This window comes from Erpetoichthys calabaricus, chromosome 3 (assembly GCF_900747795.2).
Source record: "Erpetoichthys calabaricus chromosome 3, fErpCal1.3, whole genome shotgun sequence".
In the NCBI taxonomy this organism is placed as follows: Eukaryota; Metazoa; Chordata; class Cladistia; order Polypteriformes; family Polypteridae; genus Erpetoichthys; species Erpetoichthys calabaricus.
The window spans coordinates 274,848,033-274,920,121 of NC_041396.2; the positions used below are offsets into that span (position 1 = coordinate 274,848,033).

Here is a 72,089-nt window from a genome sequence, read left to right on the forward strand (position 1 = left end):
CATCTACTGACTTCATAGGAAAAGTCACCAGAGACATGATTGTCATTGCCTAGGTAAGTAAACCCCTCAACAAGGTCGACACTCTCTCCGCAGACAGCCACACTGCTGATGGCTGTGCCCAAGAGGTCACTAAAGGCCTGAATTTTGTTTTTTATCCAGGATACACACAAGCCCAGACACACCGACTCCTCGCTCAGTCTCTCGAGCGCCACAATCAGAGCCTCCATTGACTCCGCGAAGATCACAGCATCGTCAGCAAAGTCAAGATCTGTGAATCTTTCATCACCAACAGATGCCCCACAGCCACAGCACCCCACGAAAGGAGAAAGGAGGACGTATATAAATTATGATATCCTTTTTCTTCTCCTTTCTGACCCGAGAGAGTCTACAAAAGTAGTAACTAATACCTGGAGAGTTCCTAAATTTGGACATAGCACTCACTATCTGTGTTTCCATACTCCCACCAGGGCATCTTATAGACAGACTCCTGTCCTGCATTACCCCATTAGTTCATCAGTTGTGGTTTCTGCCAGTCCCTCCTTTACAACAGATAATAATACTAATAATAAATGTGATCAAACAAAAAGAAATGGGAGCACAGGGCACAGTGTATAAGTGGGTACAAAACTGACAAAGAGTTTCAGTGCATGGAAGATTTTATTACAAATTTTGTGCTTTTACAGGTGATGTCCATCAGGGATCAATGGTGGGACTGTTGCCTTTTTCACAATAAAGTACTCAAATGATCTTGATAAGAATATAAGTAATAATCGGGTTAATTTTGCAGATGATGCTTAACTAGTGTAGAAAAGGCACTATATAGGCGCCTGACCCGGCACAGAAGGACACAGAGGCACGTATAAAACAAGGACTTTATATTTTTCTTCTTCACCCGTGGGTGCACGTCTTCCCTGTGACCCACAGGCAATACACAGTCCCAAAAGCACTCTTTTCCACACAACAATCTTTACTCCTCTCCCACCACTCCTCCGCAAGCGTAGTCCTCCTCCTCCCGACCCTGGCTCTCTGAGTGGTGGTGGCTGGCCCTTTTTATAACCCACCCGGAAGCATTCCAGGTGCTTGACCACCTGGTTCTAATTGCACTTCCGGGTGGGGCTGAAGAATCGACCAGCCGGGCTGCAGACTCCATGCAGCTCCCCCTAGTGGCTATCCGAGCCCCCAACCAGGCTGTGGAGGACTCCATCTCCCCTGGAGCCATGCGCTAGGCTGGGGGATCACCATCCGCCAGGGAGGCTGCCACCAAGCGTCCCGGGGGAGGCATTGAGCTGCCCATGGTGGCTCCCTGGAACACTTGCAGCAGGGGCGTCCCTGCCGGGCATGGGACCCGGCTGTCCTTCACACTAGGTAGAATGGCAAATTTAGAATCAGCTGAATTATTACAGATGGACCTTGATAGAACTTAGATTTGGGCATATTTGTGGCAGATGAAATCTAATGTGAGTAAGTCTAAGGTACCACAAGTAGAAATTAAAATGTTAGATCTAAATACACAATGGGGGTCTAACACATGAAAGAACCCCTTATGAGAAGGACCTAGGAGTATTAGTCATTTCCATTTTCATACTAGAGGTGTATGAGTTATCCTGAAAGGTTTGAGACAAAATTCTTCAGCCTTTGCCAAATTATTCTGAAAGGAAATATGAGTCTGCAGTACTGTACCTTAGTCTGAAAGATGACTGCATCAGTTTGCACACTCTTTGGCAACAAGGCCCGGAAATCGTGGTTCACCAAAAAGTGGTAAACAAGACAGATAGTGTTATTGATGTCTATGAAAATGGAAATGTGGAAACCAGGCTGGATTGCAAACAAGACCAAATGCAGCAGACATCCTTCACCAACCATTTTCTTTAGCAATGTCTGATTCTCCAACAATATTTATGACAAACAGTGCTGAAAAAGAGCTCTGAGCATCATCAACGCACAATCCTCTACCAGTTGGACACTTGGAGAGAGTTGTAACTTCTGAAACTATCCAATTGTTCAATTTCAAGCCCCTTTCACCTCAATTCTGAACCCTTAAGGTGCCCTGTCTCTACAAAAAGTGTTCACCCCTTGGAGGTTTTCACGTTATTGTTATACAAAATTGAATCACAGTGGATTTAATTTGGCTTTCTTGACATTGATAAGGAGAAAAATACTCTTAATGTAAAAGTGAAAAGAGATCTCTGCAAAGTGAACTAAATTAATTACAAATATTAAACACATAATAACTGATTTCGTAAGTATTCACCCCCTTGAAGTCAATAGATGCACCTTTGGCAGCCATGAAAGCCTAAAGTCTGTGTGCACTGGTCTCTATCAGCTTTACATATGTGGACACATTTTTCTCCATTCATTCTCCATTCTTTTCCATTTTCTTCATTCTTCTGTACCAAACTGCTCAAGCTCGGATAGGCTGTATAGAAATCATTAAGTGAACAGCCTTTGTCAAGTCCAGTTACAAATTCTCAGGTGGACTAAGATCTGGACTCTGACTCAGCCACTTGTTTTAAGCCATTCCGGTGTAGCTTTGGCTTAATGCTTGGGCTTATTGTCTTCATGAAAAAGAAATCTCCTAAGGCACAAGTTTCTTGCTGACTGCATCAGATTTTCCCCTCACAAGCTTTCAAGGGCCTGCTGCTGAGAAGCACCCCCACAACATGATGCTGCCACTGCCATATTTCACAGTGTGGTAGGTGTGATTTTGATCATGAGTAGTGTTATTATGATTATGCCAAATATGGTGTTTACTCTGATGGCCAAATAAGTTCATTTTGGTCTCAGCAGACCACAGAACCTTCTCCCAACTGACTTTAGAGTATCAAATGTAACTTCCAACAAACTCTAGCTGAAGTATCATGTGCATTTTTTTAAATAATGTTGTGACTGGTGAAACATCTGGGCAACAGTTGTTGTCTGTAAAGCCTCTCCAAGGTTAACCACTGTAGCTTGTAACTCTTTCAGAGTTCTCATAGGTCTCCTGGACCTCCCACAGTAAACTTCTTCTTGCCTGATCACTCAATTTATGATGGCCTACTCTAAGCAGATTTACAGCTGTGCCACACTCTTCCTGATTTTTAAGGTTTGATTTAATTGAACTCCATGGATATTCAGTGACATGGATGTTTTCATGTCCCCATTCCCTGACTTGTGATTTTCAATCGTCTTTTCACAGAGCTGCATTGACTGTGCTTTTGTCATCATTATGTACATTAGCCCACCTTACTGACTCGTCACAAATTGGACCTTCAAGAAAAGATGCATTTATATTACAATCAATTGAAACCCTAGAGAAAAGATCTCAATTGAGTGAATTCTGTGACTTCTAAAACTAATTGTCTACACTAGTGATAATTTAAGTGTGTCATATTAATGGGGATGAATACTTTTTCAGTTATTTTGTACTTTATAATTTAAACTACTTTACAGATGTGTTTTCACTAAAGAATCTTTTACACTTATCAGTGTAAAAAAAAAAATAATAATAATAAATCTATTGTAATGCAATGATGTATAATAATAAAATGTGAAAACCTCCAAAGGGTTGAATTCTTTTTATAGGCACTGTATATCAAATTATAACACTGTATAACACACATTGAAATGTGCCTTATGTCAAGAAATTTGCTTTCCTTTATTTTGTACTTTCTGCTTAATTCTGTTAATATATGTTTTGCACATCACCTGTTGTCTCTGTCTTTCTTTCTTTGTACAGTTGTATCACTTGCACTACTATCCATTTAAGAGCTATAGCTGTCAATTTATTATTTATTATACTACATATCTGACACTAAACATGACCTTGAACTTCAGAGAAGCATTTAACATTTTAGAAGGAATAAGCTGAAACATTTGTACACCTTACTGTTTTGTAGTCTGATGCCGGAGCCTAAAACTGGATTAAATGTATCCCAACAACAGCTGGATAAATGGAAAGATTTGTTCAAACAAAAAATACTTACATCATGCCACAAGACATAATTGAAGACCTCAAGACAAAATTGCAACACACAGCTTTGAATAATTGATTTGCATTCTTCTAAAAAATAATTTTATTATATACAAATAAGCAATAATCAACCAGTATTTCAGTTTCAGATGTTGATTAAGCTATTAAAGGAAGTGCAATACACAGCGTTCCAAATTATTATGTAAATTGTATTTAAGTGTCATAAAGATTAAATATTTTGTTTTCAATTAAACTGATGGATGGTATTGTGTCTCAGGGCTCTTTTGATCACTGAAATCAATCTCGGACACCTGTGATAATTAGTTTGCCAGGTGAGCCCAATTAAAGGAAAAACTACTAAAGAAGGATGTTCCACATTATTAAGCAGACCACCATTTTCAAGCAATATGGGAAAGAAAAAGGATCTCTCTGCTGCCAAAAAGCGTGAAATAGTTGAATGCCTTGGACAAGGTATGAAAACCTTAGATATTTCACGAAAACTTAAGAGTGATCATCGTACTGTTAAAAGATTTGTGGCTGACTCCGAGCACACACGGGTTCGTGCAGATAAAGGCAAAATGAGGAAGGTTTCTGCCAGACAAATATATTGGATTAAGAGAGCAGCTGCTAAAATGCCATTACAAAGCAGCAAGCAGGTATTTGAAGCTGCTGGTGCCTCTGGAGACCCACGAACATCAAGGAGCAGGATCCTCCAGAGGATTGCAGTTATGCATAAACCTTCTATTTGGCCACCCCTAACCAATGCTCACAAGCAGAAACGGCTGCAGTGGGCCCAGAACTACATGAAGACTAATTTTCAAACAGTCTTGTTTACAGATGAGTGCCATGCAACCCTGGATGGTCCAGACGGATGGAGTGATGGATGGTTGGTGGACGGCCACCATGTCCCAACAAGGCTGCGACGTCAGCAAGGAGGTGGCGGAGTCATGTTTTGGGCCGGAATCATGGGGAGAGAGCTGGTTGGCCCCTTTAGGGTCCCTGAAGGTGTGAAAATGACCTCTGAAAAGTATGTGGAGTTTCTGACTGACCACTTTCTTCCATGGTACAAAAAGAAGAACCGTGCTTTCCGTAACAAAATCATCTTCATGCATGACAATGTACCATCTCATGCTGTAAGGAATACCTCTGCATCATTGGCTGCTATCGGCATTAAAGAAGAGAAACTCATGGTGTGGCCCCCATCCTCCCCTGACCTCAGTCCTATTGAGAACCTTTGGAGCATCCTCAAGCAAAAGATCTATGAGGTTGGGAGGCAGTTTACATCCAAACAGCAGCTCTGGGAGGCTATTCTGACATCCTGCAAAGAAATTCAAGCAGAAACTCTCCAGAAACTCACAGGTTCAATGGATGCAAGAATTGTGAAGCTGCTATCAAATAAGGGGTCCTATGTTAATATGTAACTTGACCTGTTAAGATGTTTTTGATTGAAATAGCTTTTGATTTCAGTAAGTATGACCTCCTAATGCTGCAAATTCAACAAATGACCATTTTCATTTCTTTACAACCTATAAAATGTTTTGAAACACTATTGTGCATAATAATTTGGAATTGTGCATTTTAAGTTTTTTATTTTTGAAAAACATACCGTTATCATTAGGAGGTTTGTTCAGTAAAATTCAAATTATACTCTAATGGCTGATGACTCAAAAATTATGCTGCCTGCCACTTGCATCCACTATTTAGGAAAATCAGAGAAAAATATCATTTGCATAATAATTTGGAACGCGGTGTAGTGAAGAAGGGGTATCCTTCAATATGGAGAATATAAAAGTGTATTTGCCTTTACAGTCAAAAAACAAATCCTGACCTGCTCAACCAGATGGATTTTGGGCAGATATCCCAATCCTTTAGATGACTTTCCTGCTTTGTGTTGTTTTTCATTGTGTTCCCAAACCACACAATGAGAATTCTCAGGGTACACAATAAAAGTTGAACAGCCTCCTCTTATTCATCCAAGATGTCTTTTGATGTCCTAGAACTTGAAGGCCATTTACGCCTTTTCACTTGGGTTTTAACAGGTCCAACAGTGGCCATCCGGCCCCTCTAACATGCATGATGTGATTTTACTTGTCTGTGAAATTTTTTAAGTGAGTGCTCAATCTTTTCCTTAATTATTCCTTCCATTAATTTACATGATGAACACCAGATGAAAGCTATACAGCCAAAATAGTCAGTCAGTCATTATCCAACCCGCTATATCCTAACACAAGGTCACAGGGGTCTGCTGGAGCCAATCCCAGCCAACTCAGGGCAGGAACAAATCCTGGGCAGGGCACACACACATCCACAAACCAAGCACACACTAGGGACAATTTAGGATCGCCAATGCACCTAACTTGCGTGTCTTTGGGCGGAAACAGGAGCACCCGGAGGAAACCCACACAGACACGTGGAGAACATGCAAACTCCATGCAGGGAGGACCCAGGAAGCGAACCCAGGTCTCCTAACTGCAAGGCAGCAGCACTACCACTGCGCCACTGTGCAGCCCGCAGCCAAAATATTGTGTCTTTAACTTTCTTTTTCAGAGTGGAAATAACCTTTAACCCTTTTTTAGAATACATAGAATATGGAATATGTTGCCTTAGAAAGGTAAATAGTATTCTTCTTGAGGTCAGCCATTGTGCACAGTTACTTTTTTAATCTTCTCCACTTTGGCAAAAAGTACCTCATCATTAGAACCTGCCACACTCAACTCAGGGCAGATTTTATCCGCAGGCTGTATGGTTGCTCAACAGTCAGTCATACTGACAGCTGCAGAAGTGGTTTTTACTTAAACATTGTAACAAGGCGCTATATAAGTGCCTGACCTGACACAGATTGGACACGGGAGACATGTATAAAAATAAATAAACTGTTTATTTTCTTCATTTGGAGGGCATATCTTCCCCGTGTCCCCCCAGCCACAACACAGTCCCAAGCACAAACTTAAAATACACAAGGTATAGCACATTCCTCTCTTCTACCACCACTCCTCCACAAGCTTTGTCCTCCTCCTGACTCTGGCCGTTGAGTGGTGGTTGCTGGCTCCTTTTATGGCCCACCCTTAAGTGCTCCAGGTCCTTGATCACCTGTTTCCGGTTGCACTCCCAGGTGGGGCTGAAGATTCATCCACCTGGTCTCAGGAGCCCATGCAGCGCCCCCTGGCGGCCACCCCAGATCCCAACAGGGCTGTGGAGAACTCCATCTCCCATGGAGCCCTGCGGGAAGCTGAGGCAACATCGTCAGCCAGGGAGGCTGCCACCAAGCATCCCGAGGAAAGTACTGAGCAGCCCATGGTTGCTCCCCCGGAACATACATCGAAGGGGCGTCTGCTACAACATGTAATATCTGATGTTGTGTTATTACATGGTGCTGCATTGAACTACTTTTAGTGGTCTGTGGGAGACGTGCAAATATGAATTTCATTGTATTTTGTACAAAACACCTTAAACTGACATGATTTTATTCAGTGTTGGTTAGCTAGACCTTGAAGCATGAGGTAAAAGTTAGGAGTTTGTTCTGGTCATACACAATCACACTTACACAAGTCACTATACTAAACAGCATGTCTTTAGATGAGAGAAAGACAGGAGCATTCAGAGAGAGCACATTTTTAATTTCAGACCTCTGAAATTGTGGTGCAATAGCGTTAACAACTGTGTCATAGTGCAGCTTTTAACAGGCAACAATAAATAAAAAACAAACACAAAGTGGAATATATAGACACACCCTTCTTATTATGGCACTATAAAAAGTGTGTGTCTACATTTGTTAATGAACTATATATTTTCTTTTCATTGTTCACAAACTGCCCTTGCATTAGAGAAAGACTACACCTTATTGCTGAGGGTAACATTTTGGTGCCTCCAATAATCTTGCATTCTTCCAGATTCTGAATATTTGGATTGTTAGACCAAATTGTCCAGTTATAAACCTTTTTGCCATTTCAGGGTGGAGCTGTTTATCTGGAGTAAAGGCAATGGACTTCATGAATGTCACACACACAGCTACAGGATAATCCTTGTGATTCACAATGAGTATTCATCAGCAGATCCGCTGCTCATATTTTTGTGCCAGCTTCTCCATAGCATTGTCATTAATTTGCATTTGGTGCCGGCCTTCTCCTTTCATCACGTCCTGGGCATCATGACGCTTGTAAAAATCTATGGAGGCTTGGTCCACAACAACCGTCAGGAGCCGAATGTAATTGTTCTCCCTGCCTATGTACAGCACAGAAAGAAGGAAACAGAGATGGAATGATGGGGAAATTTTTTGTCATGCTGCTATCTATCTTACTAAACCACAGTTAATTTATGCATGGCGGACGCACCGAGGTGCATGCATACTGCCACCGAGGCGCATGCGTACTGCGCCGTGGCGCCCGCCCCAGAGTCAAACGCACCGGCTTCCCAAAACGCGGCGGCTTCCCAGAGTCAGTAAATGGCACCCAAACGACACAACCTGTAGGGTCAAACGCAGCGGATTCCCAAAACGCAGCGGATTCCCACAGTCAGTGGGTGGTGCCCAAACAACACCACCTGTAAACTAGACTTAATGAATGAAGGTGCCCACACAAAGAAACCGCTTTAGTTCAAATAGGGTTATTCAATTAAATGGAAACTTTACCATGCCTACGACCTGTGAACTAAACCTGAGGTGAAGCGTGCACGCCAGGTTGTACAGCCGCCCGGACGCGACCGCACACACCACCGCATATACCCTCCATGATATGTCATCACGCAGCGGCTTCCCACCGAGGTGCATATTGCGCCGTGGCGCACACACCAGAGTCAAACGCAGCGGCTTCCCAGAGTCAGTAGGTGGCGCCCAAACAACACAACCTGTTCACTACACTTGCTCTAATCCACTATGCCAGTAATATAGATCACATAACGGTCACAGACTCAAACCCAGCGGCTTCCCCGACTCAGTGGCTGGCACACGAACACCACAACCTGTAAACTAAACTTGCTGTGCTCCACTCTGCCAGCAGTCGGTGTCAGCAAAGGCAACAGAATCACGTCTCCACAAAACGAAACCGCTTTACTACAGATATGCTTATGTAATTAAATGACATTTCCCCAGACGCACCCACCCTCCATGATATGTCATCCATCCAAATATCGGACGAAAGAGAAACTGATTGCCATTCTTGGATTTCCGATTCGCTAGCGAATCGCGGGCTTACTTGTAATGCAGAAATGACACACCTGCTGTTATGGTGAAATTGGGTGTTACTTGGACTAAACAAGGAGTCTTAAAACCTTTCTTTAGAGAGCTGCAGATTCTACAGGTTTTTGCTTGAACCAGTTTTTAATTACTATAGAAGCTATTCTCTGCTGTTAGATGAACTTTTGTTTTAATTAAATAGTGTATTACATCATACATTTTGCATAATCTGTTGCATGTGATACTACAGGAACTGAGGTTGACATACCTGAAGTAATACCCATATGAGAGGAGAGATGTTTGTTTCGCTATTATTCACCTTAAGATAAGCTCAATCATTAATATGGAGAGGGTGTCCTTGGGTTGTCTCTCAGAACTCAGTAATAAAACCAACAGGTCAAAAATATAAAAGTAATGCACTAATTATATCAAGGTCAGTGAGATAATGCAGTGAAAATAAACCTTTTATCAGTCTCCTTTTATTTCAGAGTTTGAATCCAAAAAACCAACATGGGGACCTCTTGTTGGCTGCTTGTAATGACAATTCTGCTTTTTCAGTCAGGACTTTACAGCAGGTGAGAAGGAGGATTAAGATGTGAATTTACTGGTAAACTGAAAGTTTTGTCTGAAAGTTTATCTCTTGCTTTGCCACCATTATCCACTATAACATGTGCTATTTGCTGCTGCTTCTACAACATCTATTGCTCAAATCCACAAACACCCTAAACTTGTGAACCCAACTCAGAGATACTTAAATATCTTCATCTGGAGCAACTTTCCTTATTAACCTATAGAGAACATGCCAATATTTTCCAGGAGTAGAAGAACACCTCAGATTTGGAGGTGCTTATTCTTATCATGATTGGGTCACACTTGGTCATAAGCTGATCCTGTTCAAGGAGGGAATCAACCACAAATGACAGAAATGCATAAATGGAACAGTTTGAGAAGATCATCAAAACAATTCTAAACAGTTCAGGAGACAAGATATAGCCTATATAAGCCCATTGTATTTGCCATGTATGGAAACACAGCTGTTTCTCAAATTCATAGAGTAAATGGCATGCTGCTGCATATCCGGAACCCCATAATCTTTTTGCACTTTACATATCATAGTTACCGGCAGTATCATGTGCAAGGCAAGAACTAACCTTGGAGTGGTCACTACACACACTAACTATGGGCCATTTTGGCATAACACATGAAGTTAACATGCATGTCTTTGAGCTGCAGACAGAAAACCAGAATATGTAAAGAAAAGCCCATACAGAAATAGGGAGAATGAGCAAATTCTATACAGAAAGTGACTGGACAATGGATTAAAATCCAGAACACTGAGTCTGTACAACCACAACACCATGATCATAAATAATGAGATAAATATCTAAATGAAAACCATTACAAAAGCAATAGGGCACAAGCACAATGAAATTCACGGCTCCATACTATACAACAACAACAGCATTAATTTATATAGCACATTTTCATACAAAAAAGTAGCTCAAAGTGCTTTACATAATGAAGAAAAGAAAAATAAAAGACAAAGTAAGAAATTAAAATAAGACAACATTAGTTAACGTAGAATAAGAGTAAGGTCCAATGGCCAGGGAGGAAAGAAAAAACAAAAAAAAACTCCAGACAGCCTGAGAAAAAAATAAAATCTGCAGGGGTTCCAGGCCACGAGACTGCCCAGTCCCCTCTGGGCATTCTACCTAACATAAAAGAAGTAGTCCTCTTTGTATTTAAGGTTCACACGGAAGGACTTGATGATGATGGTTATGCAGACTTCTGGCTTTTAATCCATCAATGTTGGAACATCACGGTGCTTTGAGTAGATGGTGGTGGCGAAAGCCGCCACCACAAAGAAACCAGAAAAATAAGCAGAAGAGAGAGTAGGGGTTAGTATGGATTTTAGGGCCACCATGAATAGTTATTATAATGAATTGGAGTATCAGGATTAAATTAAAGTGAAGTTATGAGAAAGCCATGTTAAAATAATGTGTTTTTAGCAGTTTTTTAAAATGCTCCACTGTATTAGCTTGGCAAATTCCTATTGACTGGCTATTCCAGATTTTAGGTGCATAACAACAGAAGGCCACATCACCACTTCTTTTAAGTTTTGCTCTTGGAATGCTAAGGAGACACTCATTTGAAGATCTAAGGTTACGATTTGGAATATAAGATGTCAGGCATTCCGATATATGAGATGGAGGGAGATTATTTAAGGCTTTATAAACCATAAGCAGAATTTTAAAGTCAGTCCTAAACGACACAGGTAACCAGTGTAGTGACATCAAAACTGGAGAAATGTGCTCAGATTTTCTTTTCCTAGTTAGGATTCTAGCAGCTGCATTCTGCACTAGTTGCAAATGATTTATGTCTATTTTGGGTAGTCCTGAGAGGAGTGCGTTACAGTAATCTAGTCGACTGAAAACAAAGGCGTGAACTAATTTCTCAGCATCTTTCAATGATATAAGAGGTCTAACTTTTGCTATGTTTCTTAAGTGAAAAAATGCTGTCCTAGTGGTCTGATGAATATGCGATTTAAAATTCAGATTACAGTCAACAGTTACCCCTAAGCTTTTACCTCCGTCTTGACTTTTAAACTAAAATCAAAAAAGCTCAGGTCCAGACGGAATTAGTAGCCATCTGCTTCATTATTGTGCAGAGGAGCCCTCTTCAATATTCCACTTCATATTTGAAATGTTTTTGGATTTGCAGCAAGTGCCCAGCCTATGGAAACAGGCAACTGTTATTCCATTGGCAAAAACTGCACACCAAAAAGCATTAAGAGACTTCAGACCAGTGGCATTAACAACTACTTAGCAAAATCAAGGCTCTTCAGGACCCTCACCCAATCTGCATACAGAGCAAAGATGGGTATGGAGGACACCTCAACAACACTTTTGAATTTATTGCATGAGCACTTGGATCATGCAAGACTGCTGTTGATATAGACTTCTCATCAGCTTTTACCACAATCCAGCCCCGAATTTTAGTTGAGAAATTTACTGACCAATTCTGTTTGGACCCTAACTTGGTGGGGTGGATATTGGACTTTTTAACAAACTAAACACAAGGTAGTGTCAATAGCTGTTTCTCCGACAGCCTAAGTATATCTGTGGGCACTCCACAAGTTTGATGTTTATCTCCTCTTTTGTTTATCCTGTATACAAGTGGCTACAGGAGCTTACACAAGGATAGACATATACTGAAATTTGCAGATGTGACTGTCCATTGTTGTCTTTTACAAGATACGGAAGACAGCCATGGACCCATTGTTAATGAGTTTGTACAATGGTGCGATCACTTTAATTTACGACTTATTACTAAAACAAAAAGATATGGTTTTAGAATTCAGGTGTTCTCCACCATCTACTGTCTCAACTTTAATTAAAGGGGAAAACAGTGGAGATGGTAGAGTAATACCATATTTATTTTTTATATAATATAATAATATAATATAATATAAAGTCCTTTAGTGAAACAATTGTTACATTTGATTTTATCTGTTGGTTTGGCAACCTCAGCAACAAGAATATAAACCACCTTAACAACATTATAAAAAACTGCAGTAAAATTATTGGTTCACAGCAGATGTCTATCACTGAAATGGCTTTTCTTTCTATTCTGTTTGCAATACAACTCAGTTCTGTCAGACAGTAGCCATCCTCTTTGCCCTAAATTTCAGCTGTTGCCATCAGGCTTAGGTTTCCAAAGGTAAAGAGCAACAGATTTAAGAACTCCTTTATAAGCATTTTAAATTCTGTTACATGTAGGGATGTTGCTAAATGTTAAATTCTGCATTATTATTATTTTGTATACGGTTGAAAAGTAATTACTCTTCTTTGTATTGATCTTGAGTGTGTATTTATGCAGTAAAACTGGTTGTAAAATTTTGTGTCTTTGTTTATCTATTGGATCTCTGTAACAATATCTTCTGTTTTTGTACTTTCCTGTTGCAAACAAATTTCCTTCTGGGATAACAAAATCTACCTAAACCTAAAAATATTAATGGTCTAAATTACTATTTCCAACTTACTTATTAACCCCAAAAAATGTAAACTATTACTGCAGAATGCATTTATAGTTAGTTTTGTCCAATGGGAAGAATATGAACCTTTCCTACAGCTGGCATAGTTCAGTAGATTATGTAATTAAACATTAAAGATTAGTGAAAAACTTAAGTACTAGCGTTGCCCCACTTACACAAATTTTTCTTTTATTAGACAAGTCTAACATCCAAGGTTAGCACTCACCTTTCTTCAGCGATGTATTGCTCTGCTGATTCCAACTGTTTAGACAGTTTCTTCACTTGTTTGTAGTGAGAAAAGCATTCTTTATCATCCTGATCTAGTTTTAGACACTCTCGTACCTGGCTAAAAGCAATAGGTACAGTACATAAGGATTTTGTACTTTATAATTAATATAAAAAAGATACAGAGGCAATTTCACAACAAAGCATAGTAATCTTTTATAACTGTCCTTGAAATGTTTAATATTTACAGTACTTAAGTACTTAAGGCAGTGTGGCACAGTGGTTAAGGCTATGAACTTCAAACCATGAGGTTGTGGGATCAAATCCCACCACTGACACTGTGCGAATGAGCAAGTCACTTCACCCGCCTGTGCTCCAATTGGAAAAACCAAAAGAAATATAACCAATTGCATCTCAATGTTGTCAGTTGCTTTGGTTAAAAAGCATCGGCCAAATAAACGTAAATTATTTCTCCTCATGCCAAACAAGTCCAAAGAAATATTTGAATAAGAAAACAGCACTGCAACTTGTGAAAACATATGGTTTTTAAGTCATGAAGACTTAAACCCAGATTTATAATCAGAAATTGAAGTACATACCAAGAGGCAACCTATAATGTAGTTAAGGAGTGCGAATACCATACACCTTCAGTTGTGGCCTAATAGAGAGGCAACTTAGTAAATCAACAAGTAGCTCTAAGGTTTAGCTATTGTGGCTTGCTGGATGACACTACAGTGTATTAAGAATGTATATTTAGGTGAAATGCAAGATGAATGCACAATGGAACTATTTGGCTTTATAGCAAATACAAGACTGAACAGCCCTCTTAGCACACATCCGAGATGGGCAAGCATTTTTCTATGGGGGAGAAGGGGGGATATCCGTCCACTTTTAAACATTCTTTTCCAGTAAACAGTGATGGGCAGCAAGAAACTGATCTTCGTAGCAACAAATGGAATGATGATTAAAAAGCAAGTCTACCTAAACATAAAGAATGCAACATCAAATATTTCACCCAAATGTTTACTCTGCTGTCACCAGTCCAGATCAGAATGGGTGGCCACTGCAAAACACAAATTCTGTTTGGCTCCAGTACAGCACAAGGGAGGTGTTGATTTCAAATAAACAAAAACTACAACTAGCCAAGTTTTCCACTAACACTGAAGAAAACAGACAAAGCTACATCTTATATAAACAAATAAGATTGCAATATTTATCTTACTTGTAAAGCCAAAAGGCAATTACCCAATTGATTCATGTCTAAACAACTGATCAAAACAATAACTAATTTACCCTGAAAGGATGCAAAAATATAGATTTACCTTAAGGAATCTTCATGTTCTCCTAGAATATAGTAGAGTCTGCTGAGCTGAAGAAAAGCAGCACGATTGTCATTGCGTAATTTTGTAGTGGGCAGGAGGTCTTGGATAGCTTTCCGTAGCTCACCAATTGAAATGTAGCACTCAGCCCGGAGTTCTCTGGCTTCAGGGTCCCAGGGAGAAACCTGGGATGATCAACACAAGACAAGGAGTAGGTTATATACTCACATGTACTACAACTTTTTTTAAAGATGCAATCTCAACTGAAACAACAAACTCTCTGGTGCTGGTTATTTAAAATACATCATATCTGTTAACAGTATGTCCAAATAACATTTCCTAAACATAAAAAGTTTGTCATTTCACAATTACCAATGTTTCTAAACTAGAAAATTAAAAGCAGCATTAAAGTGAACTATCAAGTTGCAAACAATCCGAATCGGGGGGGGGGAGGAGGTCAAGCAGCTTACATGCCAACTATTTACTACAAACCCCATATAGCTCACAAGGTGGAGAACATAAAATATATAACAACTGCATGTACAGTTTGGTATTAAAAATGCTTTGTAACAGAAAGATGTAATGATAATGGAAGTGTGGTACATACAAAGTTTCTTTATTATTTTTTTGAAAATACAATTGCAGAAAGCAATTTAAGGTGGTTTAAATGCTATAGACACTGAGTGAATCATTTAACCAGGCAGTGCTGCAATTGTAGAAAACCGCTTAAAAGCTGCAAGAAACTGATTAAAGATTAACAAGTTAGAGAAAAATCTTGTTATCCAAGAATATAAAAAGGCGACTTGTAAAATGACATGCATCAAAAATATTACAGAAATGTTATTGATTTTTATTGATTTTATTGAAATCACACAACATTCCATACAAATACATCAATTTTACAAGAATAGGATTGAAAACAAATCAACCCCCACCCCTGAGAAAGAGCATGGCCAGCAGAATAAAATTTAAACCTAGTAAAAATAAGCAAATAGAGTAATAAATGAATATAGATAAATGGAGAAGACAAAAAGGAAAAAAGGGAGAGAATCTGCTTCCTCAGTGCTTTAAAAGCTTATTCTAAAATGTTATTGGATTAGATCCTGCCGGGTTTGGAAAAATTTCTGCACAGATCTTCTAAGTGAGAATTTTATTTTTTCCCCAATTTCAAATGATATATAACATCAGTTACCCATTGACTTAAAGGGGGAGAGTTAAGATTCTTCCAGTTGAGCAAGATAAGTCTACGTGCCAATAGTGTAGTAAAGGCAATTACAGTTTGTTTGTCCTCCTCCACTTTAAGCCCCTCTGGAAGGACACCAAACACAGCTGTTAGTGGATTATGAGGGATTGTGACACCAAGGCTGTCTGAAAGGCATTTAAAAATTTTGGTCCAAAATGATGTTAGTTTGGTGCAGGCCCAGAACATGTGACCCAGTGAGGCTGGAACTTGATTGCAGTGTTCGCAGGTTGGATCTTGCCCTGGAAACATTTTGGATAATTTTAAGCGAGACAGATGTGCTCAATATATAATTTTTAGTTGAATGTATGCTTTGCACATATGGAGCTCGAGTGAATTCTCTGCATTGCTACCTTGTACTCCTTTTTTGATATGTTGAGGGGGAGATCTTTTTCCCATTGTCCTCTTGGATCTTTGAAAGGGAGGGACTGTAAAATGGTTTTATATATTGCACAGATTCTGTCTAAGTCCTTGAAACTGATGAGTATTGTTTCCAGCATAGAGGGAGGTGGGAGATGAGGGAAATTGGGCAGGTTCTGTTTAACAAAGTTTCTAATTTGAAGATAGTGAAAGAAATGTGTTGCTGGAAAGTTAAATTTAGAATAATTGTTCATAGGATGCAAAGATGTTGTCTATGTACAGATCTCTAAGTGATTTAATCCCAAATGTTTTCCAGACATTAAAAACTGCATATGTTTGCGATGGTTGAAAAAGGTGGTTCTCGTGCAGTGGTGCCACCGATGAAAGATTCTCTATCTTAAATTGTTTCTTACATTGGTTCCATATTCTGAGTGAGTGAAGCACTATTGGGTTATCAGTATATTGGCGATAATTTGCATTTATTAGGGCGCAAAGCAAGGAATATAAAGATGAAATGCTGTATTATATTTGTATTGCAGACCAAGCCTGCATATGTTCATCTATTTGTGTCAATGTCCAGGTTTTTATATGTTGTATGTTTGCTGCCCAGTAGTAAACTTGAAGTTAGGCAGAGCCATGCCACCTTCTGCCTTAGGCCTTTGTAGGGTCGCTCTTTGGATAATTGGATGTTTTGAATTCCAAATAAATGTGGTTATGGTTGAATCTAATTTCTTAAAAAATGATTTATTGATGTATATTGGAATATTTTGAAATAAAAAGAGAAGCTTAGGGAGGATATTCATCTTAACAATGTTAATTCTTCCAGCTAAAGTGAGATGAAGGGTTGACCATCTATGTAAGTCTTGCGTGATTTATTCCATACAGACAGCAAAATTTTGTTGATAAAGAGCTTTATGTTTACTTGTGATGTTTACCCCTAGATATTTTAAGTGATCTGCGATGATAAAAGGGAAGGTGTCCAATCTAATATTGTGTGCTTGAGAATTCACTGGAAAGAGCACACTTTTAGTATAATTAATTCTGAGACCAGAAATCTTTTGGAATTCTGTTAGTGCTGTTAGGACTGTAGGCACAGTATTTTTGTGGGTCTGATATACTGTATACAGTACCATATCATCTGCATATAAATACATTTTCTGTTCAAGTCCTTCTCTGATAATCCCCTTTATCTCATAAGCATTTCGAAAGTGAACTGCCAGTGGCTCAAAGGCGATTGCAAAAAGTAGTGGTGACAAGGGGCAGCCTTGTCTGGTACCACGTTCTAGTTTAAAATAGTCTGAATTAATGTTATTAATACAAACTGAAGCTTCTCCAATGTAGTGAGAAGGTAGTTCCATTCAATCATATCAAATGCTTTTTCTGCATCAAAGGAGAATAAAATCTCTGGGATATTTGACTTTGAGGGTGAGTATATTACATTAAACAGGCGTCCAAGATTGGACGCTAAATGTCGGCCTTTAATAAATCCAGTTTGATCTTGTGATGTTACTGAAGGCAGCACTTTCTCCATCCTTCTAGCTAAGACTTGAGAGTATCATTATTCAGAAGTGAAATTGGTCTGTATAATGCCTATTGTAATACATCCTTATTTTTGTTTAGGAAAGACGGTGATTGATGCTTGACAAAAAGTTTGAGGTAGAATTTTATTGTCTCTAGCTTCTGTTAATGTTGCTAATAGAAGGAAAAAAAAGTCTAGAAAAGAAATAGTAAGAAAGAGGTGAAGACTAAAAGAACTAGCCAAATATGTCAATTATTTCACAACAAGGTAACACCCAAGATGCAAGTCTCCTCATCTTTATCAAAAATAGGAAGGCTTAAGAAAGCAAACTAAGAAGTAGAATGTCCAGAACAAAGTGTAAAGTATAAATGAAACAAAGAACCTCTATCAAAATAATGGAAAGGTGCCACTGGCTCTTCACTACCTATATCCAGAAAGTGTACAGAAGAGATCAAGAAGATTAATAGGATATTAAGTTACATAACATGATGTGTATTATAAAATATCAGGGGTAGAAATTGCCTAGGACCCTGCATGTGACATTATCGTGATACTTTGAGATTTTAGTTTTTTCAGGTATATCAAGTATTTTTGTTCTCTTATTTGGATTAAATTTAAAACTGAAATAATACCCCTAAAGGTGAAAGTGTGTTAATCTGTTTCACCCAAATCAGAAAAATCCTTAACCTAACCTACCCAATTAATCATTAAATTACTGAAATGGATTACAAATCTCTCAGTAGTTTATATTGGTAGACTGGGAAAAGTCCACTTTGGTAGATAACATACCTGTGAACATTTAAGCACAGTGCTTGTAAGATAACCCTACTAAAAATGTAACGGTTCATCTATCAATAATCAAAATAAAAAATTCTAGATTTAAAATAGATTAAAATAAATGAATAAAAGTTTACAATTCTAATGGTTAATTAAATGTGTGTTAATAGTAACATTTTTTTCATAACTTAAATTTTCAAACTTAATTAGAATTAAAGTGTTCAACACAAAAAAAGGGGACATAATGTATCTGAAACTGGAGGATTTTAGCCAAAATACCTTGCAGCAACCTTCAAGCAACTCCTAGTTGGGAAAAACAGTCCTAATTTAGAGTATGTTGTAGTATTTGATTTTCATTTAACTGTGGTTATGAATTGTGTTTATTATTTCAAGCAATTTCTTCCCAACATTTTCAAAAGCAAAAATGAGCTCAAATTCTAAAGTTTCACTCTGCAGCAGCACAAATATTTGTAGTTTGCCACATTTTGGAAAACAGAAGAAATGCATAGATATGTGTCATCTAAAAGGAATTCAGAAACAGTAATTTTAGACAGTGATGGACAATATATGGAAAAGCAGAACATTTTGTTAGGCAAAACAAATCACGTTTTGCTATGAAAATACCAATTAAATGCATTTCTTCTAAAATTTCCCACTGAAGATACAAAAATAAAAAAAATAAATAAAATAAAATTTGCAATGGTACATTATATTCTGAACCAGCTTGCAAGGACTATGCATATTTAGTGCGTATATGTTTATATTCTCTTTAGGTCAAATGTCAAAGACTGAAAAGGTTAGGTTGATTGTTAACCTGAATTTTCTATTTTTTATTTCCTTTTATCACGGCTAGCCTAAGGTAATTTTAATAAAAATGTAATTTGTCATATATGTTATTACAGTAGTGTTTTAAATTATTTATAATTTACATATTTAGAATGAAACATCCTTAATTTGAATATTTTATGGCTAGCCTACATGACAGTTTAATGACCTTTTAATTTGTATATTAACTTATTTTGTATTCAATCATACTATATTATTTTTTAAAAACCCCTTGTCATACAGTACAGTAGACGCCCAAAATTAAGAAAATGTTCACTAAAGTCGCTTCTGGGGCCCTGAAGCTTATGCCTCATTAGTTTCCTAGTAGATCGCCTGCGAATGTCAGTTATATAGTCTGTACAAAAAAAAAGTTTAGTTGAAATCTTATACATAAACTTGATGTTATGTTATTATACCCTGCACTGTATTGTTGCTATATTTCTACAACAGGTAAAATAACGCTCACCTCAATTACTCTCTCCATGATGGTGATAGCTGCAGTGCAGTCCTTCCGATTATACGCATTTCTTGCCTCTAGGATTAACTGATCTAGCTCTTGAATATGCTGCAGCTGTAGCCAAGCCTCTTCATGGTGTGGGTTACCACGCAGCTGTGGACAAGAGATCAGATGCAAAGTTAGCAAAGCTTTAAACAACTTTCTTTTATGATAACCTGCAAAGAGATTGAATATTCAAAGTGAAAATAATATTTGATTATACTGTATATATAACTTAGGTTAACAATTATGGACGTCACATTTATGCGCTTTTACACTTTACTAACTGTACCCCGTGGCTTCACCCACATAGTAATGAAACAGGACAAATTTTAAAAATCAATAGACGTTGGGACTAGATCTGATCGTGTTGAGCTCTGATGGCAAAGCGTTCCCCACGTGGGGCGAAAAGAACATGGCCTTGATATCTCTGGCAATCAGCAGCTACCCTCTAAAACAAATGGAGCTCTGATCTTTATTTCTCAAAAATGAGAAACGTTACTCCTTAACAATCTCAAGATGATAATGTCTTTTGAGCAAGCAGGTATCGCTAGCTAGGCAAAGGCAAGGTGTACTCCAACATGTGGCGGGACATAGACTAACTTGAACAGAGGCTGGAGAGTGAATGAGGAAGGCCCCTCCCCCCTACTGTCAGCCCAAAGCCACTCTCTTGGATTTGCATAAATACAAATCGGTACCACAAGCAAACTATGGTACTTGGCACGATAAGAAGTTGCAAAATCAACTGGAAAGTTCAAGCAAATTATAGAAAACAACCAGATCTACATCAGTTATGTAATTTCTTTTGTGAAAAGCAGACAGACATACAGAACAGGCTTGGTACACGAAATTTTTAAAACCCGTTTCTTAGCGAAGACCTATGGGCCAAGGGTAACCTACATTCCAAATTTCAAGTCCTCATGGCTCAGGAGATTTTCTGATGAGTGAGTCAGTGGTATTTGAAGATTATATATAAAAAATCAGTTGCGAGAAGCAGATCATGGAATGTTGAATAGTTTATTGTCAAATAATGCAAAGAGCACGCGACACGTGTTTCACCCTTATTTTGGCTCATCAGGCGCACACACTCTACTGCTCCCCTTGCGAGGATCTAACCTCAGACGTCAGCGTCAGAGACAAAGTCCCTTTACGCTGCGCCACGGCGTGTAGTTCGTTTATTTGACAGCCTGTAGATCGGAGTAATTACATTCATTACATGACACACCAACCACATGCGTTACCTAGTAGGTAACGACCCATACAATCAGGTCGGGACTCAGACTACGAATCCAATTAATGTAATTACTCTTGTTTTTAGCCTAGTGCGGATGATTAGGTGACAAAGTCTTAAACTGCTCAGGCTGTTGAGTAACAGGGGTGAGGGGATAGTGTTCTTGTGCTCAACTGTCCTGCACCCTCACAAAAAGTGATTTTTCCTTGGCTCACTCCCATCCTTGCTTCTCATTGCTCACAGCTGTCCTGGCAGCAGCAAAACACATCACAATAAGTTTGGAGTTCAGGACACTAATGGAGGGCTACAAAAGGGACCCACATAACATTCTCATAAGCACCTCATGTTCTGTAGAGGCATTGCCAATTTAAAATAATATATAACAGTAATGTGGCAAAACCAGTTTCGTGGCTCACAAGGATTGGAGCTCTTTTTATGTTTTTATGGCTTGCTGTCCTGACAAGGATTGAGAGGAATACAGGTCAGTTAACACAACAGTGAGAGAGTAAAGTTTTGGAAAGAAGACAAACATGACAACAGGCACCACATAACAGCTGCACAAAAGGTCTAAGGTTGTTTCTATGCATGGCAAGTGTAGATATGCTGTCTGCATGGTCTCCTCTCACCAAACTGGGTTTTCTACAAGTACTCCCGTTTACTCAAATATTTTAAGTGTTTCGGCACCTTAAGTCAACGGCCAACTCCAAATTGGCGGAGTCACAGCTCGAATGCCCAGAGAAGGAAGGCCCTCTGGTCCAGTGTTGATCCTTGACTTGCATGAAATACTATTGGGATGGACTTCTATTAACCATGGCCATGGAGTAGAAAATGGATACATAGGTGAAAGGATAGATAATTTTTTTTTTTTTTACATACTTTTACACCCACCACAAAAGTTATTTTCACCTCATGCTGCTGAATCTACATTAGTGTAGTTTAATATGATCATATATGAAAATGTTAGAGGAACCATCTACCTCTTACTTGTGCTCTTGTTAGAGAGGCAAATGTGATAAATGGAAATTCATTCAACAATATACAGTATGTTAATTTAAAATGTCAAAAAAAATTGTAACAAAAGTTAAAAGTACAAAGCAGTGCAACACAACATCCATTACATGCACAACTAGTCAGCACAGAAATATTATTGAAAGGAAGAACACTTACCACCTCCTCAAAGTCTTTCTTTGCTTCATGAGTATTTCCTTGTTTTAACAGAATATTACCTCTCTGCAGCCGTGCCTGAGACAAAGAAAAAGACAGTAAAAGAAAGTAGCTGGTAAGAAAGTAGGGCAGACTTTATCCATCCATCCATCCATCCATCCATCCATTGTCTCCCGCTTATCCGAGGTTGGGTCGCGGGGGCAGCAGCTTGAGCAGAGATGCCCAGACTTCCCTCTCCCCGGCCACTTCTTCTAGCTCTTCCGGGAGAATCCCAAGGCGTTCCCAGGCCAGTCGAGAGACATAGTCCCTCCAGCGTGTCCTGGGTCTTCCCCGGGGCCTCCTCCCGGTTAGACGTGCCCGGAACACCTCACCAGGGAGGCGTCCAGGAGGCATCCTGATCAGATGCCCTAGCCACCTCATCTGACTCCTCTCGATGCGGAGGAGCAGCGGCTCTACTCTGAGCCCCTCCTGGATGACTGAGCTTCTCACCCTATCTTTAAGGGAAAGCCCAGACACCCTGCGAAGGAAACTCATTTCAGCCGCTTGTATTCGCGATCTCGTTCTTTCGGTCACTACCCATAGCTCATGACCATAGGTGAGGGTAGGAACATAGATCGACTGGTAAATTGAGAGCTTTGCCTTGCGGCTCAGCTCCTTTTTCACCACGACAGACCAGCGCCCGCATTACTGCGGATGCCGCACCGATCCGCCTGTCGATCTCACGCTCCATTCTTCCCTCACTCGTGAACAAGACCCCGAGATATTTGAACTCCTCCACTTGGGGCAGGATCTCGCTACCAACCCTGAGAGGGCACTCCACCCTTTTCCGGCTGAGGACCATGGTCTCGGATTTGGAGGTGCTGATTCTCATCCCAGCCGCTTCACACTCGGCTGCGAACCGATCCAGAGAGAGCTGAAGATCACGGCCTGATGAAGCAAACAGGACAACATCATCTGCAAAAAGCAGTGACCCAATCCTGAGCCCACCAAACCGGACCCCCTCAACGCCCTGGCTGCGCCTAGAAATTCTGTCCATAAAAGTTATGAACAGAATTGGCAGACTTTATACCATTGAAAAAGTGTTTTAGTATTATGAAAAAAGATTGAGTTATCACAAAAAAATATAAAAATCACTTTTTACATTAGTACAATACAAATTGCATCAAAAAGGTAAATTATGTAGTCCTTAAGATTGCTGCCTATTTAAGACTGTAAATTAATAGCATATTTTACTCTTCACTTTAACATAGTACATGACATTCCTACACATCATTTCATATTTATTTAGTTACACAGCAAAAAACAGAATCCTGTTTAAAAAGAAAATACTTTAATATTACGAGTTTTCCTTCCAGTTAACTGATGAGAATGTATGGAAGATTCTGCACTGACATCAATGCAGTTTTCTATAATCATCATAAAAACTAGATGAAAAGGCTCTAGACCAAAATTTACAGGAGAACCTAAAACATTTGAAAAACAGAAGGAATTTTTTTCAGTTCTATAAAGTTTTTTTTTTTTTTGCTTTCCTAGATGGCCCTTCTCCTTGTTCAACTCCATGACTTTTTTTCTTACAGTAAATGCAATCTCCTTAGTTTCAAATTGATATCATCATTATTTCATGATTAATTTTTTAACAAAGAATTCTGCTCAATTGACTCTCTTTGCCATTTATGGAGACCTGGATCAAGTCCCAAAAATGCTGGAATCATTCAAAAATAAAAGTACCAGCATTCATTTAAAACTGTCATTATAGGATGCACCATTTAATCTAGGAATGCACCTGGTTACTAGTTTCTATACAACTTCTACAGCTGTATTTTTTGTATCATGATGTCAAAAGTTAAATTCCAGATGAAATCTTACTAGCACATTTCACAGCACAAGCATAATGCCTGCTGATTTAATTTTTCCATTTTAACTTAACATTGTTTTTTATGCTGACACAAGTTTGTATAGACAACCATTAGCAAAAGTACAGCATTTTCTTAAATTATTGTAAAATCATTTGAAATCAGGTTAATTTAACAGTAAAATAATTTAAAAAGTGTTTGTCTCTATAAAAACTTTAGGTACGCTAGTAAGAAATGGAAAGAAGAAAAAAAGAACAAAGACTGGATAGCAGGACTTCACTGAAAACAAAGAAAATCTGAAAGCAGCTTGATCATAGGTCAGATGAAATCAGCATTGAACTCTTTGGATACCTGCACCATGACCAGTTATGGTGTTAGAAATTAACAAATGTTTATTAAATATGGCAATTATTATTATGTTAAATACTTTATGGACAGTGGCAGTAGTGTTAACTATCCAAGGTCTCTGATAAGGCTGGTGGTTTCTAAGCATCAGGGGCCTCATGTATAAATGGTGCATACGCACAAAAATGTAGCGTAAGCCCGTTTCGAAGCTCAAATCGCAATGTATAAAACCTAAACTTGGCATAAAGCCACGCACATTTTCACACTAGCTCCAACCCTGGCGTACACAAGTTCTCTGCTCAGTTTTGCAAACTGGACACACCCAGCGTCAAAGCAGTGCTTTTGTTCCAATGTGGTTTCCCTTTCTTTTTTAAATCCACATCCCTGACGTGGCTTTATCATATACACTGAAATTAACCGCATATTATTAATTAGTTTAAGGCATTGGATTGTAATTAACCTGTAACAATATAATGGTCCACAGAATACCTAAATTTATTCCAAATACCATAGCTGCTTTAGCATTGTTACTCTCACTGCACCTTCTACTTTTAGCTGCTCCCGTTAGGGGTTGCCACATCGGATCATCTTTTTCCAGATTACTCTCACTGCACCACTCAGAGCAGCTGATCGGAAGGAGAATTATTGGTATACAGCATCAAGCACATGCTGCCTATTTGAACTTCTCTCATATGACAAATGCTTCAGAGCCTTTCGTGTACGGACCTCGCGGTTCAAAAACAGTTCCATCCCAAGAACTGTAAACACACTCAATCAATCCATCAAGTGCTCCTTATAGAACTGTTTATACTTACAAGTACAATTACCTCACTGTAAAACTTGCGATACAGTTATAATATTGCTCAACCTGCGCCACTTTATAAAGCGTGTATTTACATATGATGATGATATCATTTTTAAGATGAAATGCAGCAAAATATGTTTATTACATTATACAGATAAAATCTTAACGTCATTTAAATAGTCTATATTGTTAATAATTAAACATGTGAGGACACGGAGTTACAGCGCTAGTGACGAGCTGGCGGCACGATTATTCCTGCCTCGCACTGTATTCTTGCTGGGGATGGCGCGACACTGGAAAGACAGATGGATAGAATAATTAAACATGTACTACGAAGATATTTCAATGTTCCTTAAAGGTTTTGAAGAATCTGCATTCTAAGCTTATAGATGGCTTAACATCTATTACAGAGCCGATTGTGTGGCGATTGGTTACTTGGAGATAGAAAAAGGACAGAAAGGAATTGGGGGTTAGTACATTTGAAAGAGACAGTACTGCTGCAAAAAATTATTTCATCGAAGGTCGCACACGCCGCAAGCCAGCATCTTGTGGGAGGTAGGAACAATCTGTGGACGAGGTGCCTGCTCGTCACTATCGCTGCACCACCGTGTTCCCATGTTTAATAACATGCTTTAATTCCTATATCATCATGAAAATTATATCAAGTATACATCTCAGTATTATTCAGATTCACAGTTATGATGCGGACTTTATACATTACACTGAAATTAAATTGCATATCGTTTACAAATTTAATTCACTTGATTGTAATCATTCTGTAAAAATACAGTATAATGGTTCACGGAATGGTCAAACTATTACAACTACCATGGCCACTTTAAATGTTGTTAGAAGACATCGCAAATGGAAGAATTAGAAGAGAGCACGTACAATTAGGTCCATAAATATTTGGACAGAGAGAGACAGAACTTGCAAAGTAGCAGATGGAGCACAATTCCTCAAAGTCTGCCTTTGTAAAGCCAGTGCCAGTTCAGCACACGACTCCAAGAGAATAGTTGTTGGAAATCGAAATCAACTTAGAAGCCAGTCGTTGTCATCCGTAAATACAGTTAGGTCCATAAATATTTGGACAGACAACTTTTTTCTAATTTTGGTTCTGTACATTACCACAATGAATTTTAAATGAAACAACTCAGATGCAGTTGAAGTGCAGACTTTCAGCTTTAATTCAGTGGGGTGAACAAAACGATTGCATAAAAATGTGAGGCAACTAAAGCATTTTTAAAAAAAAAAAAAAAAACACAATCCCTTCATTTCAGGGGCTCAAAAGTAATTGGACAAATTAAATAACTGGAAATAAAATGTTCATTTCTTATACTTGGTTGAAAACCCTTTGCTGGCAATGACAGCCTTAAGTCTTGAACTCATGGACATCTCCAGATGCTGGGTTTCCTCCTTTTTAATGCTCTTCCAGGCCTTTACTGCAGCAGCTTTCAGTTGCTGTTTGTTTGTGGGCCTTTCTGTCTGAAGTTTAGTCTTCAACAAGTGAAATGCATGCTCAATTGGGTTAAGATCAGGTGACTGACTTGGCCATTCAAGAATTTTCCACTTCTTTGCTTTAATAAACTCCTGGGTTGCTTTGGCTGTATGTTTTGGGTCATTGTCCATCTGTATCATGAAACGCCGCCCAATCAATTTGACTGCATTTAGCTGGATTTGAGCAGACAGTATGTCTCTGAACACCTCAGAATTCGGCTGCTTCTGTCCTGTGTCACATCATCAATAAACACTAGTGTCCCAGTGTCACTGGCAGCCATGTACGCCCAAGCCATCACACTGCATCCACCGTGGATTATGAGCTGTTCCACGCCTTCTCCATACTTTTTCTTGCCATCATTCTGGTAGAGATTGATCTTGGTTTCATCTGTCCAAAGAATGGTTTTTCCAGAACTGTGCTGGCTTTTTTAGATGTTCTTCAGCAAAGTCCAATCTAGCCTTTCTATTCTTGAGGCTTACAGTATGAGTGGCTTGCACCTTGCAGTGCACCCTCTGTATTTACTTTCATGCAGTCTTCTCTTTATGGTAGACTTGGATATCGATACGTCTACCCCTTGGAGAATATTGTTCTCTTGGTTGGCTGTTGTGAAGGGGTTTCTCTTCACCATGGAAATGATTCTGCGATCGTCCACTACTGTTGGAGTATTTTCCGTACATCGCTTAAATCATCCGAGATTAGATGCCTCATCTTGGAGGAGTTAATGCCGGTGAAACTCATCCGGGATAAGTTGGTTTTTCAAATGCAGCGGTGTAGTAGATTAGTTTAGCTGGATCTAATCATACGAGATGAATGCGCGCGCCCGCACTGACTGAAAAGCCCATATATATTGAGTCTAGAAAACATGATCAGCAAGTCTTTGATAGGCTGTAACAAAATGACGAAAGAACGGGCGCATTTTTTTTTTACCCCCACACAAGCGGAGCAAGACCTTTTATTCGAAGGACATGAAGAATTTCAAGATTTAATATATACAAGGGGTAACACTGCAAAAGCAGCCCAAACCAGAAAAGACGGCTGGCAAAAAGTGGCTGACAAATTTAACGCGTGTGCATTGTACTTACTGAAAGCAGCATTTCATTTCCTGTGTGTCAGATTAATCATTATTTAATATGTCATAATTCCAGATCAAATGTGAGCACAAGGAGAACACGGGAACAGGTTAAAGTGAAGTACAAGAATATACTTCAAACTGGTAAATATTGGTATATAACTATTTAAAGAATTGTTGACATAAAGAATCATATAATGTAAAGAACATTAATTTTAAAGCTAATAAGAAGGCAGGCAAGCAAAAAACAGGTGGAGGTCCACGCGGTCCAGACCTAACCCCTGCAGAAGAGTTGGCTCTCCAGCAAAATGCCCATCGCCCTGTTTCAGAGGGCATTCCAGGGGGATGCTCCTCCTCAGAACCAGTGGCAGGATGCAGTGGTCACTTCATTTCAGGTAAAGGATGGTCATTGCATATATTTGTCCTCAATGTGTGCCATAGGTAGGTTCCATATAGCCCTCTTTTTTTGTTGGGTCAGTTGCAGGGAATGTCATATCCCTAGAACCTGTGTCTGACCAACGAGATATTGACAAAGGTCAAATATTTGATGAAGACACTGTGTCTGATTATTCATCAGGAGGAGAGGTACATTTTCCAAATAATGTTTGATCAAACTCCACTGTGATCAGTCCCATGTGCCCCAATCACATTTGAAAACCCTGGGTAATGAGAATGTTAGGCTGATTGTGAGATTCTTTATGGAACTGAGTGTTTTTACCTGTGTATTACCTACCTGCAATGACATGAAACGCCTTGTTTGTCTGCACACGCAGGTGTCCAGGAAACACTATGAAAACCCGAAGGAAATATTTCAGAGCCAAACAGACTTTACGAATTGCCTTGCAAACTGCACTTAGATTTTCCGCATCGCCTACAGTATATAAAAAAAAAGTGCCGCTTGCAAAAAAAACCTCAAAGCAATGCATACTGTGTGGTTGTGAGACCCCGACTTCGCCGAGTTTGACTTCGAATATAAGGTCCTAATAAATTTTTGAGGTACAATATTCCCCCTCGGCTAAAGCGGTATCTTTCGAAAAGAATTTCCTCCGGAAGCAATAAAGGATCTTGCCGATTGCGCAAAATCCTCTCTATATGAAATTCTCTTCTTATAATTTGGGTACTGATATCAATTGGTTGCTCATTCATGAATGGTGAAGTCATGACTAAATGAATTCCATGCACGGACACTGATTAAGTGTGTGAGCTGATCCTTGTTTACATAGAACAAACCTGCTCCGAGCAGGTTTGAGGATTTGGATGTGCTGCTATGACAACAAACCCCGCAAGAGTTTCAAAAAACCGACAGATCCAGGATGATGCCAAATCGTCAACAATTACATCCGGCTAAACGAGTAATTCACATACGAAAAATACCCCCCAGGTCTTTTTGTATTGCTGAGTTCACCAGTGCTTGCTTTCTTTCTCAGGATGTACCAAACTGTAGATTTTGCCACTCGTAATGTTGTACCAATTTCTCGGATGGGTTTTTTTCTGTTTTCGCAGCTTAACGATGGCTTCTTTCACCTGCATGGAGAGCTCCTTTGATCGCATGTTGTCTGTTCACAGCAAAATCTTCCATATGCAAGCACCACACCTCAAATCAACTCCAGGCCTTTTATCTGCTTAATTGATAATGACATAACGATGGACTTGCCCACAACTGCCCATGAAATAGCCTTTGAGTCAACTGTCCAATTACTTCTGAGCCCCTGAAATGAAGGGATTGTGTTAAAAAAATGCTTTAGTTGCCTCACATTTTTATGCAATCGTTTTGTTCACCCCACTGAATTAAAGCTGAAAGTCTGCACTTCAACTGCATCGGAGTTGTTTCATTTAAAATTCATTGTGGTAATGTACAGAACCAAAATTAGAAAAAAGTTGTCTGTCCAAATATTTATGGACCTAACTGTATTTACGGATGACAACGACTGGCTTCTAAGTTGATTTCGATTTCCAACAACTATTCTCTTGGAGTCGTGTGCTGAACTGGCACTGGCTTTACAAAGGCAGACTTTGACGATTTGTGCTCCATCTGCTACTTTGCAAGTTCTGTCTCTCTTGGAGGTATTTAGCCACAGGAGCTTTTCAACTTGAACTTGCTGACCGATCAGGTATTTCTCCAGTCATCACGGAGTCGCACCATGCCAGCTATATAGGATGGCATTATCCATTTGTCATCCACATATATAAGATTTCCGTACACAGTGGTTGAACTGGCAAACATAAAAGCGCAATTCATAGCAACATTTGGTTTTCCAAATGTAATTGGAGCGGTCAACTGCACGCAAATTGCTATTACAACAACGCCAGACAAGTTATATCAGCCAGCGATAAATCACCAAAAGAATGCGCTGACATTACATCATACAGTAATATGAAAAAGTTTTGGAACTCTTCTCACTCAGCCTGCATAATAATTTACTCTACTTTCAACACAAAATATATATGTATATATAACAGTGGTATGTCTTTAATTTCCTAGGAACATCGGAGTACTGGGGTGTTTTCCGAACAAAGATTTTTAGGGAAGCAGTATTTAGTTAGTATGAAATTAAATCAAATGTGAAAAACTGGCTGTGCAAAAATTTGGGTCCCCTTGTAATTTTGCTGATTTGAATGCATGTAACTGCTCAATACTAATTACTTGCAACACCAAATTTGTTGGATTAGCTTGTTAAGCCTTGAACTTCACAGACAGGTGTGTCCAATCACGAGAAAAGGTATTTAAGATGGTGAATTGCAAGTTGTGCTTCCCTTTGACTCTCCTCTGAAGAGTGACAGCATGGGATCCTCAAAGCAACTCTCAAAAGATCTGAAAAGATTGTTCAGTATCATGGTTTAGGGGAAGGCTACAAAAAGCTATCTCAGGTTTAAAAATGGCCAGTTTCAACTGTAAGGAATATAATCAGGAAATGGAAGGTCACAGGCATAGTTGCTATTAAACCCAGGTCTGGCAGGCCAAGAAAAACACAGTAGTGACATATGCACAGAATTGTGAAAATGGTTATAGACAGCCCCACAGATCACCTCCAAAGACCTGCAAGAACATCTTGCTGCAGATGGTGTATCTGTACATCATTCTACAATTCAGCACAATATGCACAAAGAACATCTGTATGGCCCTTTCTGCACTCACACCACAAACAGAGTCGCTTGTTGTATGCAAATGCTTATTTAGACAAAGCCAGATTAATTTTGGAACAAAGTGCTTTGGACTGATGAGACAATTGAGTTATTTAGTCATAACAAAAAAGCGCTTTGCATGGTGGAAAAAAAACACCGCATTCCAAGAAAAACACCTGCTGCCTACTGTCAAATTTGGTGGAGGTTCCATCATGCTGTGGGGCTGTGTGGCTAGTTCAGGGACTGGGGCCCTTGTTAAAGTCAAGGGTCGGATGAATTCAACCCAATATCAAGAAATTCTTCAGCTCAGCCAATGATAAACAAAAGTCTTAACAAAGAATTAAGAGGGGGTTCCCAAACTTTTTCACATGACTGTATATACTGTAGCTGGAAAACCTTTATATAATAAAAAATATATATATATAGATGGCAGCCCTACACAGCCACAGGTGCTCTGTTATGGTGCTCGGTGCCGTTGATGCGCTATAAAAGGCACCTTCAGAGAATGAATTTGCTTAAGTAAACAGAAAGCATTACCACTCTACTAATGTACTGCTCTATAGTGCATAGAAAATATGTTTTGCAGTGTGCAAGCATGCACCTGAACAGATGTGCTATGATCAACCTGACACACCAAATGATCAGCCAGATCGGACAGCAAAGTTATAACTTTGAATGTAACTGGCTGAATGTACAAACAGGTAATCAGATGCAGCATTTATAAACCAATTCATTTCATTTGTGGTCAATATCACATAGTACAGCACTTATATTCCTTAGTTCACTGGCCACATCTCTTACAGCATCCAGAGCGAAATCTGTCAGCACACACTCAGATGGCCTCCCAGCAGTTTCCGAGGCAGAGGTGTGTGTGCAGCCAGTGCCCGAAGATATACTCGGCACAGCATCATCATCACCACCGCCTAACAATTACACGGGGGTCAGTTTTATGTAATATTGCCTGAAACAGTGGGGTGCAACTCACCTTTTCACGTGGACTGTGATATCAGACTACTTTTTTTTTCTTTCAGGCTGTGTGCGACTTTCTGAACTTGCAAGTTCAAGTGTCTCAGCCAAGCTTGTTTCTTATACCCTTGCATAAACCAACAAATAGTATGTTTTACCTTGCCTCCACTTCGCATCCGCTGAAATTATTTTTTTCACATGCCTTTTCCATTGTTTTTAACCAAACACTGAACAGAAGGTGATATTTATATTGATTTGCATATTAAAATATGCAGTCAGGGAGATATTGAGGTGGGGCTGTAGGCGTGTGCGTTAAATTTCACATTTGTTGGGATTTGTAAAGGGGAAGTGCTTGGAACTTGGCGTACACACAGATTTATGCATCTGGATTTTTTTGTGCGTACACACATTTCCATTTTTGTCTGAATGCCATGTTTTAGTGTGAATTCTATGCACAGCGTTATACATGAGGACCCTGATCTGCAATATTCATTGACTGAGCATGAGGAGTTTTATCTTACAAAAGAGTTCTGCAGTGTTTTCCAGACTGTTGTGGACCACAGCCAACCACCAGCATTGCATTGACTGAACTACGTAAGATAATAATGAAATACAAAACTTCATATCCTGGTGAATAGTTTATTGTTGATGTGGACATCAAAGAAGATTTACAGAGTATTCACCACAAATATCACCAGCATGTCACCTGCCTCATCAGGGGTTCTAATACCTTTGACCATCTTTACACAAGACAATTGTCATTTGCCATCCCATCCTCACCTTGGGCAGTTAGGTCATGTTTCAATTCCTGTTGCCAATTTAAAATCAGAGACTGAAACTTAAGTTGGTAGTAAAACTTGCACAATAATAAAGCCTAAAAAACCATACTAGAACACCTGGATAATAAACATTGCTTTGCCAGAAAATTGTTATAGACAAAGCTGATCATCATTAAGCTCCATGACATTGGACTTCCACAAACCATTTACAGAGGGTGGCAATAACTGGAAAGATTCAACATGTGTGGATTTTCAGCATCTCTTCCACTAAGCAGATATCCCAGAAGGTAGTGCGCTGAATAAAGCGGTCAAACTACACTGAAATTCAGGTTTGAATATTCATATTAAAAATATATTCAAAATGTAGGTCAAAACATTCACATGCTACTACATGTACCATAACTTTTCACTTTGCCCTTCGGATAGGAATATGTTAAGCCTGAAGACTCGAAGAAAGGCAAGCTGGTTGAAGTAGCCCATGTATGCTTTACTGAAACTGAAAATGTGGTTTATAGAGGATGATTTTAAATCCATTATAATAATAAAATGAAAAAAAAAGAAAAAAAGAAAAGAAAAATGGCAGTTATGTCCCATTGTGTTTAATGACAAAGGAACCAGCTTTTGTTTGCTACAATGAATGCTTAATGGATTTTACAACAGCTAATCAAATTCATGAGTAAAATGGAACAGGATCAAGACCAAAATAATACTTCCAGGGCACTGCAGAAGGCTTTAGAATGCAGAGCAGTACAGTAGAAAAATCTGTCTAAAACTAACAATTAAAAATTGTAAAAAAGACTAACCATTGCGAATGATACCACCATCGTGGATGTATTGCCAACAAATACAAAATAGTTTAAAGAAAACATTTGTCTTTTGACTAAGTAGTGCTAAGACAACGAATCTCTAATGTTGATGGTTTTGAATTCTTTTGTATCACCCTCACCGACGATCCACAGTGGGCACAATTCATCTCGCCTATTATCAAGACAGTTTACCAATGCCTTATTTCCTCAGATGTCTGTAGAAATCACTGAGGTCTACCCTAAGTGCTCACCAACATTTATAGGTGCACTGGAAACTTTATTCTTACTGTTTAAGAGTGTGGTCCAGGATTTGTTCAGTTCTGGACAGCAGTGCTCCACAGAGGATGGTAATGTTGTGTTACAGTATTACTGGAACACAAATCCCATTTGTTCTGAAGAGACACAGTCATGTGAAAAAGTAACTACAGTCCATATGTGGAATTAAATTTTATATTCATTTAAAAAAGTGTCTTTAGATAAAGGTGGTGCCATTAATAAAAAGAATAAAAATTTGATATTGCAATAATGTATTTAATGAAAAATGAACAGATACTGCATTTCCTTCTGTGGAAAAAGCAAGCACATCCTTGATTCTAATAGCTGGTTTTGCCCCCTTTGGCAGAAGCAACTTCTAGTAGGCAACCATATACTAAAACTCTTTATAAGTCTCTGACATTTACTTGGAGTGTTTCCCAATCCTCCAAAGAAAATTCTTTCAGCTATACGATGTTTAAGGGATTTCTTGCATGCACAGAGCATTTTAAGCCCCACCTCCACATAGTACCCTTAATGGGTATTCAGATCTGGGCTTAGAATTGATCATTTTACTCCATTTCTTTTTCGGCTATTCCTTGTTGGATTTACTAGAATGTTTACGGTTATTGTTATGGCACAAGGTCCACTTTCAGCTAAGCATCTATCTTCTGACAATCCCCACATTATCCTCAGGCACTTACTGGTACAATAAATAATTCAAAGATGATTCTAGGATGGGGAGCTGCCCAAGCTCTAATGCAGCAAAGCAGCCCCAAACCACAACATTTCCACCCCCATCCTTTACAGATGGTATCAGGTTCTTCTGGTCAAATGTGGTCTTTGGTTTAGCCAAAACACATTTTCTGGTACCATAGCCAAATAAGAATCTTTGACTTGTCAGTCCAGAGCATATTTTTCCAGAAGTCTTGGACTTTGCCTAAGTGTCCATAGTTAAGCTGTATGACTGTATGTGTACTTTTCTACTTTTATTTTTCTATTTTTATTTATTGATCACTCCTATCACTTTATTTTATGTGGATTTGTTCACTGGACACACTTACTTTTACAACATGGGCATGGATTTTTACACGCCGAGACTCGCCTATTCAAGTACTCAACTTCGAGCGCTGAGAACAAATGCCAGTATCGGTGTGTTTCCCTATTTACCCGACGAGGTAAGAAGGCGGTATCGTGGCAGCAGAGCGGGCACTAAGCTAAAAATGAAGCGGCTTGCGAGAAAGTGGCGTTTTAAGCCTTCGGTGCCTTCTGTGATTCTGGGGAATGTGAACTCAATCTCAAATAAGATCGACGAACTGGCTGCGCTGGTGAAAAAATGTCAGAACCTACAAAGAATGCAGTTTGTTGTGTTTTTGTGAAACGTGGCTCACAACTAACATCCCAGATGCTAATGTGGAGCTACCCGGGTTTAGCACAGTTAGAGCGAACAGAGATGCAAGTACCTGTGGGAAGCACAAAGGAGGAGGACTCGCTCTCTATGTTAATACACGGTGGTGTAACTCTGGACATGTTAACGTCAAAATCTCCACTTGCTGCAGGGACATCGAACTGTTGGCCTTAAGTTTACGTCCCTATTATTTGCCCAGAGAGTTTGGACACGTCATTGTTGCTATTGTATACATTTCACCTCGGGCAGACGTGGAGTCACCGAGTGACATCATCCATTCTGCTGTTGCTAAATTACAAACGCAGCACCCAGAGGCACTTGTGCTAATCGCTGGAGACTTTAACCATGTGACGCTGGACAAAACATTACCTGCCTTTTCCCAGTATTTGGACTGTAACACCCAGGGAAATAAGACTATTGATTTACTGTATGCAAACATTAAAGACGCATACAGCGCCACCCCGCTGCCTGCACTTGGGAAAGCAGATCATAAACTGGTTCTGCTTCAGCCTCACTATAAACCAAAAGTGAGAGTCCTACCTGTAACCACACGATCATTCAGGAAGTGGTCCCCGGAGGCTGAGAATACTCTGAGAGAATGCTTTGGAACTACAGACTGGGATATCCTGCAGGGATCACATAGTGAGAACATTGAGGAAGTTGTTGACTGCACTACTGACTACCTCAACTTCTGTATGGACACTGTAGTTCCAGTAAGAACTGCACGCTGCTATGCTAACAACAAGCCATGGATTACAAGTGACATCAAGGGCCTTTTGAACCAGAAGAAAAGGGCTTTTAAAGATGGTGATCAGCATGAGCTCAAGCACGTGCAGAAGGAACTCCGAGTCCAGCTCAGGGTGGCGAAGGAGCAGTACAGGAGAAAGCTGGAGCAGAAGTTGCAGAATAACAGCATAAAGGAAGTGTGGGATGGGATGAAGATCATCACTGGCTGCAGCTCAAAGCGGGGTACCACCATCGAGAGAGACATGAAGAGAGCAAACCAAATGAACAACTTCTTTAACAGGTTTGACCACCATAACCCACTCTCACTCTCACCTCGAAGTACTGCACCCTTCACACATCCTTCTGCTGATACCAGCATAGGAGAGACATCCCCACCCATAATTACAACAGCGCAAGTGAGCAGAGAGCTGAGGAGACTTCGTGCCAGTAAAGCAGCGGGTCCAGATGGAGTATCGCCACGACTGCTGAAGGTCTGTGCATCGGACCTGGGGGGTCCTCTACAGCGCATCTTCAACCTGAGCCTGGAACAGGGGAGAGTCCCGAGGCTTTGGAAAACATCTTGTATCACCCCAGTCCCAAAGGTATCACGTCCTAGTGAGCTGAATGACTTTCGGCCTGTTGCTCTGACATCACATGTGATGAAGACCATGGAGAGGCTGCTGCTTCACCACCTGAGGCCACAGGTTCAACACGCCCTCGACCCTCTGCAGTTTGCAAATCAGGAGAAGGTGGGAGCGGAGGATGCCATCATCTATATGCTACACCGATCCCTCTCTCACTTGGACAGAGGCAGTGGTGCTGTAAGAATTATGTTTCTAGACTTCTCTAGCGCCTTCAACACAATCCAACCTCTGCTCCTTAGGGACAAGCTGACAGAGATGGGATTAGATTCATACCTGGTGGCATGGATCGTGGACTATCTTAAAAACAGACCTCAGTATGTGCGTCTTGGGAACTGCACGTCTGACATTGCGGTCAGCAACACAGGAGCGCCACAAGGGACTGTACTTTCTCCGGTCCTGTTCAGCCTATATACATCGGACTTCCAATACAACTCGGAGTCCTGCCATGTGCAAAAGTTCGCTGATGACACTGCTATCGTGGGCTGCATCAGGAATGGGCTGGAGGAGGAGTATAGGGACCTAATCAATGACTTTGTTAAATGGTGCGACTCAAACCACCTACAACTGAACACCAGCAAAACCAAGGAGCAGGTGGTGGATTTTAGGAGGCCCAGACCCCTCATAGACCCCGTGATCATCAAAGGTGACTGTGTGCACAGGGTGCAGACCTTTAAATATCTGGGAGTGCAGCTGGATGATAAATTAGACTGGACTGCCAATACTGATGCGCTGTGCAAGAAAGGACAGAGCCGGCTATACTTCTTTAGAAGGCTGGCGTCCTTCAACATCTGCAATAAGATGCTGCAGATGTTCTATCAGACAGTTGTGGTGAGCGCCCTCTTCTACGCAGTGGTGTGCTGGGGAGGCAGCATTAAGAGGAAAGACGCCTCACGCCTGGACAAACTGGTGAGGAAGGCAGTCTCTATTGTTGGCATGGAGCTGGACAGTTTAACATCTGTGGCAGAGCGAAGGGCGCTCAGCAGGCTCCTATCAATTATGGAGAATCCACTGCATCCACTAAACACTGTCATCTCCAGACAGAAGAGCAGCTTCAGCAACAGACTGCTGTCACTGTCCTGCTCCACAGACAGATTGAGGAGATCGTTCCTCCCCCAAACTATGCGACTCTTCAATTCCACCCGGGGGTAAACGTTAATATTTAACATTATACATAGTTATTGTCTGTTTTTCACCTGCATTATTATCATTCTTTAATTTAATATTATTTATTGTATCAGTATGCTGCTGCTGGAGAATGTGAATTTCCCATTGGGATTAATAAAGTATCTATCTATCTATCTATCTATCTATCTATCTATCTATCTATCTATCTATCTATCTATCTATCTATCTATCTATCTATCTATCTATCTATCTATCTATCTATCTATCTATCTATCTATCTATCTATCTATCTATCTATCTATCTATCTATCTTAAGCTTCAGCCTTGCCCCGATGTTCTTTCTGGAACAGCATGGCTTTAGTAATTGTTTGAAGTATTCTCCATTATAGATGATGTTCTGGGCCATGAATTGTTTGCATATCTTTTTAAATTCCTTTCCAGATTAGGTCTCTTTCAGTCTAGGTATGGTGATAAAACACACTTCAATAAACACAAAGAACTAAAAGTCTAAGATTTAAATTGGAAAGGTTCCTCCAAGATCCTCTAATGATGTTCTAATAATTTGTACCTGATCTGATGTACCCAATTCTAATTTTAGGTATTTCAGGTGGTGATAAATGCAGGGGTGTACTTACTTTTTCCCACATGTAAAATTATCAAGTAAGTAAACGTTTATATAAAGTTAGTTATACACCAGACAGATATACCACATTTATGTCACCTTTACCTATGGACACTATTTAAAAGAAAACTAAATCTTGATATGTCCACATATGTTAAAAAGAAAACATTTCATGGGGTGTGCCTACTTTTCACAAATATAACACATAGTGCCCTAGAACCACAAATAGAATTCTTACAATACAGGAAAGCCAAGATCTAGTTATTTTTCCTCAATTCTGGCAACAGGTATAGAAGCATTCGCACTCCTGTTATTAGATTAAAGGGACAGTTTTTACTCTTCCATCATAAGGCCACTTAAATATCCACTTGTATGGACTATTACCTGATGTTTCTTACAATGTATGTATCAATTTTTTGCTGTTGTATTAATGTGCCCTTTTATATTATACTGTCACTACTCTGTAAAAGACATGCAAATGAGAATGTAATTATATTATTAACACACAAAAATAAACTTGAACTTAAATATGGAAAAAGAACAAAAATCTGAACATTACTATAGACACAGATTATAGTTTGAATGTAAAAATATAAGATAACAAAAGAAGTAGGTATAACTTACTGCCAAAAAGTCAGGTTTAAGTTCAATTGCCTTGCTAAGGTCAGGGAGAGCAGTTTTAGACTTTCCCATTGCAAGTAAAACTGCTGCCCATTTGTAGTAAGTCAAGTAGTTTTTGGGATCTCCCTCTGTGAAGAAGTGGGAAAAAATTAGCATGAACTTATTTTTGCCTTAAACAGTGTTTATTTTTATTAAGTTAAAATATCACCTTGTCTTTAAAATTTACTGGCGATAACCCATAATTTTATACAGTCTATATAAAATACTGAGGTGTATAATGCTGTAAATATGATATAGAATCTGAAGAAAAATGATAGCCATTTCAAATGTACAGAATTTTAAAATGCAAGTTTTTTTTGGAGAAGACACCACACGCCGCCTCGCTGTATTTTTTAAACAAATGACAAATTAAATTAATAATTGCGCAAAAACATGGAGTGTTTAATGCCAGGATGAGGGTTTGTGTATATTCATTACTCTCCCCCATAAACAGTAACATCACTAAGGTACACCCTCCCCAACAATAAAATAATTATATTCCAGGATGAATGATCACACTGTTTGAGTTTACAGTTATGGTAGCATGAAAACCCAAAGATTTTTACCACATGTACAGAAACTTGTGATGTGTGGTCTTTTCAGGAACTGTGTGCATTAGCACATGTGGCAGTTGTCTTAACATGGCTTTATTAAGAAAGGAAAAGGCAGAGAGTAAGAAGAAAAAAGAAAAAAAAACCCACTACCACCATATACTTATTTTGGGATTTAGGAATCAATTTTGATTTTAAATTATCAGAATCTCAAATCTGACACTAATTGATTTTCACCCCCCCCCCCCCCCCCCCCCCCCAATTCTAATGAAACAAATTAAGACTGACTTTTTGTAACAGTGGTTAGTCTTCACAAGCTGAGAGGCAGCAGAAGAAGGTTCAAATCCTATTTCCCACCAATATAAAAGTACATTTTGTCAGATACTCCAATTTTCCTTCCACATCCGAAAGTGATGTCTTAGCTTTATTGGCAACTTTAAGCTGAATTTCCTCAAGTGTGTCAACTGTCAAATCATCCAATCTTGGTTACAGTCAGAACAGAACTATTCAATTAGTAGCCCCTAGGCTAGTTTTGGAGGCACCCATCAGGCCTATAAAATGTAAAATTCAGGCCTCCATGAATGCCAACAGTTAGTTTTAACTAGTCACTGAAACAGAAACAATGTCATCAAGATGAGAGCAGAAAGGTAGATTTGTTCTAGTCTGAATAAAAATGTGGGTTTACCCTGTGGTATTTCAAGACAACTCATTGTAACTTAGACACCAGCTTAATTTATTACTATATTTCTACAGTTCATTACATATTGTTAGGTGCACCACAAGTCACAGTGACTGCCTCCATGTTCTCCTCTAACTGAAGTAATAGCTTTAGAGGATCTGACAGCAATTGTTTAGCTGTCAAGTTTGAAGATAATACAGTAATGATTGGTATTTCTAACAATGAGGCACATTTTAAAGAGCAGCCCAATAGGATGCACAGATGGTCCTAGGAGCAGAACCTCCAACTAAATGTTAGGAAGATGAACTGTTCGGCAATTTGCTAAACCACTGGTCATCAATGGAGAAAAAGTGGAGAGTCAGGAACTTTAAGTACCTTGGAACTATATTGGATAAAACCTTGTACTTTAGGGAAAGCTTGAAACGTGCCTACAAAAAAAAAAAAAAGTATTAAGCAGGCTGGGGAAAATGAACATTTTAACTAGCATCCTACAAAACTGTGTCATATTTAGAGCATACTGACTTTTTCATTCATGACAGGGGGGTGGGGGGTGGGGGCGTTTGTGACTAAAAAAAAAAAAAAAATAGTCTTATACAACCAGTAACAAAAATTTTAAACAGGTCAAATTCTGTTTTGTTGGAATAAGCAACTATTCTAGAATTCTGTTTTGTATTTATTTAAATGTCATTAATTTGTATGTTACTGGATGCATTATATGAAGCAAGGTGCTCTTGCATGTTGCGGATTGGATCAAAGTAAAATTTCCACTTGTGGAAAATAAAGGTAATCTCAACTAAAATTTCCACCAGGCAGTTATGCTCACCATTAGAAATTTCCAAGGCTGTTCAGGAGATATTACCTCATTAATGGAGGCATGTACCATTTATTTTAATACATGTATCATGTTCAGCTCAACGTATACATTGGAGTCGGCTTTCTTGCATATGAATACCATTAAGACATGTAATCGAGTAACTAGCATTGGCCAGTTCCTGTGACTCTTGTCTTTGCATCATGCTTAAAATTTATGCACCTGATTTAACTACTATAGTTAGACAAATTTGAAAATTTCCTCATTGGGCGACAAATGTAGCGGATGTAAACAGGATGTGGTCTTTTAGGTAAAAAGAGTGAAATGTGACAGGGTGAATTGTTTGCATGTCTCTTGTTTGTGAATTTGATAAAATAATAAAACACTGACAGAGTGCAAGTACAAAATTAAGGAACCCAAATCTCCTTCCATAATTTGAAATTATTTTAACTCTTTTGCAATTACAAACGCAACTAAAAATTTCTGAAAAGCTATTTAAAATTTTTTAGATTCTGAGAAAAAAAAAAAAAAGCCCCTTCACTGGTATCATTTACATAATCTGGCTCCTACTCGCAACTAACTGAATAGCCCTACACCAGGAATGTTTTTGATGAGAACAGGCCATTCAGCTCACCTATCCTATTCCATTTAACTTCTCCAAAATAAATAAAGTTTTGAAAAACCCTTATCTACACCACACTACCTGGTAACTTATTCCATGTGTTTATGATTTTCTATGTGAAGAACAACTTCCCAATGTTTTCACAAAATTTAACCTTAACAAGCTTCCAACTGTGTCCCTGTGTTCTTGTTAAGCTCGCTTTACAATTTTAAAAACTTTACTAGTGTCAATGTTCTAATTTCTTTTGTAATTTTAAACACTTCAATCACATTCCCCCTTTATCTCCTTTTGCTTAAACTGCAAAGGGTCAACTCTTTTAATCTTTCCTCATAACTCATACTCTGTAGTCCAAAAATCAGCTTAGTCGATAATCTCTGGACTTTTTCCTAGCACCACTATGGTTTTTTTGTAGCAAAAACTGAATACAGTACTCTGGGTGAGACCTTACTATTGCAATATAAAGCTTAAGCATAACATCTGCAAGTTGTACTCTATACATTGTGCAATGTAATCTGACATTCTGTTGGCCTACTTAGACTTCTACAGTAAGTAATGTTTAAAGTTGACAATGACTAGTCCACTATGGCTCCCAAGTCCTTCTCATAAGCAGTACTTTCAATTTTCAGACCTTCTATTGTGTATTAAAACCTAACATAATACTTTTACATTTATTTACATTAAATCTAATCTACCACAAATCTGCCTAAGCATGTTTGCTGTACAAGCCCCTCTGTAATGATTCAATGGATTCCAGATTATCTGATAATCCACCTATGTTGGGATTATCTGCAAGCTTAAACAGTTTGTTATTTATATTCCTATCTAAATCATGTATATATTAAAAACAGCAGTGGTCCTAGCAATGACACCGGAGGGACATCACTCTTGACATTACCCAGTTCTGATAAGGTTTCTTGCACCATAACCATGTGCTGCCTCTGTTTTAGTCAATCCTGTACCTTTCTACACATTACACCTTGAACTCTAACTTCTTTGAGGTTGATGCCAAACCTCTCACTTGGGACCTTATCAAATGCTTTCTGAAAGTCAAGATAAATGACATTTATACCACTCTGATCAAATCCTTTTGATACTTCCTCACAGAATTCCAGCATGTTAGTGAAACACAAGGGGGCTCTGCCCCCTGCTCGTTTTGCTCGCCTACCCCCGGCGTATCATGTATCCTGAAATACATTAGTCGAGCTTGTTCGTTTTGGAGCCGTGCCCGCTTTGCCCGCGGCATTTCAGACGCGTGTTGTAGGCGCCTGCGTTCATTGATTTTATCCAGGCGGGCTCGTGTTTGTATATCCGTCAGTCGAGCTCGTTCGTTTTGAACCCATGCCTACTGTGCTTCCGCAGTTTCAGACGCACGTTGTAGGCGCCTGCGTTCATTCATCTTATCCAGGTGGGCTCATGTTTGTATCGTTGAGCTGTATTGTGTTTGAATTTGGTGTAAAGCGTTCAGCGGTTTGTACAATCCTAAACAGCACATTATTCCTAACTTCACCCCGCAGTAGTGCCACTCACAATATGGCGGTGACACCTGCACCTTCACTCCGTACCATCTTTGTGGACCTGTGGGGCCTCCGTAGCTCTTCCGTTTGAATCTGGGCTGCAGCGCAGAATCCTCTTTTTTGTGTGGCTGTGTCAGTAGTCGTTAGCTATGGGCGCGTTGTTGCTTTATTTCTCATTCACGTCAGTTGAGCTCTTTCGTTTTTGGGCCGTGACTCCTTCGTGCGCGGTGGATACGACTTGCGGTTTAGGAGACGTGGGCTGTACGCACCTGCGCAGTACGTCTAATGGTCCCATCGGCGTGTGCCTGTGTCCATGCCATCCGGTTTACCATTCTCGGTTAGTAATATGGATGACTTCTCTAATCTGAACCCATGCTAATTGAGCAAAACATTGCAAGAACAGGAGTTTTACTGAACAATCTTTTCCTAATTTCTTACAGTAGTTTATGTGTGATACACATTAAGCTTACTGGCCTACAGTATATTAACTTTGATCTGCCTGGTCACCATTTAATATAAGTGGATAAGATTTGTAAATTTTCAGTCTTTAGGAATTTTTCCAGTGTGCAGTGACTTCATAAAAGCATTCAAATGTTTAAATGCGTTATCATTAACTTCTTTACGCTCGAGAATAAATGTTTTGGTACTGCCGATTTGTTAGAGTTCAGCGTATTTAATTTAAGCAGCACTTCTCCCTCTATAAATTGCCAAATCACTCAGTTCCTCCTTAGTAGTCCCCGTTACCACAGGGAGGTTGCCCACTTCTTCACATCGGAAACTTTCAGGAAAATGCAATTTGGCCATTTCACTTTCTGTATATTTTAAATTTCACTCCTGATACACTTCTCCTTCTTGACTATTCTTTTACTTTTAAAATGCTGAAAGAACCATTTTGGGTCATCTTTCGCCCAATTTGTGATATTTCTTGTTAACTGCCTTTCAGCTTCCCTTATATTGACTGCTCTAAATTGTACCAAGTGCTTCTAGAGCAGGCACGGACTCCCCTCCAGCAAGCTCATGCTAGATTGAGCCAATTCAAATATCAATGGCTGAGATGACATTTACTAGTTCCCAGCTATTTAGAAATTCCAGAAAAATAAGAGGTTTCTGGGAAACACACACAGGGGTAGCATATGTTTCACCACTACCTTCTCTGTGTAGATGTACATAATCTAGAGGAAATTTACTTAAATGGATCTGTGGTGAAATACCCAAATTATAATCCCTTTTAAATACTTAAATGCATTTCAACATGTCAGTACTCAATATATTTCTGAAATTAAATGGCTGCATTTGGCTCAAGTTAAAAAATAATCATAAATATTAATGACTCCTATAAATTTGTACAGCATAAGGTGCAGGAGAACACCAAAGTTAACCCATTATTAACTTATTTATTACATTATACCATGGATTCAGGACTTTCTTTTAACTCATGCACAGTCAAAGTACAAGACAGTTTTTCAAATTTCATTCTCTCAAACACAGGGTCTCCACAAGGATGTGTTTTGTCTACAATATTACTATTTATACTGCACACAAGTGACCTGAGACAGAACAATGACCACTGTTCTGTTATCAAGTATGCTGATAACTTGCCGACAGGATGCAGGCCATTACTTAAAATAAGTGAACAGTTTACTAAATTGGTGCAACATGAATTCTCTTACTCTGAATGTCAAAAAGACTAAGGATGTTATACTTGCGAGGCAGAAATCTACTTGTTCACCCATCATTGTTTGGGGTGGAGTAGAAGTGGCGAGTGAACATAAACACTTAGGAACTAGCCTAGATAATAATCTTAACTGGAATATAAATACAAAAAGCAAATACTCTAAATGTAATCAGTACTTATTTCTCCTCTATAAACTCAGTCTATTAAAAGTGCAATATGATCTCATGGTGTCCTTTTAGCACAGTTTGATCCAGTCTATTATCACTTTCAGCTTCATTGCCTGGTTTAGCAGTCTGACAAGCCACAAATTAAAAAAGGCTTCAGCAGATTATCAAATATGCACCTAAAGTTACTGGAGCGGACATTGATGATTTGGGAAGTGTGTGTCAGAGGACAAGGATGAAAAAAAAACAAAAAACTTGGAAATCATCTCAGCAGATGGCAGACACCCTTTACATGCAGAACTCAACTTCAGTGACTCAGGGAGGTCAGTCAGTTTAAAATCGAACACAGATAACTCCAAAAATTCCTGTTTACCAGTGTTATTCATTTTTTACCAGAGATGATTAAAAAATAAATCAATCCAGAAGTGTAGGGATTTTCATGTATCATTTAACCATTTAGGTAAAACATGGACTAGCAAAGTGCTAGAAGTGGTAAGCAAATAATCAGTTTTTCAAAAGATGTATATATTTTAAAATTTCTGTGCATATTTTAACCTCTACCCCCAACCACCCCCAATGTATCAGTTATTGGAGGCAACTGAGAATGCACATTTCACGCTTTCCTGTGTTGAAACAAAAAATAAAAACACTGAAACCATAAATGGCATGACGACTACAGTTAATATTAATAATGAGCCATATAGAGCCTGCATATTACCGAGTTTCGTTTTATGGGACTATGGCTAGTTGTCTTGAACTATACAGTCTTGTACAATAAACATAACCTATTAATAATAATTTATAAATATCACACAGGGCTTATTAACATGGAGCTAAGACGTTAGTACAGTATTGGGTTTTAATTAACTCGACAACTAGAATCAACACTCTCAGATTCTTCGAGAACTGTAACTTGACCCCCAGACTCTCCCATGCTGCTGCAACCCTTCTCGATGTCTCAGAAAGTCTTATTACTTTACCAGTACCATCCTAGATAAGATAAGATAAGATAAGAACTTTATTTATCCCGAGGGAAATTCTTTTGTCATATACATGCTCAGTGCAACAAGAGGAATAAAGATAAGGTAGTAAAGAGTTTAAAAAGAACAGTAGTAATAGTGCAAACAGAATAACAACTCTAAACAAAGTAACAAATAACTATAACTAATAGTTTGTATTATAACTGTATAATTAATTTGTACAAAGCAACAAACAACTATAACTAAAACTATAACAGATATTATAAAACAACAGATTATTAGTGCAAGTGGTTATGAAAAGTGACTTAGTGTTTGTGCCATGAATAAATGAGATAGCAGCATGTGATGATGGGATGAAACAAACATTCAGTAACATACAGATGAGTAAATAAAAAAAAAAAAACCGAATGAGACCTAATGACAAAACTTCTGAAAAAGATCACCTACAGAATGAGGAAGAGTTATACAGTCTTATTGCCACAGGTAGAAAGGATTTCCTGTGGCGTTCGGTTCTGCATTTGGAGGCAATGAGTCTTTTGCTGTGTGTGCTCTGATGACCCATCAAGGAGGCGTGCATGGGGTGAGAGGGGTTGTCCATGATACCGAGAAGCTTTTTCAGCATTCTCCTCTCCGACACCTCCACCAGGTTCTCCAGTCAGACACCCAGGACAGAACCAGCCTTTTTAATCAGCTTTTTCAGCCTGTTGGCATCAGCTGTCTTCACCCCACTGCCCCAGCACACAGCTGCAAAAAACACCACGCTCTCTACCACAGAGTGATAGAACATAGTCAGCATTTTCCTACAGACATTGAAAGACCTGAGCCTCCTCAGTAGGTAAAGCCGGCTCTGCCCTTTCTCGAAAACCGTGTTGGTGTTCTTGGACCAGTCCAGTTTACTGTCAATGTGTACCCCCAGGTACCTGTAGTCCTCAACCACCTCAACATCCGTTCCTCTGATGGTGACAGGGGTGGGAAGAGGAGCCTGCTTCCTAAAGTCCACAACCAGTTCTTTTGTCTTTGTGATGTTTATCTGTAAATGGTTCAGCTCACACCACTCCACAAAGCTGTCCACCACACTCCTGTATTCATCCTCCTGTCCATCCCTGATACAGGCCACAATGGCAGAGTCATCAGAGAATTTCTGCAGGTGACATGACTGAGATCTGTACCTGAAGTCAGACGTGTAGAGGGTGAAGAGGAAGGGTGATAGGACAGTTCCATGCGGCGCCCCCGTGCTGCTCAGGATGCTATCAGAGCAGCAGCTCTTCAGCCGGACATGCTGTGGTCGATTGGTTAGATAGTCCGTAATCCAGGCTACCAATGGGTCGTCCACCTGCATTTCCGTGAGCTTATTCCCCAGCAGTGATGGTCTGATTGTGTTAAAAGCACTGGAGAAGTCAAAAAACATGACCCTCACAGTGTTCCCAACAATGTCCAAATGAGAATAAGCCTGGTTCAGCAGATAGATGATGGCGTCCTCCACGCTGATATGGGGCCGATAAGCAAACTGAGGCCCTTCCATCTCCCCATCTCCATCCTCCCGATAAAGGACAGTGAATGCTTGACAGAACGAGCCTCGCCAGGAAAAAACAATAAATATAAAAATAAAATAAAACTAAAACTAAAACAAAACTAAAACTAACAAGGAAGCCAAGAAGTGCTTGAAAGAGGACTGATCCGATCAGCAACACCCACCGGTGTGCTCCTTCAACAGCTGGATTCAAAGGTTCCGGTATTCCGTCAATCTCAACGGGGTTCTGCAAAGCGTCACTTTAAGAACTACGGGTAAACTGCTTCGCCCAAAATAGTTCGTGACATTCTTAAATTCTGATCGCTTGATCCACCTGGACACTAACGCTCAAGCTTTACTTCAAAGAAGTGGGCTGGATGATTAAACCCAACCCACTCCCTCGAAGGAAACGGATAAGAAATTGGAACAGCTGTTTTACCACACCAATCAAATAACGGTATGGGCGGGAACAAGAGCTCACTTCATATTTTGATTGGTTTCTCAATTTACTACGGGCACGTCTAAAATTGAATTAACGAAACGCTGAAAAGCTGTACCTGGTGTTCGGTACCTTTCTATATCTTCTATGTTCACAAACATACCGCTAAAGAAACACATAATGACAGTTATAGAAAAAGAGGACTTATCGGGGCTAAGAAAATATTTACGTGTCAATAACGGAAACTGACTTTCTGAATACAGATCTTACAACATTTACATTCAGGACTGTTAGCAATAGGTAACGAGTTCATACATCCGTGACATCCGGATATCACAGCGTGGTGAAGTGCAATTGGAGGACGGTCTCATACGTCACTTCCACAGATATTAGCATTTGAAGATTTTTAAAATGACCAGTTTTAAGTGGTGGAGATTAAAAAAGGAAGGGCGTAGGGAGAAAGTTTTGAATGAAGTGCAGTCATTTGAGTGTGGAGGTATAATGGGAGAAGAATAGCAAACTTGTATTAAGAGTAGGTTGACGAGGAAAGTGCCAACAAAGAGACAAGGTGATGGAAGAGAGTGGTGCTGGATGTACGGTAATAAAGGCTAAGAATGATTCAAAGAAGAAATGTTACCAATCAGGGAAGGGGGCAGATAGAGAAGGTAGACACCCAAAGGAAGCAAAGTGGGCAGTGCCAAGAGCCAAGGCACAAGCTTTGGAAGAGGTGTATGAAGAAACTGGAGACAAAAGAGGGAGAGAGAATGATTTTTAGAATAGCAAAGGCTAGGAAAAAAGACGAAGGCTTTTAGTCAGATAAAACAGATGAAAGATGAGCAAGATTGGTCTTAAATGAGCATGAAAGGATCAAAGATAGACGGAAGAGGTACTTTGAAAAGATGTTGAATGAGGAAATTCAAAGAGTTTTACTTGAGATTGGAGTCCCAAATGAAGGACTAGTACCAAGAATAAGAAAAGAGAAAGTAAAGAGGCACTGAAAAGAGTGAAAAATGGAAAGGCAAATAGACTGAATGAAATACCACCAGAAATGTGGAAAAATGTAGGAGAAAGGAGGGAGTAGATGTGTTATGGGATCTAATGCAGAAGACCTACAGTATGAACAGGAGACAATACCAGATGAGTGCATGAACAGTGTGATTGTTCCCAATTACTGTATAAGGAGAAGGGCGATATTCAGGATTGTTGAAACTGTAGAGGAATAAAGCTAGTGTCACACACAAAGAAAATTTGGGAAAGGGTTATAAAGAAAAGACTTAGGGAAGAGACCACCATACAGGAGGAGCTGGGTAGAGAAACAACTGATGCAGTCTTTGCATTGAGACAGCTCATAGAGAAGCACTGAGAAAAACAGAAAGGTTTGCATATAGTTTAGGCCATGGCAAGATGTTTAGAGGTGCATGTGAGAGAAAGGAATACCAGAGAAGTATGCGAGGATTGTCCAGGATATGTATGAGGGAGTGAAGACTTGAGTTAAAAGCAGTGTTAGGGTAACGGACAAGATCCCAGTTCGAGGAGGTCTGCACCTTAGATCTTCTTTAAGTCCTTACCTGTTTGATCAAGTTATGGATGTGTTGAGTCATAGGATAAAAATCAATCCCCCTGGTGCATGCTTTTTGCTGATGACATTTGTGTTGTGTACCATCAGAAACGAGGAAGCGGAGAGAAAGTTGTAGGAATGGAGAAGGGCTTTGGCAGATAGAGGATTGAAGATAAATAGAAAGAAGACAGAATATATGAGGTTTAATGATGATCAGAATTCAAAAGTTTTTTTACAGTACTCTATACCAAATGAGTACAGTCTCAGCATCAAGGTATTGAATGCTGTGGTATCAATGTACCCATCCTTACTTACTAACTCTACACACACACACGCAGACCGAATGGTTGTCTTCCTACATTAGCTTCACCTGCGCCTTTCACCAAATTACAGCATAAGTATTTAGATGTGCTTGAAAGAGATTTAGAATATAAATACATGCCTAGCAGTCTTGAGTTTATGGCTCCATGGTTTATAGCTTCATGTAAGTTAATCAGTTTTCAGTGAGTGTGAGTCACACAGTCATTAATGCAGTTTGCCTGAACAGTAATAGTCTTATCACTTTTGCACAGTTTGGCAAAGTTTGTATATGCAAGTATATGTTGTCACACATGTGCACCATAAGATCACCTTCCAGGCTCACCTAAGGTATTTGGTAGACAACAAAGCCAAGGAAGCTTTCTTTAGTGAAAAATAGTGTGACCTATCTATAAAATACAAATATAGAAAAGATTAACCTTCCCATCCAAATGGGTTTCTTCCTTGTAGTTATTGTTGTTGGGACAGACAGCATTTCACACATATGCCCTGTACTCACAGAAATTTATAGTGTACTTATTTAGTAGATAAACTGTAAAGAAGTAAATAAAACTTGTGAATTTCCCCTTGGGATTAATAAAGTATCTATCTATCTATCTATCTATCTATCTATCTATCTATCTATCTATCTATCTATCTATCTATCTATCTATCTATCTATCTATCTATCTATCTATCTATCTATCTATCTAGATGCCTTCATCTAAGGTATGTGATAAGGAATTATATTGTTGGTATAAATGGCCAAAATTTAGTTCCTTCATATGACTTGATGGCTCAATCTCCTTGATAGGGTGAGAAGTGCAACCACATCAAGAGCAGCTTGTTGAGGTGGTTTGGACAAGTAGTAAAAATACCCTGGGAGCTTACCATTAAATATGTGCTTTGCACAGCCCACAGGGAGAAGACTCAAAACCAGACCCAGGACACTGTGGAGTGGTTATATTTTTGATTGGCCTAGAAGGGCCTGGGGATTCTCCATGAAGTACTGATGATTGTTGCAGGTGATAATGTTGTGTTGTCTGCCTAGCTTATAATGTAGCCACTATACCCCCCACCACAACAAGTGGACAGAGAATGAAGAGTTCTGCTTGTGGTCTGCATGGTTGAGTAATGATTAGCATTGCCACCTCACAGCTCGAGGAGCCATTCCATTCTGTCTATGTTGTGTATGCATTTCACTGTCTCCATGTGTCTATTCTAGAATCAATGAAGCTTTCTCTCTAATCATAAAGAGGTGAATGTTAAGGTAATTGGTAACTTAAAACTGACACAATATATACGAGTCAGAGTGTGGGCCTGTGTGTTTGTGTTTGTGAGTGCGTGAGTGCCCTGTGCACTGGACTAGTGTCTTATCCAGGGTTGTATGCTGCCTTTCACTTCTTCCTGTTTATTTAGTCTCCATCTCGCTGAGACATGTATTGAAATAAGTGTATAAAATATATGGAGCTTTGTTTGCATTCTTGACATTGCATGGACTTAGGGCTCAATTATATTTTTGTTTCCTCTCCTTTCTAAGATTTTCATGGATAGCCTGAAGAAATTTATCAAACTCAGGGACCTGATGTTTGCATCTTTGTTGCTTGTAGATGCTGTTGTCCTTTTCACCTCCTTTGACCAAGATGTCTCTGATGGATCAGAGTGTTTTACAAGTTAGTTTGATTGAGTCTTCATGAAAAGTCATCACTTCCATATCTAAAGTTGCTGGAAAGGTATGGCTTGCACTTTGCAGGTAAGGGAATAGCAGCTCCAAAACGAGGAGTTTAGCACCTTGAGGTCATGAGGGCATAGGATACTGTAAATCTGAACAGCATTTTAATGAAGTAGTAGCAGTAGTGAGTTATAGTACTAGATTGTCATTAAACTGGAGCTGAATCATTGATCAATAACTTTCAACCTATTGTTCAATGTACAAACCTATTATTATTTAGGTCAGAAGAATGGTCACTGTAACAGTGAGAATGCAGTTGAGGTGGAAATAAGGGCCCTCAGGTGGTTTGTGGGGCTAGCCAGTTGAAGTAATGCAGGCATGTCGAGAGTATAGTTTGGGCCACCTCCAAAGCTCATTTGATGCAGACTTTCATTTTAATCTAATTTATTTAATTTATTTTTTTACAATTGCTTCGGCACTAGTTTCAGAACCTTGATGTAATTTTCCAAAACTAGACTCAAAACGGTCACCACTTGTAACACAGGCTGTCTAATGGTCAAAACATTGCATTTTGCATACATATTGTTAAATAATCCTTGCATTTACAGAATCATGGAGACATTTCTTCAGATCACCCACACACATGATACCAATGGTGTCACTGTGTAGATGTTCATACAACCATTATTTATTGTGGTACAGAATATTTGATACATATTTCATCATGGTGCTACACGTAATGTCACTGTAAAAGGACCATTACAGCGAATACTACAGATGCAGTGGAATCACTGAACAAATCTGAAATGTATCAATGAATTGCAACACTAAATCACAACATACAGTAGGTTCCCTTTACAGTAAATGAAAGCAACAATTAACTACAAAAAAACTAGAGTAAAACAAAAATTCAAACTGCAGTGCTCCTCAGCTGCAATCAGAGGATTACAGGTCTCACTCATTTATATCAACCCTGTCATGTGGATTTGGCCACAGGTTCTCATCCACATCAAAATGAATGTTATCTCTTGCCAAACATCTTGGAAAGAACCTTCAGGCTTGGCAAATTCAGTTCTGACACCGGTCTGCTGTGATATTGTTGCATACCTCATCCTTGGCCTGGAGACGGGTCACTTGTTGATGAGGGCACGTATCATACACCTTCCACCTCCATGTAGAGAAAATTCCTCAATCCAGTTGAGGAAAAGGGAGTATGGGGGCAAGTACACGGTGGTAAATTGTGGATAGGCTTGAAACCATGCCTGCACCAGTTGAGCACGATGGAACCTGACATTGTTCCACACAGTAACATAGGTCATGCCAGCAGCTCTACAGACAAGAGTTAGCTCATTAAGGAATGCTACAAGGAGCACTTCATTGTATGAGCCAATGCAAGGTCTGTGTCCCACCACACCATCTTATGTTATACCTACACACATGATGATGATGTCCTCACATTGTCTGGATACTTTGATGGCTGCCCACTGGCAAACGGAATTCCAACCTCTCCTTCTTGTCTTGGCCAGGTTGAAGCCTGCCTTATCCACAAAAATGCATTTACAATGGTTTCCATCAGCATTCAGGGCCATCAACTTCTAAGTAAAATGACATGTTGGAAAGAGAATCACTGATTACAGTACAATGATGGGGAATCTTTCACAAACAGACTTCATGTCACTGAACATACCTGAACATACTCAATCCTCAGCTGCTTCACTCTGTCTGCATTTCTCTCAAAAGACACACAGTATGTGCTGTTTTTGGGACATTTGGTGCCTTTTTGGTAGGCATGCAATGGTTGGAAAACTTATGGCTTCCACATTGTTGAAGATTGCTTCATTGTCCAGGATGTGCTGTGTGATTTCTATAAGGCGAATGTCATTTCTGGCCTGACCAAGTAGACAACACTCTGCTCTTGTTTGTCAGTTAGGAGTCTGCCTCTGCCTCCATTATTTGGCCTCAATTCTGTAGGAAGAATTACGGAAAACTTGACGTCATCCTGTAGAACACATTTATATAGTCACATAACCTACTCTGTGCTACACATTGGAATGTAGTGTACAGTTATCTGACAACTAACAGTAGCCCACGGTACTATAATGTTCACTGTAGTGCATGCTGAAGACTTACCGGTTCTCATTGCAGAAGGTTCTGATGATCGAGGCCACAGTTGATCTTCTGAGGTTTGGTTGAATCATTCTAGCTGCCTCAGTCATTTACATACCATGATTTATGACATGGTCTACAACCATTGCTCTGATCACGTGGGATACTCTTAGCTGTTGTTGCCACTGTCTTGGTCTATTGCCTTGTCCTTGACCACATTCCCCCACACCTCTCAAACAGGGCACATGGCCAACTCTCTGGTGAGATCCAAGCCCTTCTCTAAGACAAGGCCAACTACCACCTATCAGATATAGTACTTGTCCCCTGCCATTCCTGTGACCACCATGTCTTCCTCATCCTGCTTGACCAACTGTCTGCTTCATTTTAGAGCATCGCTATGTTGCTGGATTTCACTCATTCATACTTGCACCACAAGGTGAAATCAATCATCATTAAGAAATTGGTGGCAGTGGATCTCGTTATCCTGACACTTCCATGATGTGAACATGGGATTTTGTTCCTCAGTTTCCATAAAGCTATGCTTTAAGAGGATTGTAACAATTATTTATCATTCAGAGCAGTTGTATCAATTGGTAGTTAGATCACTGTAATGAAATGAACAGTCAACTCATTTGCAATGTGTGCATTACATTCTGAAATGGTAATACTTTAAAGTTAAGTTGTGTCATTTGGAACTGGTGATTTCGATTGAATGAACAAATGACCTTTTGTTTATGTGTGTTGTATCCCAGTAATTGGAGAAAGTGTTAGAGTTTGAAAAATTTGCATTTTGATTATCAGTTGTGAGTTTTGGGTCTAGAGTTTTGATAAATGATGTCAAGGTTCTGAAACTAGTGTCAAAGCGATTGTAAAAAACTTTGTCTGAAGAAAATAACATATCATACAATCAAGTTGAACGTATAAAACAAATTACTTCATAGTGAAACAATAAAAAAGAAGAAAATACAAAAAGTTAAATCAAAGTTAAAAAAAGAAAGCATGAATAAAAAGCACAAAACCTAACAAGACAGAGTTTAATTCCCACCCGAGAGAGAGGAGAGTCAACAACTTGGGCAAAAATATTTTAAAAGATTTAAAAATAATGGGAAAATATTTTTTCCCCTGATATAAATGCTTATTCTAAAATTGTATTAATTAAATCTTGTCATATTTTTAAAAAGTTTTGAACAGATCCCCTAAGCAAGAATTTGATTTTTTCCAATTTCAAAAAGTATAGAACATCAGTTAACACTCTGACTTATAGCAGGTGGGCTGGGATTCTTCCAGTTGAGCAAGATAAGTCTACATGCTAGTAGTGTGCTATCAGCAATTGCAATCAACTTGTCCTCCTCCTTTTTATCCTCATCTGGGAGTCCACCAAACACAACTGTTAATTGTTTACGAGTGACTGTGTATTTGTGGCTGTCTGATAAGCATTCAAAGATTTTTATCCAAAATTATGTTAATTTGGTGCACTCACAAAACATGTGGCCCAGCGAGGTTGGAGCTAGATTGTAATGCTCACAGGTTGGATTTTGCCCTAGGTACATTTTGGACATTTTTAAATGAGATAAATCTAACCTTTGAAAGATTTTAAATTAAATTATTGAATACTTTGCACATTTAGAGCTAGAGTGTATTCTTTACATGGCTGCCTTCCAATCCTTTTCTTCTGAGATATTAAGTGAAAGATCCTTTTCCCATCATACTCTAGGATCTTTGAAAGGAAGATTCTTTGAGATGTATTTATATATTGCTGTATTCTTCTGAAATACAAATTAGTGGGAGATGTAGAAAATTGGGTAGGTTTCTTTTAGGAAAATTTCTGATTTGAAAGTATTGGAAAAATTGTGTTTCTGGGAAGTAGAATCTAAAGCAAAATTGTTCATAAGATGCAAAAACATTATCTATATATATTTCTCTTAAGTGCTTTAATCCCAGATGTTTTTATAAGATTAAATTCTGTGTATAGTAGGTTTAAGAGGGTGGAAAAAGGTGATTATCATGTAGAATTGCAACAGATAATAGCTTCTCTGCCTTGAAATGCATCCTCCATTGGTTCCATATTCTGAGTGAGCAAGATTTTATTTCCATTGCAGACCAGGCTTGTGTAAATTCATCAATTTGTGTCAACTTCCGGGTCATTATGGCCTGTATATTTGCCGCCCAGTAATAAAATTGAAAGTTAGGCAGTGCCATGCCACCTTCTGCTTTATGTTTTTTAGAGTTGCCTTTTAGATGTGTGGATGCCTCGAATTCCAGATAAATTAGGTTATAATTAAGTCTAGTTTCTTAATGAACAATATCTTAATGTATATAGGGATGCTCTGAAATAGAAAACGAATCTTGGGAAGGATGTTCTTCTTGACAGTATTGATTCTCCCTGCTTTTATTATTTATTTTTATTTTATTGATCCTCCCTGATTTTTTCCATGCTGATAGCAAATCTGTGTTGAAAAATATCTTTATATGTATTTGTGATGTTTACTCCTAGATACTTAAATTGTTCTGATAAAATGAACAGATAGATGTCCAGTCTAGTATTGTGTGCTAGAGAATTCACTAGAAAAAGCAACAAATTGATCTTGAATCCAGATATCTTTTGAAATTCTGCTAGTGCATTAAAGACTAATGCTTTCCTTGTCCTTGTCCGCTGGCTGGGAGCCATCAAGCGCATGCGCCTCCTCCACCAGCTCCATCAGGAGTCCATTGGAATGGACGTTCATCTGCCCTCCTTGCAACCAATTATCTGAGGGGATCCGACACATGCCGTCCATTCCATTACCTGCTTCGTGGATGACAGTCCAGCCCTTCACTGACCCCACCTCCCTCTGATTATTTCCAGTGGGGATGTTAGAGTCCAGGTGGTCCTCTTCTGATGCTTGCCTTTCGGAGAATAGCGGGCTTGGGTCATCCTTGACCGACTCCTCCGAGCATATTCTGCCTTTGCTCCATGGATCGGTGTGTTCTGGCTCTCCTTCCATGAGGTAGGTGTATGGGACCGACAAAAACCTTCCCAGGGGAATTTCTCCCTGGGCCCGACACCTACCTCCAGGATCCCGCGGTCTGAAACATGCCTTCTCTGGCAGGCCTCTTCTTCCAGCATGTTGATCCTGGTATTACTTGTGGCGGCAGGCATTTGGGCACCCACTGCTTTCAGGCTTTGCCTGGGCTTTTTCTTCCCCATCAGGTGGGAGCAGTGCTTCCATGGGCCTCCACGGCTTTGTCGTGATCCGCTGTGCCGTTGCCAAGTGTGTGTGCCTCATTGCTGTGCTGCATGTGTGTGTGTTGCGCTGCTGTGTTGGGTTGGCCACAAGAATTATTTAAACTGGGTCTCCCCCCTGCAGATGGCCAGGAAGCCCCATCTGGGATGCCACTTGTGAAACTCAGGGCATGTATAGCTGCTCTAACCCGACATAGACAGGCAGGACACAAGTTTCACCACATAGCACACATTTATTTTTCCATGTGGGGAAGCACTTTTTTCGCTCTCTACAAGAGCACAATGTCCACAACATCAAGCACAGTCCTTTTCACCTCCAATCCTTCCTCACTGGCTTTGTCCTTCTTCCTCCTGACTCTGGCCTTTGAGTAGTGGTGATTGGCTCCTTTTATAGGACACCCGGAAGGACTCCAGGTGCTCAATGACCTTCCAAACAGGGTCCAGTAAGCGTCCAGATGTCCCCTGGTGGTGGCCACGGGCCCCAGCAGGGCTGAGCTTCTATGCTCCAAACCAGTGACACCGCTGCAAGCCAAGGGAGACAGTATTCAGAATAAACCCTCTCCCCCAGTCCTTCTGTGCCAAAGGCATCCCAGCTGGGTAAGGGACCCAGCAGTCCACCACAATATATATATATATATATATATATATATATATATATATATATATATATATATATATATATATATATATCCATATTACTAACCGAGAATGCTAAACCGGATGGACGCAGGGACATCCGGCCATGGGCCGTAGCCGCAAAAAGACGTACTGCGCAGGCGCCCCAAGAAATGAGGCGGCCGCGACCACAGAAAAAAGGAGTGAGCACAGAAAAAAAGGAGTCAAACGCAGGCGACGCACACAGCGCCGCACGAAACCCATTGCACACGAAACTAGCACACAAAAAAAAAGAATCCGCTCGCGCCCACCCCCCCTACAAGCACCGGATGGGACACACACAAAGAGGACGATTCAACAAGCCCCTGGCACACAAACACACCCAAAGCCCCATTTCTAAAGGAACCGTCCATATTAAACATACGTCATCTCAACACCTTCACACTATGCAGCATAGGTGGATCTCCTTACAATAAACCACTATTAACCGTTCAACTGCAGAAAAGGCTCCATATTAACAGTGAGTGCGATCCTCCTTATTACTTATCCATATTTCGCACGCTGAGGAACAAACAAGTCATGAATACACGCTCACGGGTACAAAACGATTCGGCTCGGATAACGGGACCAAACACACGAACCCGCATGAAACAACAAAATACACGGCGGCGCATACAACGCGCAAAGGAAACTCCGGGAGAAAAAATGTCTCGGCTCCAAAAACGCAAAGCTCAACTAACCCCGTTACAGAGACGTGCCCAAATGGACAGACACAATGAACGTAGACGCATACAGCGCGCGTCTCAAAGTGCTGCATCAAAACAGACACGAGTTCAAACCGAAAGACCTCGCATCTCAGACATACAAAAACGGGAGCGAAGAGACAGCATAAATGAACGCAGACGTCTACAACGCGCATATGAACTGCCAGAAAACAAGCAAGCAATGCTCCAAAAACAGAAAGCTCAACTGACCGACATACAAAAACGGACAAGGCTCGATACAAACAATGCACGACGTAGACTGAAACGGACTTTTCGCACAGCACAGGCGAATCGAATACACCTCCAAAACAGTGCGTCCCAAATACTGGACATGCAACAACGCGCCTCTCAAACGCCACAAGCAAAACCTGCCCGTCGCGGACATCAACGCCAGACACCTGCTAAACACTTGCGCCACTTGGCTGACAACGCGTTCAATAATGAGTGCACTATTGAAGAAAATTCATTGGGATTAATGAATGTCATTTGCAATCATTGTCATTCACTTAACTTCCCTGAAGAAACAACTGGCAATACAAGTAATGAATTTACACGTTGTTGTCAAAAGGGTCAGATTAGACTGCCTCCTTTACATTCATATCCTGAATATCTACAGAAGCTTCTAACTAACGATGTGCCTGAAAGTAAAAACTTTATGAACTGCATTAGATCCTACAATAGTTCATTTGCTTTTGCATCTACCGGAGTACATATCAGGCCACCAAAAGGCAATGGCCCATACTGCTTTCGCATATGTGGACAAATATGACATCCGTCTTGCGAAACTGTTAATTATTGATGAATGTACAATGGCATCCAGTCACTTACTCAACACCATTGATAAACTTCTACAAACGTTGATGAATAATAATATTCCCTTTGGAGGAAAAGTACTTTTATTAGGAGGTGATTTTAGACAATGCTTGGCTATTGTTCCACATGCCATGCGCTCAGCTATTGTTCAGTCCACCTTAAAATACGCAGACAATTGCCATTGCTTTCAAACAATACAGTTAGTACAAAACATGCGATGTCCAGATCCAGAATATAACAATTGGCTATTACAACTGGGAAATGGTACACTCACCAATACAGATGGACTTCACCCAAATATTATTACAATTCTCCAATCCTTTATCTGCGACGACTTAGTTACAGAGATATTTGGAACAGCAATCTCATTGGACCAAATATCCCTTTTAACACAACGCACTATATTATGTCCAAAAAATATTAATGTTGATCACATTAATAACCAGGTCATTTCATTACTTCCTGGAGAGGCACGGCTCTTTCTAAGCTCTGACAAACTTGACTCTGATGACGACAATGAACATCTGAATTTCACCTTAGAATATTTGAACACTATTAACCCGGCCGGATTACCACAACACAATCTTAGCCTTAAAAACGGAACAATAATCATACTATTAAGAAACCTTAACACTAAACAGGGTTTATGCAATGGCACACGTTTAGTCGTCAACACCATGACACACAATCTTATTCAAGCAACAGTTCTTACAGGATCACATGCTAACAATACTGTTCTCATTCCTAGAATTGACCTTACGAGTTCTGACCTAGAATTACCTTTTACATTGAAACGCCGACAGTTCCCCATTAAACCTGCATTTGCCATGACCATCAACAAATCACAAGGACAAACCATGGACAAGGTTAGCATCTACCTCTCTGAGCCCGTTTTTGGACATGGACAACTTTATGTTGCCTTCTCACGTGTTCGACGTTCATCTGACGTTAAAGTTATAAATGCTCCATGCCAAGGAAGACTCATTCAAGGACAGGACACCATCTTTACTACTAATGTTGTGTACAAAGAAATATTCCAATAAACCATTACTCTGTGCCAAACACTGTATTTTTTGCTTTCTATATGCATCATCCACACCTCCACACTATTCTATATCTCATTCATACATCTCACTCTTTGTCATGCCCCAACGCCAGGGGTTGGCGAGCGAAGCGAGCAGGGGGCGGAGCCCCCTATATATATATATATATATATATATATATATATATATACATAGATATTAAAAGACACCTGCATATAGTGATGTTTTCTGTGAAGTCCTTCTCTGATAATCCCCTTTATCTCTAATGCATTTTGAAAGTGATTGGCCAATGGCTCAATGGCAATTGCAAGAAGCAAAGGTAGTTGAATCTAATTTGTTTTTATCTAATGCTCTTCACCAGGTATAGTTGGTTGGTTGGTTCCATGACACTTTGTGGTCTGTTAACTGCTCTTCACAGCCAGTATTTCCCTATGCTTTTAGAAGATGGTGAGCAATTGTTCGATACCATAAATGTAAGTACTTTAGTGTGGCTTTCATTATAGAAGGCACTATACAAAATGACATTACACTGATAAATATTAATGTACTCTAAAAAATAATGTATGACATAATTGCACAGGCTTAGTGTTGCTGCCTGTAGTATATTTTACAAGTTCTCTCTATGCTGAAGTGAATTTTCTCTGGGTACCCCGGCCTACTACTCTGAAAGATGTATGTGTGTATTAGTTGAATAGTACAGTGAATATACCTTTGTGTTAGTGTGTTCTTTGATGAATTGGTATCCTGCACAAGGTTGCCCCTGCCCTCTAATTGAAGCTGCTAGATGAAAGATGCATAATATGGACCCCCAATGAATGAAAAACAATAGATTCTGGGGTATGGCATTGCTGTTACCCTGTCTACTGGCTCACATTGCCTGTTAATTTTGTTTGTTTAATTAACATACCTCACTGAAATAATCTAAAATCTTAATATACAGTATACCTCTATAAAAAGCAATGCAAGGAAGCAATCAAAAAACATAAAATCAGTTTTAATAGCAAAAATAATTTATACATGTACAGAATAATTTAAGGTTGCACAGTGCGAGACATAAAAGCAAAGCATTTTACACCTTAAAATTCAAGCTTTTACAGTTTATTTAAAATCAGTTAGTGCCATACTGGGTGCTGAGATGTTTTCCTCAGTTTAAAAATACATAAAACTTTTTTTCCCTTCTGAAGTCTTCCAATTGCCCAAAGGGATTTAATTTCACATATCACATAGTGTAATTAGAAAACAGCATTTCCATTATGTTGTCTTTTTACGTCTTATTTCTCATTTCAATTAAAATGTTTTTGTATAAACGTATATCAATAATGTTTCTGATGCGGATATAAATTGTTGTTAAACAATATTTCTTTTTTCTCAGTAGGTTGCTTTCATGTTGACATATGCAAAACAAGTATGCGCTGCACCAATGAGCATCAGGTAATAATGACCCACTTTGACATTAAATACAAAATATATTCAAAGCATGATTTTGAACACTTCCCTGTACTGCAAGTTGAACTAATTCAGGCATACATATGATGGGACAGAACAGATTTACTGGAGACTCTGTACCTACTGGTCATTTATCTCACTGGTGCCCAGTGTATCCCAATGGCAGTTTATCTCCCAACGACAACTGCGTTGCTCACTGCCTGGTTTACAGATGAGTTTAGATAAACAGGCCTGTGTGACTGCTTATACATCTACTCTGTAGTTTGAGTGCAGCAGCCATGTTCAATCCCAAGTAAGGGACGACCTGAAACCAATCTCAGTTACAGTTCTGTAATGTGATCATCAAATTTAAAATGGGGGAACCATGTAAAAGTGTACAATATCTGCTCCTGCTGAAGGGAAAGCATGGCAGATTACAAAGATATCACTTGTGCATGTGGAATCAGCTCCATCAGTTAGGTTGCATGGATGTGTCATTTCTGTGCTTGGGGTGGATTTAGTCCCAAATTGGGTGCTGACCATGGCAGTTGATAAAGGCAAACCCAGTCTTGGCAATATGTTCATTATGGTAGCTTCTAAATTCCAGTTACTATGGGCCTTTCACAAGTTCCACATCCCTATACATAACTCACAGAGCAGTCAATGGTGGATGAGAAGGAACAAGTTTTTAGCAGAAGGCAAGTGATGGGTCATTTTTCACTGGCCATATTCTGAAATGATAAAATTCTAGTTCTCTGTTGTACAGACTTATATAATGTGAAGACGTTTTTTTAAATAATCATGCACCTACTCAAAGCATACTAAACATATAAAAATGCCTGTTAGTTTCAGTTTTAACTTGGAGTTTTTAGCTGGATTCTGTCACACATGAATCTCAAGTTGGCAGCAATTTAAGAGCAAAATCTGTGCTGCAGTCTTCTTTCACACATAAGCATTTTTTCCATAGAAGGAGCCATCAGCGTTGGTCTTCTCTGGCTGAGAAGCCTTAGCAGATAATGCAGTGGACTTTGGAGGATGGTATCCATATGAATAACTCCTGAAAAAGAAAATGATTGGTACTTAGTTTATTGATGTTTGCACTGAAAAAGATCACCTGCATTAAGATGTGTTAATAGTATATAAACATTTGCATTAAACTGCCTATGCAATTCGAGTAATCAGACTTCGTAAAATAAATAGATGGGTAAAACAAAGATGCAATTCATGCAGTAGAGTTGAGTAAAGCTCATGGCTACCAGGAGGTGGCAGGCAAGTTCCATCTAGGCTCCCGTTTGTGCGTTGACTTTTACAGACCCTGAAGATCCGGACCTTTGCGTGCCTCAGTGGGCGGAGCATCGCGTCATACACAGGCCAGCCCACCGTATAATTCATAGCGTTTAACTGAACTGAGACTTTCACATTCTTACACGTTTCAGAAGTAAGAAGAAAACTCGTTCTAAAACCGAAATAAACTTTCTTTCAGCTTTTGTACGATCTCTTTTTATTTTTGGATCAAGGATTATTTCTATTGTAAACTGACATCGGTCGACTGTCTGGGATCGGTTACTGAATTTTAGTACGAGGATTTGAGAATATTATGTTATATTTTACAGTAATATGTATTTTTTCTTATTGAGGAAGGTTTACTGCCTTCAACAATAACTTCCCTGTCCTGTGTGGTCCCAGTGCCAAAGAAAGGTCATTAAAGTGATCCCAAGGATTTCAGACCAGTTGCTCTTACTTCATACATCATGAAGACCTTTGAGAGGCTGGTCCTAAAACAGCTAAGACCGCTGGTTTCAGAACATCTGGATCCTCTGTAGTTCAGACATAATATGTGTGGAGGATGCACTCATCTTCATGCTCCACAGAGCCTACTCTCTCTTGGACAAAGCTGGCACCACAGTCAGGTTAATGTTCTTTGACATTTTCCAGTGTGTTTAACATCATTCTGCCTCATTGACTGGGGAAAAGCTCAAGACTTTGCATTCTGATGCCTCCACAATCTCTTAGATCATGGACTACCTGACTAACAGACAGCAGTTTGTGAGGCTGCGGGACTGTGCGTCAGAAATGGTGGTGTGTAATACAGGGGCACCTTAGGGAACTGTCCTGTCTCTTTTCATGTTCACCTTGTACAGAACAGATTTCCAGCATAATACCAGCGCTTTCTGTGTACAGAAATTTTCAGATGACTCATTCATCATAGGCTGCATTAATAATGAAGAAGAGTCAGAGTACAGGAAGGTTGTGGAGTGGTGGACTTTGTCTTATGGTGCAGGGACAACAACTTGCAACTCAACATCAGCAGGACAAAATAGCTGGTGGTGCACTTTAGGCGTGCCAAGGAGCCTCTGAGACCTGTCACCATCCAGGGAGGAGGTAGAAGTGGTGTAGAACTACAAGTACGTATGGGTCCATATAAACAACAAGCTGGACTGGTCTGACAACACGGTGATACTGTATAAGAATGGCCAGAGTAGACTATTCTTGCTAAGGAGACTCTGGTCTTTTGATGTGTGCAGCAAACTGCTGAAAATGTCCCATCAGTCCATAGTAGCCAGCGTGGTATTCTATACTGTGGTCTCCTGGAGGAAGCAAGCTAAGTTTAAAAGAAGCAGAATGCCTGAATAAACTTATCAGGAAAGCCTGCACCATCACAGGATGAAGCCTGGACACACTGGAAGCTTTTGTAGAAAATATGATGGGAGAATTGAATCCCCTCCATCCCCTCCAAGAGGCAATCTTTTGGAGCACTTTTAGCCACAAGCACATTCCACCACAGTGGGCTAAGAAGCACCTCTGGTGGTCTTTTCTGCCCAAGTGCTCCCGGGGCACTTGTTTAGTTTATTTTGAAATACCATTTTAAAATATCGAAACAACATAAATTTATTTATGTATCATTTTTATTTACATGATTGATTGGCTGCATTATTTGTCATGTGAATCTGTATCCTTGTTTTTATGTTTCTGCTGCTGTATGCATAAAAATTTCCCCTTGGTATTAATAAAGTTTATCTAATCTCTCTAATCTAATCCTATTTTGAATCTTTCTCCTGTTTCTTTATCTGCATGGGATTTGCAGGTTCTCCCCATGTCTTTTGGTTATTTCTTCATTTTCTCCAAGTATTATTTTTTTTTTAAACATATTCCAAACTGGCTTCAAGTGCAGACGTGTGTGTGTGTGTGTGTGTGTGTGTGTGTGTGTGTTTGTGTGTGTGTGTGTGTTTGTGTGTGTGTGCGTGTGTTTGTGTGTGTGTGTGTGTGTGTGTGTGTGTGTGTGTGTGTGTGTGTGTGTGTGTGTGTGTGTGAGCCCCTGCAAAAGGCTGGTGTCCCACCAGGACAGGCTCATTCCATGTTTGTTGTGAACCACACCAACTCCCTGCCCTCACTTTGTGACAATGATTTAAATTACAGGAGTCTGAGAATATTGCATTTCTCTTGATACAATGACACATAATACTATGTGGCATCACTAAGACATTGATAACTTTTTATAATCAAACCTTTTAAATATAAAATTGAGTGAAATACTCCTGTAATCAGTGCTTGAAGTGGGCCAATTTATACTTAGAGAACTGGCAATGTTTCGTTAAGGGCTGGCACTCAGCATTTCATGGGGGACCCCCGGCCCCTGCTCTTCATCAAATGCTTACACGTTGCCATAAACAGAGTATTGTCAGTAATTTGCTCCCACTTCAAGCACTGCCTGTAATTGATTGTGCCAGACCATGGTCTGCTCACTGCTTTGTGCACAATGCCTTTTTTGGGGGAGTCTCCACCGCTATGTATGGGAGTGTCCGCATTAGCAAAATTAATAAAAATAGCGTGATTTTTGAAACTATGCATTCAGTTTTCAATTATAGAATTATAACTGTTTAAACATTTGTAGAAGTAATGGCAGGGTCATGGTGGAACTGGAGCTTTCCCCTGCACCATGCAGATCTTAAAATCGATTTCTGTAAATAATTGAATGTTTTACATAATACAAAAAATTACCCTGTTTTGCTTCTGTGGCACACAGAATACATTTAAATTGTGAAATTTTGTGTTTTTTATTTAAATAAAGCAATAAAGTATAAACTTACGTGTACTTGTCAGATGATCCCAGTTTACAAGAGCAAACAAGACACAGTCCTCCAAAAATGGCCATTGTGCCAGCACACCATCCGATATACAGTGCAGGGCCGATTTCATACCTGAGTACAGAGAGTTTGTTGTTAGGATGATTAAAACAGGCATACTTTTTAAATAGAATCTAATTAAATCAGAAATCTAGGTTACTGGTGAATCAAAAAAATAAATACATGAACAAACTAACAACTAAACAGGTACATAAGTAAATATGTGAATATTAGTAATGCAAAATATTATGTAGACATGTTAATGGCAACAAGTACTTCAAGGTGTGTCTTGTGAAACCTTTTAAAAAGTGTTTTCATATTTTTGAATTTATATATTATTTTTTGTATTACTTTTTTAACTTTATTGTACTTTTAATTTATTTTTATTTACAAAACATGTTTCAGTGCAAGATACAGTAATTTTATTAAATGTTATGTTTTATTTAGTACTATTGGTAATCTTGTATAGTGTGCTGTATATCAGTAGGCTGCAAAATACATTACTTAAAATAGATAACACAGTATTTTGTATTCAGCAAATGGACTGAAAATCCTCAGTAATGACAACTTACTTTATCCCTGGGTATAAAGGATCAAAGAATTCCCTTGTAATGTTGAAGGCATACCAAGAAATTGCTACCATTGCACAGACGCCTAGAAAGAACAAAAAATACAATTTAGACCACAACTGTATAACTTGAGGACATAACTGCATTTAAAGTAAACTAAGAAAATTGCATTTTTTCAGTAAACTTTAGATTTTTACTTTTTTCATATTTCAGTATTTGAATGAAATGTAAAGTTATTAAATGATTCAGATAATAAAAATGTAGAGTTAAAGATAAATTGATAAAAAAAATGTAAAGTTAAACATAAATTGCTAAATAAATAAGTAAATTAATAAAAGCTAAAATGTTCAGACAGCAGCCCCCAGCCCCCCTGACTGGACCGGGCAGATCTGACATTGCTGTTTTCTTCGGTCTGCACTAAGCATGCAGACTGCAACACTTGTAAGAAGGATCACGGTGAGAGGGGGTAACAGAGGTTTGGGGGCAATTTCAAGTTAGGCACACAAGTAGAATCTTTGGTGGACAATGCTATACTTCCTGTGCCAACCCCTTGATGGTCTAAAATTGTTCACTTCTTATAGTTCTTGTTTCGCCCCAAAAGTCACTTTAGGAACCGTTTGACTCGTTGACAAGGAGCAGGGAGTGGTGGAATGCGGGCTGTCTGTTGAAGTACATGGGGGTTAACTTACTAAAATATTGACAGCATTTAGTGTGTTTAACTACTCTTTCTAAAGCCAGCATGACCTTGAATAGAATAATCATTAAGTCACTTGGGAATCATGGAAATTTAAGAAAGTAAGATATGTATTTATTTATTTTAGAAAATTATGTTGAAGATTTGGAATGACTTAGCGTTTTACTTTAATTTGCTGTTATAATCTTACCTCCAAGTATGTATAAAACTCCGCCTACTCCCGCAATCCTTCCTTTTACGGTGTAATTGTCTCCGCCTACTTTCGTGCACTGCAGCCCGATGAGTGCAGCAATGGATCCAAGCACTCCCATTACGATCGCTGCGATCATAAGAGCACGACAGGCCTGGATGTAACCTTAGGAAACACAAAACAAAAAGAACAGAAAAAAATTGAAACCGATAAACAAAATCTCAAATCATATGGAAAGAAGATGAATCAATATCCATCCATTCATTATCCAACCCGCTATATCCTAACTACAAGGTCACAGGAGTCTGCTGGAGCCAATCCCAGCCAACACAGGGCGCAAGGCAGGAAACAAACCCAGGGCAGGGCGCCAGCCCACCGCAGTGGATCAATATTCTTGCACATTTCATTTTTTTTGTTTATGCTGTTCTTTATATATTTTATCTTATTATACCTAATAATCTGATTATGGCGGACCCAAAGTATTGGTGTTGCTATCAGTAATTTATTGTTTTTTAATACTACTTATCACCTTTTACGATAAACTTTAGCTTAATCATCAATATTTTCTTATTAAATTTGCAACAGAAATAGTCATAGGGCAGTATATGAAACAAGAATGCATTTAGATAGTTGCTATAAATAGCACTTGTTTCAGAATTGTAATTCTTTCACATGCACTAAACTCATTGCCCTTAGAGGCAAAGTTCGAAAGTGGATAATCAAAAAACAAACGACTTGTTCTCAGTCCCCGCTGTTTTAACAGAAAAAACATGGAAATGTTTAATGAACAAATTGTCCACTTTGAAAAGGCAAATCATTGTATTGTGGATCAATATCAACATAAACTATCGACTAAGTGTAATGTTCCGCGCAATAGTGATTGATAATGTAAATTTGTGGGTACTTAATTCCACTTCATACATACTTTACAGAAAAGCCAAGCAAAATGACACCTTTTATTGACTAACTGAAAAGATTACAATATGCAAGCTTTTGAGGCAACTCAGGCCCCTTCTTCAGGCAAGATGTAATTAGATGTAATGTGAAATTCAGTTACAGTAATCCCTCACTTATCGCGGGAAATCCACGTTATGTATTCAGATATGCTTACATATAAAATCCACGAAGTCGTGAATCCGTGAAAAGTGAACCGCGAAGTAGCGAGGGATTACTGTACTCTTATTTCATAATCCACATGTCAAGTCCTCTAGTTGTATGCTCAGAGTGTTTGAAATGCATTTTTTTCCCCTAAAATATTGTTAACCACTATGACAGTAGTCTAGAAATGGGACGCCCCTTCACAGCACTTTTGAATTAAAGACCGTACTCCTGACCAGTGAATGGGGGGGGGGGGTTGTTTGTTTTAAATATTTTAGCAGAATATTCCAGGCGTATGCTGAAAGTGCACAAGACGTGTGATTACTTGGTATGAATTATGCAATAAGAATACAGTGAGTTTTTTTCATGGACATTTTAATTTTTGCTATTTTTGAAGGCTGGGTTTAACACACCCCACTGATCTTAATGTCTGTCCTGAGACTGGACTGAGTTCATGGTGCCGCAGATCTGCAAATACTGCTGCACTGTGGTATGGCAGGAGAAGGCATTTACTTTGTAAGGCAATGAATAAATAAATATTACTAACAAGTTGAATACATAAAGAATCTTAATACTAATAAATTGTTTGAACAAATGCACCTCTATCGTCACACAGTCCTTATATGCTAACACTCGGGCATTCTGTACCTAACGGGAGGTTAGTACATGTAACGGGGGCCTGACAAATGACTCCGTCCACATCAGTCCCTACCCCATCCCACAGCGAGGGTAGTTGATTTTGGCAGGGCTTGCTTAACGTATGGGCACTGGCCGGGGACCCAGGAACATAGGGGCCCAACGAAGTTTCTGATGCCTGTGCATGTTTCTGTTTTTGCTATCAAAACTGGGGCCGCAATGCACTGCTTTGCCCTGGGGCCAGTGATGCAGTTAATACAGCCCTGGATTTTGGAGCAGTTCATTCACATAGCACCTCCCTTTGTACCCACCCTCGGTGGATGACTAAAGTAACTCCCAAAATTACAAAGCATTTCAATGCAGCCTTCGTGAGGGTCTTGCCAGATCTTTTGCTAGGATAAGCTCCTTTCTTTATATAGTATCCTCCCTTCTGTTGATCTTGATTTTTTTCCCTCAAGTGGTCACTCTAGTACTACTCTAAAATCATGACACAAACTGGCCTTCATGAGTCTCAAGACACCTTTAGTTTTGAAGATTTCTTTTGGAGACGGCAGTCACATGCTTGACATTTAGTCTTCTGTAATTCTGAAGAACAGACTGTTCAGGAGCAATTTGCACTGGATATCCTGATCTCCCATTAAGCGCTCAGTTCTCCTAAAGTTATAGGAAATTATGATACATGATGGTCCTGGGAGCATAGGCCTTACATATCATGGAAACTTGCTGTAGCTGGAAAAGGCCATCTTTAAAAGTTTAAAAAGCTGTAGGCTTAATTAGAAAAATGAATTTAGAGCACAGGGTGTACTCACTGAGACCACGATATTCTTCATGTTCCATCCTAATTGAACTGCTTTGGAGTGACAATGTATTTTCCAGACCAGAGCTTGTATGCCTGCCATTTTACAGTATCAACCATAAAATGTATTAAACAGACTTATTTTGTATGTCTTATGTGTTAATATTAAGGTTGGCCATTTTCACCAGCAGCAGAAAAACAGCAGATGATCCAACAGCATCTCCTTAGCATGCGTTCAGCACCCCCTTGACAGCATTATACGTCCTGTGAGAAAAAGATTTAACCACACCCGGGGCCGGAAATAAAGAACAAGTATTGTTTTTACAACGTCACACGAGACAAGGCAGTGAGACATCATTTAGAACAAGTCCACGGACATCTAACCTAGCAGTTGTTGGATTGCTGTTGGCAGACACGCTTCATGTGCTCCCAGCTTTTAAAACAACGACAAGTGACAAGCAAAACAAGCAGCTCGCCAGCAGCAGAAAGCCAGCAGATGATCCGACTGTTTTTCCTTAGTGTGCGTTCAGCCGCACCCCCTTCACAACGCGAGCAACGTTATACGTTCTGCGAGAAAGAGATGTAACCACTCCCGGGGCCGGAAATAAAGGACAAGTATTGTTTTTACAAAAGTTTTAAAGTAAAAGTGAAAATAATGCATATGTAACAATTCCCATGAAACTAACAATCTCTTTAAATTGTATATGCGGTAAACCAAACCCGGGGGTAGGCGAGTAGGGGGCAGAGCCCCCTAGTAGTCTTTAGAAAAAACTTACGAAAAAGTAAAGATGTCAAGGATGAATGTAACAGGCAGCTTGTGATCTAGCACTGGAAGTAGTTCATGAGATGTTTTTCTGACGATCAGATGGGATTGGCCGCATGTTGCTGGCACCCTCTTCTGACATTGCGTCTTCAGATGAGACATATCTCTCTATATATAAAAGGAAATCCTGGAATGGAAAGCAAATGCAAGGCTACGATACATGATAATCTCGAAAGACATTTAGAAGACCTGCGAGACCAAGGAGACTTGCCACTGTGCGTCAAGCGGTAACTGTAAAAATGAGACTTGGTGCCAAGAGATTGTACCAGGGCTGTAGCAAAAAGGACAGCGGCTGTACAGGCTTTACAGAGATCGAAGGGCAGCGCGAGAGCAGCTATAACCACCCTCCCCGCGCCCCCTCCGAACACGAGCAGCGCTATACATCCTGCAAGAAAGAATTCAAACACGCCTGGGGCCAGTAATAAAAGACAAGTATTGCTTTAACAACGTCACGTGAGACCAGGCAGTGAGCCATCATTTAAAACAAGTCAACAAACCTCTAAGCTAGCAGTTGTTGGATTGCTTTTGGCAGGCAAGCATCATGTGCTCGGAGCTCTTAAAACAACGACATGCGACAGGCAGAAGAGGCAGCTAGCAAGCAGCAAAAAGACAGCAAATGATCCAAAGGCATATCCATAGCGTACGTTCAGCCGCAACACCCTTCACAACACGAGCAGTATTATACGTCTGGGAAGAAAGAGATGTAACCAGGCGTTACAAAAAGTTTTTAAAGTAAAAGTGAAAATAATGCATATGTAACAATTCACAAGAAAATAACAATCTCTTTAAATTGTAGATTGCCTGCCTAAGGTAAAGTCATCCCTGATGAATGGGGACGTGGGAATGAGGGGTCCTTTCATTGGATTAGCGCTATTTCAGATGTGGAATGGCAAAATGGGTGAGGCAGCTTGATGAATGAGGTCTCCAGGACTTAAAACAAATCCAAAGCATATTATGTGATATCATCTAATGTGAAATTCTACTCCGTACTTCTAGAATTTTTATTTTTATATTGTATTGAGGATTTATTCTGTTTTATGTATTGTACTGTACGGCTCAGAATTAAAAGACAATGAGTAAAATGACAAACTAGAACTTTGTTTACAAACGTTGGCGCTAAACACATGCAGAGCAGGTTAGAGACTATGAAACCAGTGAAATTAGAAAGGCACAAAAAAAAAAATGGCGCTATACACGTGGAGAAAGTTAAAGGATATGAAAGTAGGAAAATTAGAAAATATAAAAAAAGAAAGTAAAGATCGCAGTAACGCAAACAAACATACTGCCTCATTTAACTATGCATCAGTCTAACTTTGGTTTGGCACAATAATTATTATACTATTGCACCTTAACACTTAATTCTACTTTATTCACATAATTTTACTTATTTATTATGTTCTACTATACTGTTACCTTTCAATCTATGACTTTTTGTAAATCCAACTGATATTCTTCTAACTTTGCACAGTTTTTGATAAGCGGATCAGGATGCATTTCACTGCGTGTTGTCCTGTATAACTATGAATGTGACAAATAAAGAATCTTGAGAATTTCAAAAACGGAGTTTACTGCACATGCATTTATTGGTTACTTTGTTAGTGTATATATATAAATATATTTATCTATCTGTTTATTTAAAAAGCTAAATTTACCCCAGGAGTCAAAAACGTTGTGTCTAGCCCTTGTACAAAAACCTAGACAAAAGCTGG

The 72,089-nt window shown here is 39.4% G+C and overlaps 1 protein-coding gene across 1 annotated transcript; it reads right to left on the reverse strand.

Annotated features, from left to right (window-relative positions):
* Positions 1-13,356: 13,356 nt before the first annotated feature.
* Positions 13,357-39,073, reverse strand: LOC114649552 (dnaJ homolog subfamily C member 3-like). The gene is made up of 5 exons (XM_028799045.2): positions 38,954-39,073; positions 22,312-22,386; positions 19,884-20,027; positions 14,700-14,881; positions 13,357-13,498 (listed from the first exon to the last, which is right to left on the reverse strand). Exons 1-5 carry the CDS (start codon positions 39,020-39,022, stop codon positions 13,375-13,377), a joined length of 594 nt encoding a protein of 197 aa, XP_028654878.2. The 5' UTR covers positions 39,023-39,073; the 3' UTR covers positions 13,357-13,374.
* Positions 39,074-72,089: the final 33,016 nt, after the last annotated feature.

What these genes read in the sequence shown, in the direction of transcription:
- LOC114649552 (XM_028799045.2), bottom strand. Translation starts at nt 39,022, where the DNA reads ATGGGAAAGTCTAAAACTGCTCTCCCTGACCTTAGCAAGGCAATTGAA. An exon ending in AGAAAGACTTTGAGGAGGTG is followed by an intron (nt 20,028 to 22,311) that starts GTAAGTGTTCTT and finishes TCTTGTCCACAG; the next exon opens with CTGCGTGGTAACCCACACCA. An exon ending in GAACATGAAGATTCCTTAAG is followed by an intron (nt 13,499 to 14,699) that starts GTAAATCTATAT and finishes TATTGCTTTTAG; the next exon opens with CCAGGTACGAGAGTGTCTAA.